General features: G+C 54.3%; 1 protein-coding gene across 1 annotated transcript; it reads left to right on the top strand.

The window, feature by feature from the left end:
* Positions 1 to 21,471: 21,471 nt before the first annotated feature.
* CTNNBIP1 (catenin beta interacting protein 1) lies at positions 21,472 to 52,020 on the top strand. Its single transcript, XM_040460686.1, has 6 exons — positions 21,472 to 22,823; positions 23,042 to 23,456; positions 23,590 to 23,674; positions 28,815 to 28,933; positions 29,521 to 29,611; positions 49,612 to 52,020. Exons 4-6 carry the CDS (start codon positions 28,838 to 28,840, stop codon positions 49,668 to 49,670), a joined length of 246 nt encoding a protein of 81 aa, XP_040316620.1. The 5' UTR covers positions 21,472 to 22,823; positions 23,042 to 23,456; positions 23,590 to 23,674; positions 28,815 to 28,837; the 3' UTR covers positions 49,671 to 52,020.
* The last annotated feature ends 13,976 nt before the right edge of the window (positions 52,021 to 65,996 follow it).

Below are 65,996 nucleotides of genomic sequence, written 5' to 3'. Positions count from 1 at the left end.
TTGTCTCCCGGGGAGGGGCCGCGGAGGGCGCCCCCGACCCCTCTCGGACCCCCCGGCTGGCCCCCGGCGCGGCGCCCTAGTCTGGGCCGGGCCTCCTCGTCCCGCCGGGTCGCCGCTGCCTCCCCGCCGCTCGCCGCCCGCGACCCCGCCGCAGACCACCCTCCAGCCGTCCTCACCTCCGCCCAGGGGTCGCCTCCACAGGTGTCCGAGCCACCCACTCTGTTGTTCACCCCACCGCGTCGGCGTGGTTGTCACCGGCTGTCAGCACTCGGGTCCCGCGCCCTCCTGACCCTCCCCTCACCTGCTCCCCACGCTCAGCATCCCGACCCCCTGTACAGAGCCCTTCCATATTTCCCCAAACTAAATGCTGCTGAGGTCTGGCCCCTGGACCGCCCTTCCTCTCTGTCTGTCTCTCTCGCGCGCGTGTGACTGGGCTGTTTCCTCGTTCCACCTCTCCCGGGGAGTGTTCCTGGACGGTGCACAGTGTAGGCACACGTTTCACCTGTCTGGCGGGTGTCTATACATACGTGAGCCTGCAAAATGAACCACTGGGAGCCCCAAACTGCACTTGTCACCTCCTTTTCATCACCCCCACCCAGCCACCTTCCTTATTCTTGGACCTGGTAACCAAGGCACGTAGATAGGTCTGGACACCCAACCTCGGTGAGGCCCCACACGCCTCCCTCTCTCTTGTGTGCTGACCTTGTCTGAGCAGGTACCTGCTGGGCAGTTAGCCCCTGGGAAGGCCGAGGAGGCTTGTGCTGGCAGCAAATCAAGAGTTTTATGAATAATGAGATCTGTGGCTTGCAGCACCTCCTATCTGAGAATCTAAGCATGCTTTGGCTGTTAATTATTTTGTCTCCTGTCACTCACCCAACTTAGGGAAGTGTGCCTGGCCGACTGCTGGGTAAATTGAGGCACAGGGTGTGTCAGGAAGGGACCTGGAAGCAAGTCAGAGTTTGTCCTGAGGTTTTGTTCCCAAGTGCCTTGCGTCTTAGCTCCCTGGGACAAGTACTGAGCTCTTTCTTGTTCCTGACTTTAGACCCTGAGTGATACTCATCTTTGGGGCCATTGAAGTGTTTTCTCTGACTTCAAGCAGCACTTTGAATCATTAAAAAAAAAAAAAAAGGTGCAAGCTGTTGAATGTCAGTGTGAGTTTCATGGTTTCCTGATGGAGTTAGTGGGCCTTGTAAATGCAAGTTGCCTCTGTAGGATGGAGATTCGTCTGTTTAGCAGTGAGTGCTCCCTATGTGACAGGCACCATGACAAACGGTGGGGCTACAGGGGTGCACGTAGACATAGCCCCCGCCCTCCCATAGCTGGCGTTCTAAAGAGGGAGGAGTAAGCAAATAAGCAGACAAAATCATTTCAGTGGTGCTGAGTGCTATGAAGAACCAGTTTGGATTTTATTCCAAGCGCAGTTAGAAGCTATTAGAGGATTTTCAGCAGAGAGCTGATAAGATCTAAGTTTTCCAAGATTGCTCTGGCTGCTGTGTAGAGATCTGATTGTGAGGTGCAAAGGCAGAAGCAGGGATACTGGTCAGGAGGTAGACTCCTGCAGCTTCTGGGCGAGGGATGATGGGGGCTTGGAGGACCAGGATGGTAGCAGTAAAAGTGAAGGGGTGAAATCAGTCTCCTCCCTCCCCCTCCCGCAGGAGAGCTGAGAGCTATAAAGCAAAACTTCAGGGAACGCCGATTCAGATTCCCATGCCTAGCAGATAAGTTTTGGATTATACTCAGGTCTGGCTCAGCAAACCTTACTCAGCACCTGTCATGAGCCAGGTACTGCGCTAAGACTCCAGGGATACAGACGTGAACTGGGTGGAGAGGGAGTGTTCTCCACATTACAGCGACATGCTCACAGAGGGATCACCCCCTTCTTGACGGAAGAGGATTTGTGGGTTTAAAAACCAGTTAGAGGGGCGCCTGGGGGGCTCAGTCGGTTGAGCGTCTGACATCGGCTCAGGTCATGATCTCGCGGTCCATGAGTTCGAGCCCCGCATCGGGCCCTGTGCCGACAGCTCAGAGCCTGGAGCCTGCTTTGGATTCTGTGTCTCCCTCTCTCTCTGCCCCTCCCCCGTTCATGCTCTGTCTCTCTCTGTCCCAAAAATAAATAAACGTTGAAAAAAAAATTTTTTTTTAAAATAAAACAACAGAGGTGGAGGGGGCTCTACCAGTGGGCTTCGTTCCCGTCTAGGGCTGCCCTATTTAAATGGGAGCATTATTATTACCTTGCCGGTGCTGTCAAATGTTGCTCAGGGAGACTGGGACTGTTCTCAGTCTCAGTTGTGAGAACAACTCAGTGGCCATGCACTTGAACTGTTAACCAGAATAAAACTTGATCTCTTTTCCCATCCAAATCTGTGCTGTCAGAACATGTCCGAGCTAGAGGACCTTGGGAATTGTGTAGGCCAGCGCCCCCCCCCCCCCGCCCCCTGCCCCCCCCCCCCCCCACCTTTCCTGGTTGGGTATCTATGGCCCCTAGAGGCTATATCCCATAGCAGTTTGTACATTTTTTAATGGTACCCGTCACTTCCTACCTGTTTCAGTTCCAAGGGTACCTGCGTGGACTCTAAGCTTTCTGAGGCCAGGATCTCCGGGGGATTCATTTTTGCATCCCTCACCACATCAAGATCAGTGTCCTGCACAAAAAGTAAACTCATGCAGTATCGGTTGACTTGCCTGGGTGTCCCAGCACCTAAAACCGGGACTCGGGAACCCTGTCCCTGTCTTGACATCAGACCACACTTCCTTGCAGATCCCTCCTCATCCAGGGTGCAGGAAAGGGGTATGGCCAGCAGTGTCCATGTCACTGAGCTCACAGAACAGGGCAGCCCTTCCCTGATGGATCCGCTCTCTCTCCAGCCCTGCCTACAGAGAACAGCTGTGGAGGGTGCTGACTGAGTAGTTATTTGCCACCCAGCAAATATGAAGTGTAGCTCTTAATTAGACCATGGACTTTGTACCAAGACTATCTGGGTTTGGATCTTGGTTTCTTTCATCATGAGCTGCGTGATCTTCAGCAAGTAATGTAACCTCTCTGTGCCTCAGTTTCCCCATCTGTAAAATAATAATACTTCAGGGAGTTGTTGGGAGCATTAAATCAGAGCATTAAATCAGGTAATACCTATTGTGGGTTTTTTTTTTAATTTTTAATTTAATTTTATTAAAAACTTTCTTTTAATGTTTATTTTTTAGAGAGAGAGAGACAGAGTGTAAGCGGCGAGGGGCAGAGAGAGAGGGAGACACCGAATCTGAAGCAGGCTCCACGCTCTGAGCTGTCAGCGCAGGGCCCAAGGTCGGGTTTGAACTCAAAAACTGTGAGATCATGACCTGAGCTGAAGTCAGACGCTTAACTGACTGAGCCACCCAAGTGCCCCCCTCCGCCCCCCCTCCCCACGCTGTGGGTTTTTTTAGAGTTTATTTATTTATTTTTTGAGAGAGAGAGCACGAGTGGGGGAGAGGCAGAGAGAGAGGATCCCAAGCAGGCTCCACACTGTTAGTGCAGGGCCAGATGTGGGACTCGAACCCACGAACCATGAGATTATGACCTGAGCTGAAGTCAAGAGTCAGACACTTAATAAACTGAGCCACCCAGACGCCCCAGGGTGTAATACCTGTAAGATGCTTAGAACAGCACTGAGCACTTGTATGCGCTTGAAGTAGTGGTTACTAGTTCACTGTTATTTATTTATTTATTTATTTATTTTTCAACTTTTATTTATTTTTGGGACAGAGAGAGACAGAGCATGAACGGGGGAGGGGCAGAGAGAGAGGGAGACACGGAATCGGAAACAGGCTCCAGGCTCTGAGCCATCAGCCCAGAGCCCGACGCGGGGCTCGAACTCACGGACCGCGAGATCGTGACCTGGCTGAAGTCGGATGCTTAACCGACTGCGCCACCCAGACGCCCCCACTGTTATTTATTTATCTGTTTCTTATCTGCCACCAGAATTTAAGCTCTTTTCGGGTAGAGATTTTGCCCTTTTTTTTTTTTTTTTTGGTTTACTGTTGTAGTCCAGTGCCTAAACTCTGTAGGCACGCAGTAAACATTTGTTAAACTGAATGACTTATCGAACAGCTATTATGTGCCAGGCACTGTCGTGGGTGCTGGGGATACAGCCAAGAACAAGACGGCCAAGATGCATGGTCCAACGGAGTTTGTATTCTGGCGGGAGAGACGGGCAGAGGTGGACCAGATAACGCAGGATGGTGAAAAGAGATACAGGGCGAATGAAACAGGGCACTAAGATGGAGATAACCGGGATAAGGGTCAGGGGCTCTAGCTAGCTCTCAGGAGGTGACTTTGAATGGGGACCCAGATGACGGGCAGAGAGGACAGCAGGAGCCACAAGCCCAGTGGGACTGGAATGTGGTGAGTGAGGAGTTGATAGGGGCCGGATCTGCGGCCACGGTGAGGAGTTTGGATTTTACTCCTCGATTCTGCACAGTGGGAATCCATCCGTGCTAGGAGAAAGAGCAGGATGCTAGGAGACCAGTGAATCGGCTCTCCTCGTCCTGGGAAGGCTTTTGGAGGCCAGCAGGCTCGTAGTGTTGAGTTTATTCCCATCAGGTTCCTCATGTCTCTGGCCTAGGTCCCCAGGGGACGTGGGAGCCATCGCCTAGATTAACAAAGGCCCAGATGTGTGTCTATGTGTCCTGCACATTCCGGTGAGCCTTCTTTTCCCCCTGAGATTGAGGTTCTCAGTTTCTTGAATTGAATGAATGAGCATCGCCAGCCCTTAGCATCTTGCCCTGTATAGCGGCATGGCCTGTGTCCTCTGCCCCTGTCTGCATGAGTTAGAGCTTCTTATGTTGGTAGTGTCACTAAAGTAACATTGGAGCTTTGCCACACACATATGTGTCACAGCGTCTTTGTTGGGGGTATACGGGGATTGACCGGGTAGCTTTCCTCCCCCGCCCCCCACCCCTCCACCCTTCTCTTCCAGTCCCCGCTGAGGATCACCAGGCCCTCTGTAGAGGGTCAGGCCACACTGTCACCTCTGACGCCTCCTGTTTGATCACTTGATCGGGAAGGCGGTGGTGCCTAGAAAGCCTTGGCCATCTTTGGTCTGGGCTGAGTGGAGTTGGGAAGCTTAGCAGAGCACTCAGAAATGGCATTTAAAACCCAGGGGTCCAGCTCGCCAGGAATCCGGAGCTGGCCTCTTTAGCCTGGGTGCTGTGGCAGCTTTTCAGACCCTCACTCGGGCATCCCCCCTTGTCAGGTGGTGTTCACAGTGCCACTTGCTCCGCTAACCTTGAGAGGTCAACACGAGTTAGTAGAGGGAATCCAAACTTGGTGTTGCAAGTCACTTTCAGGCTCCTGGGACATTTTATTGGCGGAATCCAAAATGCCTGTTAGTCATACGTCATCTGTAGCCTTGTAAAAACTAAACCCAGAGTGGGTACAACCCTTTTCCCAAGTCACTTTTTTTTTTTTTCAACGAGAGTGACACGTGCTCATTTAGGAAATGGATGGAAGTGCCGTCCTACGTCCACTGTCTCACTTAACCCTCGGCCTACTTTCTGAGATAACACGTTTAGTACCATTTGACATACTCAGGAGCTGAGGCCCGGAAGGGTTAAGTAACTTGCTGGAGATCAAGCTAATCAGGAACAGAGTCGGGATTCAAACCCAGGCAGTGTGTCTTCTGAGCACAAGCTCAGAGCCCCATGTGAGATACTGCTTCTCAGCAGAAACAACAGAGAAGGAAAAAAAAAAAAAATCTCTTCAGCCCAGCGTGGGTGACTGTTAGGGTGGCCAGAGTTAGCTCACTGGCTGCTGCAAAGAGTTTGAATCCTACGCCCTTTCCCTGTCTCATCTGACCTTGGGCAAGCTAATTAACCTCCCTTTGCCTTACTTTCCCCAACTGTAAATGGGGATAATGATACTTACACCTTCATAGCTCCCAGGGGCATTGTGATGTTTGAGCCAAAGTGCTTTTGAACTTCTTTTATGAAAGGGCACCGAGCACCAATTGCTGTTACACTTGGTTATTAAAGACCTATTAGTTCCTGATCCTCCAGGAAGCCTCGTTAAAAGGGGAAGACAACAGTCCACAGAGGGAGAGGTGTCCTTCCAATGGTGGGCACGGCCGGACCAAAGCATCAGTCCTGGTTTCTTAGGGACTGAGGGTCATGAATGTTTCTACGTTTTTCCTGGTTGTGTTGTATCGTATAAGCTTCTGTAAGCAGGTCTGTGCACGGTGCATCGCGGCACAATCGAGGGCTGCTGATGGCAAGGCAGAGAAGGGGGTTAAAGGGCTTGGTTTCTAATCCTGGCTATGATGTCTTTATGAGATGAGCCAAGAACACAGAGGTACCAAGAAGTGATGGCTGTCTTCCATTCGTCTTTCCTTCCTACCCTCTTTCCTTCTGATGATTCACTGATTCAATTAATAAATATTTATTGAGCTTTTATTATGATCTGGGTCCCATGGTAGGCACTGGGAATACTGTGGTGGGCAGGGTAAAAATAGTTCTTCCGCATCAAAGCTTATAGTGTAAAGCCAAGAGGCTTATTATCTAGTTGGAGTCCTGTGAATCAAGAAAGAACGTGTTGGGGGCGCCTGGGTAGCTCAGTCGGTTGAGCTTCTGACTTCAGCTCAGGTCATGATCCCACAGCTCATGGGTTTGAGCCTCGCGTCTGGCTCTGTGCTGACAGCTCAGAGCCTGGAGCCTGCTTTGGATTCTGTGTCTCCCTCTCTCTTCCCCTACCCTGCTCATGCTCTGTCTCTCTCTTTTTCAAATATAAATAAACACTTAAAAAGAAGAAGAAGAAGAACGTGTTGGTGAGTGTTTTGAACGCTCGGGGGAAGAGTCAGGATATAATTTCCAGGTGTACGTGTTAGCTCCCATAGGCACCTGCCCTAGTGGGCATTAAGACAGAGGACTGTGTTTGTCTTCCCAGAAGAGCAAGAGAAGAATTAACAGGAAAAAAAAAAAAAAAAAAAAGAATTAATAGAAGAGAGCCCTTCTGTGTCATACTTCCCAAAAGCTGCACTTGCTGTGGCAGTATGAACTCATTTCCACTTAAAGCCATAACCCTTTGTTACTTGAGTTCAAGTCAGGGAGGAAGGATCGTAGGTTCCTCCCAAAGGTTTTGAATTTATGCCACCAATCTGGTGCGTTTCTTAAGAAAGACCACCAGACCTTGTCTCTCCAGAATTCTCTCCCTGCCTGGAGTTGTCCTGCCAACTTTGGAAAGCAGGCTTCTGACGGCCGGTGGGCTACGGGGCCAGGGGTTTGGAGCTCTCCAGCAGGCCCGCAGGGCTCCTGAGGGAACTGATACCTGCGGTCACCTGTGTGGGGTCAGTATATGCAGAGTGGGGCCGGAGGCTTATTTCTTCCCTAAGTCTTGCCAGCTTCAGGCCTCAGGATCCCTTCAAAGAACGAGGTCAGGGAGGCCCCGCAGGTCATGGGAAAGCACACAGTGTTCTTCCTCTGTCCCTCCGGCAGGGCTGGGGTGGAAAGGGCAAAGGGCTGACAGAGGCATCTGCCCATATCCAGAGTGGGAGGAGGACCCAGGACAGCATACTCCCGGGTGATGTTACTTTCACCCAGACCCTGACCTGTCCCTGCCTTCCTGGAGCTAATCAGTTGCCCATTCAGTCCGGGGCTCCTAATCACTCGCTGTCGGATCAGGAGGAAATGGCTGGCAGGGAGGCCTGGTCGCTCAAACCACCCCCCGCCCCCCTCCCCTCCCCAACCTCTTTAAGCGTGCTTGGAGCCCAGTGACACTGGTTCAGCTGGGGAATGTGACCCACTTCCATGTCCCCTCCCACGTGGAGAGCTGGGTGGGAGGCTTTTGGAGACCAGCTCCAATTAAGGTTTTTTCAGGCCTGAGTATCTCCTGAGTGTCCCACCCACATGTTTCCTGCTGCTGGAACCCTGTGGTCCATGCCCCTGAGCTGAATAACAGCTCCAAGACAGATGAAGTCACCGCCTCGTCATCCCGCAGTCCTGGATCCTGCAGGCAGGGCTTCCTGTGGGGATCAGGATCCCCGTGGGTTCAGACACCTTTCGTGATGGGGGCCCCACCCTGGTTCTTCCTGCTAAATCATCAGGCAAACCAGAGACCCCATTTCCGAGGACGTGGGTTAGCCCTGACACCCCCACCTCAGCCCCTGCCCAGACCAGGGCCCCATGGCCCCCTGCCCTGGGCTGCCCCGGCTTCCCACAGACTCCTCCCCGCCATCATCCCTCACAGAATGTTCTTCTGCTGCGGGAATACGAACTGAAACATGTTTTGGACCTTCTAGGTCTCTTCTCTTTTCTTCAGGTAGAAAACATTTGAATGATTTTCGCTTTGTAATTTTGTTTCTCAGGTGGGGGTAGGGATGGGGAGTGGAAGAAGGCTGATTTATAGCCATGAAGATGTGAATACTACCAAGATGACTGGGGGATTTTAAGTCGGTAAAGTGGTAGTTCCGAGCCCCTGAATGATCCAATCTTTTTTTTTTTTTTTTTTTTTTAGTTTATTTATTTATTTTGAGAGAGAGAGAGAGAGAGCAGGGGAGGGGCAGAGAGAGGGGGACAGAGGATCCAAAGCAGGCTCTGCACCGACCGCAGAGAGCCCAATGTGAGGCTTGAACTCACACATCGTGAGATCATGACCTGAGCCCAAGTTGGACGCTTAATCGACTGAGCCCCCCCAGGCGCCCCTACAATCTTATTTACGAAGGTCGGAGCAAAAGGTGGAAGGGAAACTGCCAAGGTCAGCTCGGGGAGGCAGTGGTCTCAGACCCACGTGGGTGCCATCGCTGAGCGTGCGTTCAGCTTCCTGACTGAGGCAGAGGGTGTGTCACCCCCTCCCGCGCCCCCCGCCCCCCCCCCCCACCGTCCGTCCCCGCTGTGGGCACTGCCCGGTGGCCTCTTCAGGCACGTGGCATTCCTCTGGCCGCCCACTGGAGTTGCAGGAAGATGGGGAGCAGTGGTTTTTAGGAGGACACGGTGGGGCCTCTAAGCCCGGAGGCCGGCTGTGGGGTGTCTCTCCAGGGGCCTGGCTCTGCTCTCCTGCACGGGGCAGCCTTCTGGAGCTTACGGTAGAGCAGAGTCTAGCAGAAGTCCTTTATCCCTCGTGCCCCTCGCCTCACGTTCGCGGAGGTGGTGGCCCCCGCCTTCGGTCTCCGAGGGAGAGAAGAGGCTTGTGAGGCCTGACAGCTGGGACAGGGGAGCTCGGATGCTCAACACCAGGTACTTCCCGGGCCAGCCGGACCACCCAGAGGAAGAGCTGTCTTTTATTGTCCTCTTTCGACCCCATTTCACTTCCTTTAACAGAGTATCACTCACTTCTTTTGGACTGGGTAATCTAGACAGAGTACAGAATTCAGAAGCCTCTGCGGCGAAAGCCTAGTCCGCCTTCCCGCCTGGAGTCCCAGCCCCAGAAGAGACCAGTGTCAGCCAGTGTCCTGTGCATCTTAACCAGAGACACTCTACACGTGTACAAACGTACCATGCACACGTGTGATCACACACATGCCTGACAGGCCCTGGTTTTTCCCACTGTGATACACAGCATTCTGCACCTTACTCCACACTAAATCCTGCAACTGGGGCACCTGGCCGGCTCAGTCGGAAGAGTGTACAAGTCTTGATCTCTCGGTCGTGAGTTCGAGCCCCACACTGGGTGTAGAGATTACTTAAAGGAATAAATAAATAAAAACTTCAAAAAAAAAATACTGGAACTCATTCTATATCAACACCATCATCGTTACATCAAGCTACTACCTCTCAAGCACTACCTGTGTGCTGAATATTGCTCTATCTATCTGCCCAACCCTGAGATCAAGAGTCTCATGCTCTACCAACTGAGCCAGCCAGGCGCCCCAACAAGGAATATTCTTTTTTTTTTTTTTAAGTTGTTTTTAATCTTTGTTTATTTTTGAGAGAGAGAGAGCGCACTAGCAGTGGAGGGGCAGAGAGCGAGGGAGACACAGAATCTGAAGCAGGCTCCAGGCTCTGAGCTATCAGCACAGAGCCTGATGCGGTGCTCGAACCCATGAACCACAAGTTTATGACCTGAGCTGAAGTCAATGCTTAACTGACTGAGCCCCCCAGGCGCCCCAGGGAATATTCTTATACACATATTTTTATGGGTTTGTCTAAGGGTGTCCAGAGGACAAGTTCTAGCTGAGTTGCTAGAGTAGAGCAAAGGGTGCATCTGATCAGATTTTCAGTATTGACAGATGCCCTCCATGGAGACGGTAACATTTTATATGCCCATTAAAATTGTACAAGAATACCTATTTCCCCCATCCCATGGCAGAAGTTGTCAAACTTTTTTGATTGTTCCTAACCTGATAAGTTAGAGGTGGTATATCATTAAAAAAAATTTTTTTTTAACATTTATTTATTATTGAGAGACAGAGAAAGACAGAGCATGAGCAGGGGAGGGGCAGAGAGAGAGGAGACACAGAATCCGAAGCAGGCTCCAGGCTCTGAGCTGTCAGCACAGAGCCCAACGTGGGGCTCGAACTCACGAACCGTGAGATCATGACCTGAGCCGAAGTCGGATGCTTAACCAACTGAGCCACCCAGGCGCCCCAAGAGGTGGTATATCATTATAATTTTAATTTGCGTTTTCCTTATGAGGAAAGAAGGGACTTTTTCATTTCATAGCTTTAAGAGCCATTTATGAACAACGTGTTATATTGTTTGCCCATTTCTTTCTTGAGTTGGCAGTCTTTTATTACTGATCTACAGGTGTTCTTTATATATTAAAAAAGTTTGTCCTATGGCTGGACTAAATAATCAAAAGAATAATTACACATATTTCAACAATTTGTCATTATTCTCTTGATTATATCTTTCTATGCAGAGTTTTGATTTTTGTATGATCGAATTTTCAAATCTTTTATAATGTTTAGGTTTCATTTAATATTATTTTCTTCTCTCACCGTTTTCTTTTCCCGTGTTTTCACACAATATGCCTACTCTCTATTTTAGATATTTAAAGCTTTGCTCCATGACCAGTGGATCAAACCCAGAGGCACCAGAAACGGGGCAAGCCGGCATTGTGTGCCTCCAGCAGAGCACTGGCAACATCGGCTCTGATAGCTTCTTGCCAAACGGTTAGCCTTATTCTAATTCTAGGGAACAGTTGGGCAAATCCAGATTGTGGGATGTCCTAAAGACAACATTTCCTGGACTCTAAACAATGTTCATGGCATGACAGACAAGGAGAAGCTGGTGAACCATTCCAGGCGAAGGGAGTTGAAAGAGCAGGGCATCAGATGCACCTGTGATTCCTCCATTGGATCCTGGATGGAAAACCAGTGCCAGCCAGGGCACCTGGCCGGCTCAGTTGGTGGAGCGCACAGCTCTTGATCTTGAAGTTGTGAGTTTGATCCCCACACTGGGTGTAGAGATGACTTAAAAATAAAATCTTGAGGGCGTGGCTGGGTGGCTCAGTCGGTTGAGCGTCTGATTCTTGATTTCAGCTCACGTCATGATCTTGCGGTTCGTGAGTTCGAGCCCCTCATTGGGCTCTGCACTGGCAGCGAGGAGCCTGCTTGGGATTCTCTCTCTCCCTCCCTCTCTCTCTCTCTTTCTCTCTGTCTCTCTCTGTCCCTCCCTTGCTCATGTTCTCTCTCTTTCTCAAAATAAATAAATTTATTTAAAATAAATAAATAATAAAATCTTGGAAGGAAAGAAAGCGGGAAGGAAGGAAGAAAAACAGTGATGGCCAAAGTGAGGGTCAGGGGAGCTGAGGAAACTGGAACATGGGTGTGCATGAGAAAATACTACTGGGTCGATATTATGTTCCTTGGGGGTGCAAATAATGTTCCTTGGGGGGTTCCTGGGTCCTGGTTATATGTAGGAGGATGGCCTTAGGAGACAGCCATGAGACATTTAGCAAAGTGTCGTGATATCTGCAACTTACTTTCAAATGGCTCAGGAAGAAGACCATCCCTGTATCCCCACAACACGGAGAAGCATGAAACAAACGTGGCGAATGGTAACGAGTGGTGTCTCTCGGGGCAGGTTTGGGGATGTTCCCTGTACTATTTCTTTCAGCTTTTTTGAAACTTTTCACCAGAAAAAGGTGAGGAGAAAAAACCCCCAACTTTGTTCCATCTGGAATCTATTTTGGTTCGGTTCCCTTGGCTTTGCCTGGCTCTCCTGGGTTATCGTCCTGGATTTCTGGCTTCTTTGCCCTTCTTTTCCAGGATGCACAGTTGTCTGTTTCTCTTTCTCTTAGGATCCTCCCTTTGAGGTGAGTTATTCTTTTCTGGACTTGGAAATTTTTATGACCTAGGATCTTTCTGGCAGGCTTACGTGATTCTAGAAGCAGGTGGGCAGCAGCGTGCACGGGTGCCTGTATTCTTGTTTCGTTTCTACATTGCTCCAAGTAAATTTGCAAGGGAGTTTAGTTCTCTGAGACTGAAAGCCTTAATCCTCGGGGATACCATCAAATGAGTACATAGCATCATTAACCTTTCTCTCAGCGAAACTTGAGAGAAGCTTTTTCTTCTCAGCCGAGAGTTTTTCAAGAGGTCAGCTTCTGCTTGCGTTATGTGGCTGTGGGCTTGTAAAAGAGTCTTGTGTTTCATTTTACGAAACGTGACGGTCTTAGGTGAGTAAGCTGGCCGGTAAAACCAGGAGCCTTTTTGCCAGGGGAGCGGTAACGAGCCAGTTTTGCTGGGAGCTTCTGCTCCTCGTCCGTGGCTTGGTGACTAATGGTTTTGTGGCTTTGGGAACGAAGGGTGTCATTACAAACGGATGATGGGGATTTGGCTGCTAAACTGGATTATCTGGGTGTGCCTGGTCTGGGCGTTGATGCCTACACCCGTTGGGAATGGGGACAGTTTCTTTTTCAGAAACATGGACCCCAGCAGCCTCCGATCCATTTCGGTCCACTCTTCTGAGCTTCTCCATGGTGGCCTTGGCCCTGAGCAAACCCTCTAGGTGACTGTGGGTGGATTCCTGTTGCGTTAGGTGGTTTGTCTTCCCACCTCCTGGGAGCGCGTGTATTTTCCCTGGAAATGCCTTGCCTCTCCGTGGTTGCCCTCAGGCTGGAGTTTTGTGGCCCACTTGAAGTCCTTATCTTCATATTGCACCCCCCCACACACACTCCCCGGCGAGTTGATAGAATAAACGCATGTGGATTCTGGAGTTGTCTTTGTTTAAAATATTTTTGTTTTTTTGAGTATCAGCTTGTCCAACATTTAGAGAGGGAGGAAACTGAGTCTCAGCAGCCTCTTGTGGGGAGGCTTCCTCCTTCCTTGGATTATTTTATTGTTCAGAGGTAGCCAGGGGGGAAAGGAGAGGGAAGGTCACCGCCTGCGGAATAGAGCAGCAGTCATCCAAACAAACAGAGTGGCTCCCGGGATGTGTGGGTATCATGAACCCTTGCAATTTGTAGCAATGGTATGTGCATGGTTTTGAGGCAAACAAACATACTTATACTTTATGCAAATGAGCACACACCTATGTGGAAAACGTACAGGAAAGAGGAGGCAGTGATCCTCAACCTTATTTTCTGGAGAGTTTATAGGAAGAATTTCCACCCAGGAGGCCATGCCCGGAGCCTGCCAGCTAGATCCCGAGGATAGTCATCTCCAGAGCTGGGTGGTGAGGAGGGGGCCGGCTCTGGAAGCCAGGAGGCTGCCAGCCTGCCGCCTCTGGGGGCACAACTAGGGGGACTGAGCCCCCGCCCTGCAGGCCAACCCCATTGATTTAATGACCTAATTCTCCCAACAGGAAGTTGGAGGCCTTCCTGGCCCTGGGATTCTGAGGGGATGCAGTGAACTCATTCAGGAAGCTGATTTATTTGAACCAATTATAAGAGACTTTAATGGAGGGAAGGGATGGAGAGCGGAGGCAAAGGGAGCAGAGTGGGAGAGGGTGGCGCCCCGGGGAGGGAGAGGGCAGCCGGGGCCATGCTCGGGCCTGCCTCTTAGAACAAGGCTTGTCCCTACCCTAACGAGGGGGGCATAAACGTGTCCATACATTTCTGCGCGAGGGGACCCCGTGCAGCTCTTGATAAATAAACAGCACTGTCAGTTTTTCCCTTTCTATTTAAAAAAATTTGGGGGGGTGGGGCGCCTGGGTGGCTCAGTCGGTTGAGTGTCTGACTTCCGCTCAGGTCATGATCTCACGGTCTGTGAGTTCGAGCCCCGCGCCGGGCTCTGTGCTGGCAGCTCGGAGCCTGGAGCCTGCTTTGGATTCTGTGTCTCCCTCTCTGCCCCTCCCCCGCTCATGCTCTGTCTCTCTCTCTCTCTCTCTCTCTCTCTCTCTCTCTCTCTCTGTGTCAAAAATAAACTTAAAAAAATTTTTTTTTTTTAATTTTAAAGTTGAAAATTTCCCAACTTAATTAAATATTTAAAATGGTGACTCTGCAAAAATCGACATAGCTGTGGGCCGTGAGGTTGACGGGGCTTCCATGGGTTGAAATCCTGGCCTCCTTCTCTGGCGGTTGACACGAGGGCCGTGAAGCCTCCCTGCCAGGCCCCAGCTCTGTCCCTCAGAAGACTGACCGGCCATCAAAGTGAGCTTTCCCCGGGTGAAGGGGGGCAGCGTGGTCAGCAAGCGGGGGCGGGGGGCACCTGAGATGTTGATCAAGGTCACAGGAGAGAAGAAGGGTCCTGCCTTCCGTCGGCAGCTTGCAGGGGGCGGTTTCCAACACTGCCAGGTGCTCGGCCCGCAGTGAGGGTCATCCGGCCTGGGAGACCTGGTGCCCAGGAGCGGGGCGAGTGTGCCCGCACCCGTGTGAGAACTGAAGCTTCCAGCTCCTACGTTCACTTATAAATAGACATTACCCACCCCCTGGAACCTGCCGGAGGCCGAGGGTCACGAATCTGACTGAATCAGAGGAAGATCCGGAGCGAGGTTTTGTAGGCGCTCTGGTTCCTGACTTCAGGTCTCCGGCTCCGGCTTGGCCAGGTTTCAGGGCTCCAGCTGTTCTCTGGGAAGAAAAAAGAATCTTTTAAAATTAGGTCAAAAGATGCCTTTTCCCTTCTGTCCTCATTCCCCTATTGTGCGGAGAGAAAACCACCACCACCACCTGCATATCCCTGGGTCAGAACCGCAGCCTAGTGACTGAGGAGTGTCCCCCCTGCAGCTGCAGAAACTTCCTGGGGTTGTGGCCCCGCATTCCCTTCCTGTTTGCATTGTTCTCAGCTGAACCTCGAGAGGCTGTCAGAGCACGCCTGCCAGGTACTCTTTCTTAGCCATAAAAAGGGGGGTTTCACTCGGCGCAGGACTTGAAGAGACCGCAGTCTCTGAGTAACTTTTTTTTTTTTAATCAATCAGGCCGAAATATAGGAGACACTTTTAAGCCAGAATTTCTAAACAGATGCCTTATATCAGTGCAGTCACACCAACATTCTATGGCATATACACACAGGCCCCTTCCATCCCTCCACGTCTCAGATTCCCCGAGGTGAGGGCCTTGAGGCTGGGGGCTCCTTTGCGGTTCCCAAGTGAATCCGGGCGGCACCATTGAATCCGTCCAGACTCTTCAGCACACAGCCCTCAGCCTGCAGGCTCTTCGAGGGCCCACGGAAATACTGGAGACTGAAGAAAAAGCATCAGCCCCTTCTGTGAGTTGCAGAAGAATTATGTGTGGTGAGACGTGTGGGTTCATTTTAATGTCTCTGTAGAAGGCCGCTTCCAGTCTGGAGGTGGGGACAGTGGGGGGGCTGTGCTGGGGGCGGCGACAGGCGGCGCTGTGAGCTGAGAAACCTGGGCAGGTGTGCAAACACAGGCCTCAGGGCAGCCCAGAGCAGAGAACAGCACTCTTCCGGAAAGGGCATTCCGGGCCAAGGGACCGGCGGCTGCTGAGGCCCAGAGGTGTCGAAGGGGCCCGGTGAGGCTGATAACTCCTGGGTGGCCCTGAGTGGACGTGGGGGCTCGAGAGTGCCTTGTGGGGGGCTGCCACGGGCATCCTAGGGTGTTCGGCATCATCCCTGGCCCCTACCCACCAGGATCCTCCCAGTTATGACATGACGATCAGAACCATCTCCAGACATGGCCAGATGCCCCCAACCGAGGACCCCCGCTGGCCCCCCCTCCCCACCGGTCAACCACCTGCCTCGGCCCAAGGGCGGAGTGGAAGGGGCCCTTGCTTCTCACCTCCTGTCCAGCATGCAGGTCTCCGGGGAGCTCTCTTGGGACAGGTCTGGGCCTGTCCCAAAGTCCTTTTGGTTTATACGACATGCCCGCAGGTGCCACGCGTGAGTGCCCCGCAGGCCGAGCTCTGAGGGGGAGTCATCATGGAGGGAGGAAGCACCCCCACACCCCCGAGGCTCTCCTGGTGCTTCCGAGGCCCTCCTGGGCTGTCTTCCCAGCCTAACTGTGCTTTGATGCAGTTTGATGCCTTCACCATGGTCCTTGGGACAGCTGGGCGGGGTGTCTGCACTCTGTTTGTTGTTGGGTTGTTTTGAATCGAGTTATGTGGATTCGATTTTAATGCCGCAGGAACCTTCACCGAAGGGCCTTCATCAGAGCGGTCTGCACCTGGAACAGGATGCGGCAGCCGCGTTGGCTGAAGGGCGGGTGTTTGGAGGTGTTTGGAGGGTGAACTTCAAGAATTCAGAATCACTCCTGTGCCCACGGGCCTGCGGCCAGATAGGAGCAGGCTCATCTGTACTGGGGCCTCAGAGCCGTTCCCCACAGCAGCGGGTGGGGCCACACGCAGCTCTCAGGGGGCCTTCCCTGGGCACTGGGGAGGGGGGGGGCCCTCCGACTGCCTTGCCTTACCGTTTCCTCGTGGCTTTCCAGCGTTTTCCCAACCTTGTAATCTTGATTTCCAATCTGCAGAGAAGTTGAAATAGTAGTGAACTATGCCCTTTACCTAGTTTCACCAGTGTTAACTTTTTGCCCTATTTGCTCACACACTGTCTCTGTGCACACTCACTCACATGCACACACACACATCTTTCTCCTGAACCATTTCGGAGTAAGCGGCAAGCATTGAGACATCTCATCCTTAAACACCTCAGCCTGTATCGCTTAAGGACCAGGATATTTTCCAGCGTAGCCGAGATAAAATCACATTCAACACACACACCATTGATGCAATACCATTATCTAATCAATAGCCCCTAGTAAATTTTCCCTAATTGCTCAATAATGGCCTTGATGAATCCATTCCCCCCTCTCTCCAGGATCCCATCGAGGACTATTCACTGTGTTTAGTTGTTATGCTGCATTATCTTATTTTCCGATCAGCAGGAGTTGGGGGAGGGGTGGTGACTGGCTTTCTTCTTCTCTGCAAAGTGGATTTTCATTTTCATTTCAGTTAAAATGGCTGATGTTTCTCCCAACTCCTGAGCCAGAAGGGGCTGATAGGATGGAAGGAACTCATGCATTCAAATCCAGGCCCTGTCACTTACTAGCTTGGTGGCCTTGAGCAGGGTACTTACCATCCCTGAGTCACAGTTGTCTTATCTATGAAATGGGAATAATTCTTACCTCACAGGCTTGTTGCAAGGACTAACATTGAACAAGACAATGTGATGAATGTGACTGACATTGTGCCTGGCCCTTAGAGAATGTTCCAGCCACAGCAATAGGTACCATTATTGTTCTGCCACATAGCCCGGCTTCACAGAGCAGGAAGGAGCTTTGGGTCAGGTTTGAACTTGGGTTGGCGACCTCAGGACGAATTCCTCATCCCAAGATCATCCCCTGAGAAGGATGCCGCGTCCCACAGACTCCCTGACTCGCCGGAGCTGCCATTAGACCTGTTTTGCTCAGGCTGGTGGAACAGGGTTCAAGAACGCCGAGGCTGGCTCTGGATGGAGGAAGCTGAAATGTGGAATTTATTAATTAAGGCAGTTGCTAATGAGGCCCCAGAGTCCGGGAGGTTGCAGTTTAATTACTGAGAGCAGAGCTTGTGGAAATCCTCTCTGGTGCCCCAGTTTTGATGTCGCTGAGGGTCTGAGCCGCCGCCCGGTGTGGAGACCAGGCTCAGTGCTCCCTCCCTCTCCTTGGCCCTGAGTGCTTTTTACCCACTCACTTGTCTCCTGCATAGCAACGGAGCATAGTGGTTCAGAGCTTGGGCGATCTGGGTTCGAATCCCGTCCCAGTACCGAGTAGGACTGGCTGAGTGATCACTGGGTGATCCCTGCAGCCCCGTGTCCTCATTTGTAAAACCTCATAGGGATGTCTGTTGTGAAGACTGAAGGTCTTGTGTACAGGATGGGGTGAACACGGCACTTGGCCCATAGTTGGAATGTGCGTCAACTATTTCTTTAAAGGAACTCTCAACCAGGGGTGTGTTTTGCCTCCCAAGGAACACATGGCAGTGTCTGGACACATTTTTGGTTGTCACAGCCAAGGGGGAGGTGCGGCCGGCATCTGGTGGATAGGGCCCAGGGATGCTGCTAGGTATCCCACAATGCACCGGACAGCCCTCACAACAAAGAATTCCAGAATCTTGATAGCGCCAAGGTTGGGAGGCTCTGCTCTAAAGCATCCCTGGTGATTCAGGGCAGCATGTGGGACATGGAGGTGGGGTCTTGCACCACCACCCCCCTACCCCGTAGCTCTTTGCACCGTCATTCCTTTGAGCCCTCTGGAGGCCGATGGGTGAACTGGGAGGGAAGGGGGAGGAAAGGAAGCCGGGTATTTTAAACTTTTGAATTCTTGCTGTTTAGTCTTCTTCCCATCCCCCATTCTCTAACAAAGATATCACTCACTAGGATGCCCAGTGGCTCCGTTGGTTGAGGGTGTGACTCTGGATTTTGGCTCAGGTCATGATCTCACGGGTCAGGGGATTGAGCCCCTTCTCTCTCTCTCCCTCTCCGCTGCTCCCTCGCTCGCTCTTTTTCTCTGTCTCTCAAAGTAAATAAATAAGCTTAACAAAAATCACTTACGTCGTGTATTTCACCTTACGTGTTTATTGAGTATCTGCCGTGCACCGGGTATGGTGCCTTGTGCTCTATGTGTCCTCTCATTTTCACAGCCAGCCTGTGAGGCAGGTACCACTATCATCCCCATTCTACAGATAAAGAAACTGAGGCTTATTGATGGGAAGGCTCTAAACTGTCTGAAATTCAGCCCCTGGTCCTTTCCCAGAACTCCTCCACCTGTGTCTTCCCATCTTACTGGACAGGGGCCCCCAGGCCTGGGAGTCCCCACCCGGTGCCTGCCCCCACTGCGTGCCTCACCCGCCGGCCCTCCTGATGTCCTGCCCACTCCTGTTGCCTGGATCCCCGCCACGGCCTCGCCCTGCTTCCACCCTCACAGCCTCTTCTGTGTGTCTGAGTCGGACCCGAGTCAGATGGGGCCATGCCTCTAACTCACTGCCTTTACTTACAGGTCAAGGGCAGGTTTTCCAGAGGCCTCCTCTGTCCTACTGATGCGCTGCGCTGCGCCCCTTACGTGTGTTCCTTTCCCGTGGTCCTACTTGCTGTTCCTGCAGCACACCCTACCCCGGGGCCTCCGTCCAGCTCTGCTCTGGGCTCCCATGGCTCACTCCGTCGCCTTGTCCAGGCTCTGCTCAGGAAGGCCCACCTGGCCACCCCACGCTCCTGGTCCCCTCCCCCAGCTCCGTTTTGTTTTTTTTTAATCTATTTTAGCACCTGTCGGTCACCTTCTTCCGTGCGCACCGTATTATTTCCCATTGATTTGATTTTTATTTTGTGTTGCCTGCTCTCCTCTCTCACCGGACTACGTAGGGATTTTTGACTGTATTTTCACTGATCTATCCCAATGCATACTAGGTGCTCCATACACTTGTTGATTGAATGCCCCCCCCCCCCCCTCGGGCCACTCGGCAGGAAGCTCAGTCGGCAGGATGCTAATTCTTCACCTTCGGGCTTCGGGCACGATGCCCCTCCGTCCAGGGCACAGTGTCTCCCAGAGCAGTTGGTCACCATGTTGTGGCCGTTTCTCCAGAACGCTGCAGATGGTCACTTTGGTAGCAGCTTTATCTACAGGATGACCTGCTCTACTCCGCAGCACCCAGGGCCTTCTCCGCGGCCCGGCCCGTGGAGGCCTTGGCCGGCTTGCCTCCCACGCCCCTTCCTGCAGCCACAGGGGCGTCCGCGCTCTCGCACGGCTCCCATCCTGCAGTTCCGCCTGTGCCCACGCCGCCCATCCTCGCTGTCCCTTCTGTCACCCCCCCGGCCCAAGCCCCCACTCTCTCCTGGTCCAGCTCGGCCCCGGCCTCTCTTCCCGCGGCAGCCGCACCGTCTCATGAAGCTCAGACTCTTACCTGAGCCCCCCCTGCTTGACCGCCTCTCCTCACCCCTCGCGGGACACACCCACGTGGTCCAGTCCCAGCCACCTTGACACCTCTCACCCGACACCTTCTCTCTCCGGGTTTTTTAAAGACCAAATCTTTTCCTGCCTCGGGACCTTTACGTGTGCGTGGCCCCCCACCCACCTCCTCGCCGTTCAGGTGCCAGCTCAGGCGTCACTTCCTCGGCTGCCTCCCCTCCCGCCTCGGTCAGGCTCCCAGATGCACGTCCTCGAGGCACCTTGCCGTTTACCTGGGTGTGGCTTAAGATCCGCCTCCTCCTCACTCACTTGCCACAAGCAGATCACAGCTCTTGTGCTCACCTGTGTGTCTTCAGCGCCTAGCACAGGGCCTGGCATATAGTAGATGCTCAATAATTGCTCAGAGACCATCCCGGTGCCTTCAGTGCCCTTCTCCTTCCTCTCCACCAGCAAACTCCTGTTCATCCTTTGAGACCCAGCTCCAGTTTCCTCTCCCTGGTGCTCTTGGCAGCCGGTCCCCGCTCCTGTGTGTTGTCGCAGAGCTTTGCACCTCCCTTACTCTGCACTTACTACCCCGGGTCAGAGCCCCGGGTCTTTTCCTGGCACTCCTGAGCTGCGCGGGGGGCCGTGCTGGGCACGGTCTATCACCGGCAGTTGGCACTCTGGACGTGTTTGGGTCTTGGCCTGACGCGCCTCTTTGGCTCGTTGTTGCTTACTGTTTGTGTCATTTTCCGTCTGCTTTGTGTAGTGTGAGTTCCTCAGCCACTCGGTCACTTCTGGAAGGCAGGCTCAGTGTCACGGCCCCACTTTTTGCGTCTCCTATTCCAGGAGCCTGACACGGGGCTGTGCACACCTAGAAGGGTTTTAGTAAACCCTCCTTTTTATTTAATTTAATTACCTTATTTATTGAAAAATTTTTTTAATATTTAGTTTTGAGAAAGAAAGAGAGAGACAGAGTGCGAGCCGGGGAGAGAGGGAGGGAGACACAGAATCCGAAACAGGCTCCAGGCTCTGAGCTGTCAGCACAGACCCTGACGTGGGGCTCGAACCCACGAACCGCGAGATCATGACCTGAGCCGAAGTCGGAAGCTTAACCGACTGAGCCACCCAGGTGCCCCTTATTTTTTATTTTAGAGAGAGAAAGCAGGGGAGGGGGCAGAGGGAGAGGGAGAGAGAATCTTAGGCAGAGCATGGAGCCCACCCGACACGGGGCTCAATCCCACGACCCTGGGGTTGCGACCTGAACCAAAATCAAGAGTTGGACTCTCGACAGACTGGGCTACCCAGGCACCCCAGTGAATCCTTCTAGAGTCTATGTCATATCTACATTTATTTATTTACTGTTATTTTTAAATGTCATGTCTACTTAAGTTTGTAGGGGCCTTGGCAGTTTTGGGAGGCACCCTGACATCTTTTTTCTCATTCTGGAACATCTTTATAATTTGTGGGACCCAGTGCAGGGCCCCTTGTTCAAAAAGTGGTGAGCGTTTCAAGACTGTGATAGCAGAGGTTTAGACCAAGGGTGGGGCTTCTAGGCCTCAGCTCATGAAGCCGGCCCTGATCTCATTGTACCCGACGAGGGAAGATACGGTAGATAGAGCCCATGATTTCCTTTTTACAGATGGCAAAATGAAAGGCCCAAAGGGCAGTGACCAACCTCAGCTGTGCAGCTGATCGGAAACAGTTCTGCTCCTGGAGCACGCTGACTGTCTTATCCTGGCTCAGGGGCCCCCACAACTTTGAGCCTCAGTTTCCTCCTCTGTAAAATGGGGGCATCGACCTGATCCTAAAATGGCAGCTAGAACAGCTGGAGGTGAATCCCTGGACGGTCCCATCGGGAACATCACCTCAGCTTGTGGATGCCTTCCCCCTAAAGTCACAGATGCAAAGCTCTTCTCTGCTTCTGGGAAGGGCCCGAGTCCTACAGGCAGTAGGAGGCTAATTGGCTTTTGTGGTAGTTGAAGAAATTAAAGCCCTCAGGAGTGGAAGAAGGCTGTCTTCTCATCTCTTTTTGAAGGAATGTGGGCACTTGGGTGGAAGTTTCCCCAGGGAGCCTTGGTATTTCGATGCTTTGATATCTAGAGGAACGAAAGAGAATTAATCGCTATAGATGCCCGTTCCCGCAGGGGTAGTCTGAGGGTGGAGGGAGTGGCAGGAGTGGGTGACGGGTCCTCCATCCGAGGGCCATTGCTGGTTGAAGAGAGACCCAGACTAGAGGCCAGAGGTTTGAGCAGCATCTACCTGTAGGGGAGGCTTCGGAAATCTCACTTTCTCTGGAAAACACGTTTTCTTCAGCCCCTTGGGCTAGTGAGCATCTCTCTTTGCTGAAAGACAGTGGAAGAGGGGTCTCGCTGCTCCCCGAGGTCCTGCACCTCCCTTACAACAGGTTGCTCCAAGTGTTGGCCTCAGATCTCTGTCCTCACAGCGGGGCTGAAAGCTGGGGGTCCGCCTGTAACCAGGGACTCTGAGGTCAGTGCGCACACACAGGAGGTGACCGGGCCGGAGCGGCCGGGCACCACTCCCCAGTGCCCCCGCCTGCCTCTGGCCGTGCTCCTGCCAGGGGAACCTGCAAAGGGCCCGAACGGTGAGGTTGTGTGTCAGCGGGCAAAAGAGGAGAAGGAGAAGGCGGCGTTCTTTGATTCCTGCAAGAGGTGGGGCGCCTGGGTGGTGCAGTCGGTTAAGCGTCCGACTTCAGCCAGGTCACGATCTCACGGTCCGTGAGTTCGAGCCCCGCGTCAGGCTCTGGGCTGATGGCTCAGAGCTTGGAGCGTGTTTCCGATTCTGTGTCTCCCTCTCTCTCTGCCCCTCCCCCGTTCATGCTCTGTCTCTCTCTGTCCCAAAAATAAATAAACGTTGATTCCTGCAAGAGGTGTGTTTGGGGCCAGTAGACCTGTGGCCAGGCGCTAGGTTGTAAATGACCCGCAACTGTGTTTTATGTTGTGTGGGGGGTGAGTTTATGTTCACACATGCAGCTACAGGTGCTCGCCGAGCACAGGACAGATGTAAATGCGTGTCCGAGCACAGAGCAGGTGGAGCCTGGGCTGTTTGGTGGGTGGGACGCCTTCTCGTGCAGGTTCAGGACTTGCCCATCAGCTGCCCTGGAGTGACTCACCCCGGTGACAACGTCTCTGAGCACAGCTCTCAGTTGGACTTGGTGACTAACCCAAGGAAGGAGGGTGCGTGGTGACCTGCTTCAGCCGGAAATGACAGGCGGGCATTAGCTGCGCTCAGCACCTTATCCCAGAGCCGTTGGTGCGGGTTCCCTGGGCCGGCCAGACACACAGGTATTTCTGGACTGCGACAGAACCCGTTGCCATGCGCTTCCTGCCAGTGCCGGGTCCCCATCAGCGTGGGGCGTGGGCGCCCGCTTCGGGCCCTCCCGGCTCCTCCCGTGACCCGTGTTCTGTGTTTCCACAGGGCCGCACCTGCCTATTTCTCCCCGGCCTCAGCCCGCCCTGCGCAGTTGAGCAGCTGTTTGCCTGAAGTTAATTTCCAGAGGCAGGTAAGGACCCCAGGGGAGGGGCTTCTGGTAACGGGCCCTAGAGCAGTGCTGGCTGGGGAGCAGGTCTCGGGGCCGGGCTTGGGAGCTCATCTCGCTTCCTTCCCCGCAGTGCCTGATCCTGGCTCATTTCTGCAGCCCGTGTGGGTTCTTCCCGTCAGGGCTGTGCTACCGCTCTGTCGCTCTGTCGCTTAGGCTAAGATGTGTACAGTCTCTGAATTAATATCGTGTGTTAAGTTCTGGGAATCACGCGATGATACATTGTAATTTTATGCAACGTGAACATTGTATAAATGTAAATGTACATTTTTTAAATGCAAGCACTTAAAATATATCGCAACTTTTTTTAAAAGTTTATTCATTTTGAGAGAGACAGAGGGAGCACGAGTCGGGGAGGGGCGGAGAGAGGGAGACAGAGACTCTCAAGCAGGTGCCGCCCTGTCGGCGCAGAGCCGATGCGGGGCTCGAACTCACGATATGGTGAGATCGTGACCTGAGCTGAAACCAAGAGTCGGATGCTTAACTGACTGAGCCACCCAGGCCCCCCAAAATGTACCACAACCTAAAAAAAAAAAGATGGGTTGAACGAAAGGCAAGTGCTGGAACCCATGGAGCAGAGGTGGCTTGTGTGGGTCGGGGACGCTCTTGCTGGCTGGCCCAGCCTGAGGTTACCCACTATTGTCCAGGCAGGTGTAAGACCACCCCAGGTATAAATGTATATGCCAGTTTTATAAATGTGGGTGTTCAAACAGCACGAGCTGCAAGTTTATAAGTAAAAATGAGTGCAGGTGGCTGTGTTTGTATCGAGGGCCACACATGCCTGTCAAAGGGAGGCCCGCTCTCAAAGCTGTGTATCAGAACGGGTCTGACTGCTGCACAGAACCCTCAGCCCTCCTGCTCTGGGACTCCTCCTGCACCACGACCCATCTCAAGTGCCGGCAGCTGCTTCACAGCTGGAGACCGTGTGCAGCCAGAGGTCAGGTCCTTGCAGAGCAGGGCAGGAGCGTGCTGTCTTAACGTGTGCCCTCCATGTCTCCCACGGAACGCAGTGTTGCCTAAGCCACGGGCCACATTTGTCACTTCGTGCAGATCCCTCCCAGTGGCTGGGAGCCCCTGCCCCACTGTCCTCTCCCTGTCAGACTCCTTTCAACCGAGATGCAGGCTCCGCACCAACAGGAACGTGCAGGGTGTGGTGGGGAATGTGTCTGTGCGTCTGCATTGAACGTACGTACCTTGGTGTATGAACTGCATTTGTGCCCACCAGCTGTGATTTTCTGGAATCGTACCCACTTTTTACATAACCGTGGATACCTGCAGCATGATCTATGGCCACAGGCCTGCACCCTCACCATTCATTTGGGGAGTTGATGGTTTCCTGTGTCTTTCCATTTTCCATTTTCTGGCCCCTCTATGCTTCTCCCTAGTCAGCTTCCATAATGGTAGTGTCTTAGGGGAGGGAGCAGGTCTGTCTCTGACTTGGGCGGTTGACACTGAGACATTTTCTGAGGATTTAGAATGGAAGTATCAGCACTGTAGACGATGGGACGCCTACAGAGCTAGCTGGGTGGCCATTAGTGAGAAGCATCGTTACTTTTGCCTCTCACCGCTGAGGACTGAATAACTACTGTGTCTAAATTAGTTGCAGTTTAGACTCACGTGATTCAAACACATTTTAATGGAGACCAGTTCTTCATCCCTACAGGGGAGCGTAAGAATTTTCAAATGAAATTAATCTGATACTTGTCAGATCTGTGATGAAAATTTAAGAGCGTGTTTGCTTGGATAGGCACCAGACCCAAACACCCTTTAATATACTTGTAGCATATCAGTGACTGAAATGGATGTGTTTTGGGACTGATTATGATTTACTCTCTTCTTTTTTTTTTTTAAATTTTTAAAAAATGTTTATTTTTGAGAGAGAGAGAGAGAGAGAGAGAGAGAGAGAGAGAGAGAGAGACAGAGCATGAGTGGGGGAGGGGCAGAGTGAGAGGGAGCCACAGAATCCGAAGCAGGCTCCGGGCTCCGAGCTGTCAGCACAGAGCCCGACGCGGGGCTCGAACTCACAGACCGTGAGATCACGACCTGAGCCGAAGCCGGACGCTTAACCGACTGAGCCCCCCAGGCGCCCCTGATTTTCTGTCTTCAATTATTAATTTTCTTCACATTGCCACCTCTGATGCAGTTTCTGTTTAGGACGGAACCACGTAAACCAGTCGTGATGTTCTAGTCTGTTAGGACTGCAGGGTGCTCGTGGCTACATTCCGCCCTAGATCCAGCCCTGGGCGCATTCCGCTTGTGCAGCGGCCCGGCAGAATCAGCTCAATAGTAGAGCTCAAAGAATACCAGAAAACCAGAATTTGGGGAAATGACAATGGTCTTCCCCAAAGCAAGAAGAGGCTTTGCCAGGGAAGCGTGCTGAATTGGGAGTAGCCTGGCCCCAGAGACCCATTCAGGCCCCACCGACACCCCGGGCCCACGACTGGGTGGTGTACCCCCCCCCCCCGTAATCATAATATGAATGTGGGAGGTCCCCCAGACAGCGGGGCTACCATGGCAGAAGACCGCGGAATGGGATTGATCTGTACAAGATGCAAGGGGTAGGATTGTTGGACAGAGCAAAATTCTGTAAAAACAGACGGTGTAAATTGATTCACTCAAGCTCATGGTCACGCTCACACTGATCCGCTCCTGTGGGTTCTGAGGCTGCATCTCTGTTGGTGGAAGCTTGGCCTGTCAGGAAAGGACAGTGAGGAAGGGGTTCCCAGTCACTGGGCAGCCAGGACCCCTACGTCCTGGGATGCTCAGCAAAACCAGATACATATCCTTGCCTCGGCAGAGCTGGCCCCGGAGTGATGGATAGATCTTGCTCTGGGACCTGGGACTGGGGTGTGGTTTGTGACCTAGGATCACGGTAAGAGCTGGAACCAAATGGGCCTGTTGGGGAGTCGGGGAGGGGGTAGGCGCGGAAACTCACTGGAATTGTGGTTCTTTTGTACACGGTGACACCTAGTGGCTCGTCCCTGTACGTCAATGCTGTCTTTCACAAGGAGAGAGCAAACTGACCACTAGTCCTTGGACACAGGACGGAGGTGGGAGACTTTCACTCCCCGAAGCCCTGACTCCCCGTTTGAAAGCTCTGTGGAGTGTTTCAGAAGTCCTCTGGGGAGCACCGTGGCCCAAGGCACTCCACTTGCTCGAATGGAAGTCCTTTGTCAAGGCTCGGTTTGGTTGTGCAGACTGGATTGGGTACTTTGGTCTGTTTCAACACGGTGACATTTGGCCCTAAATCAGCGTGGGTATTAGAGAGAGAGGGAAACTTGCACACCACGGGCTGTCTCGATTTTTCCATTCAGCCAACTGGGTGGTGTCTATTAAGTGCATGCTAGGCACGGTGCTGAGCTGTGGAGGACGGGGTGAGCTAGGCGGGCCCTGGCCTTCAAGTCTGGCAGCGGAGAGACAATAAGCAAGTACTCCAGCAGGGCACTTCCAGAAAATGGGAACGAGCCCGGGCTATGTGACCGAGTGGGTGTAGGGGGTGTGGGACACAGAACCTGCTTCAGCTATGCTGTCAGGGAAGGTTCCCGGGGAAGGCGTCTTTAAGCAAGTTGAAGGGTGAAAATAAGCCAGTCCAGGCTCAGGGGACACCCAGTGCAAAGCCTGCTGGGGGAAAGAGCTTCTTGGCATGTTCTAGAAATAGCCTGGGGTCAGGAAGGCAGAGCGTGAGGGGAGGCATGAGGAGAAGCAGGCCTCATGAGCACTCTGGGGTAGTGCAGTGGGAGGAAGTGAAAAGGGGTCAGTGTGAGAAGCAGTGATGTCCCAGACCCGGGCTCCCATCAGAGACCCACTTGACTTGGCTTACCCCTCTTTCCTGGTTACCAGCGCTCACTGGGCTCTTTTCTGAGCCCAGAGGGGGCGGCAGGTGGGTAGACAGTACAATGGGTTGTCTGGGGCTTCAGTGGGGAGAGGAAGGCCCCAGAAGGAGACCTGCTACCTCAAGTATACAGCCACTCCTTTAGCCCCAGCCTGCCAGCTTTTGAGCCTGTTGTGTGGACTTTTAGGACCAGAGCCCCTGGTAGCTTATGGGGACTGGACACTTGACAGGGACCTCCAGGGAGGCTGCTGCCCAGGACTCTGGCACATTTCTGAGTCTGCCCTTTGCCCGGAGAGCAGGACTGCCTGGGAGAGCCTGCTGGTCCAGGGCTGGCTGGCCCCCGAGGATGGGCGGCGTGAGGAGTGTCCTTGGCTCGCGAGCCAGGCTCCCTGGGTCCCCCGAGAGCAGCTCCTTGGCAGCGGGGCTGCTGAGGCTCCACCCCCACCAGCTGCTGCGTTATTTCTGACTCATCCAGGAGTTACAAGCCTGTAACCCAAACCCCTCCACGCCCGGCTTCCTCTCTGCCGGCTCCTCCTAGAGTGAGGAGACCCTGGGACGGCTCTCCTGGGACCTCTCTGCAGGTTGGGTCCCTGCTGTACCCAGACACAGCTGCTGCCCTCAGGAGCTGCCCTCTGACAGGTGGGGTGGGCATGCGCGCGTGACGGCAGTGAGCTCAGGTGGGCGTCTGTGCCCCACAGCCCGGGCCTGCCTGTCCCCATCGAGGGACTCCTTGGAGCCCGGCCCAGGAGCTGGCCTCTTGAATTCGTCAGGGGCTTCTGCTGAGGGGGCTGCCCAGGCCTTGGGGCTCAGTACTGATCTCATGGTTTCTCCAGCCAGAGGCGCCAGCTGGCTGCTTCTGGTCGTGGCACTTTTGCTCCTTCTGGAAGTTGCATGCTTGGAAAACCTGGGACACTTAGGGCTTCATTCAGCACATCCCCTGTGGCTGATAGCAGGGCTCTTGCTGGGGGGGGGGGGGGGGCGCTGGAAGGTCGAGCTGGCCAGAAGTCTGGGTCAGCTTAGACTCCCTGGGCCTGACAGCTCCTCGCAGAGGGTGCTGGCCGCCAGCGCCTGCTCCGGGATCTAGCTGCTCAGTCTGGCTGCCTGGGGCCGGTGGGGGTGAGGGAGGAACAGGCAACTCGCCACCTGCTCTGGGCTCTCAGAAGCGAGACCCTGCAGCACTGTGGGCTGCCTGACCACTCCTGCCCAGCACCCAGTCTGTGTCTGGTGGGTCTCGTCCCGAAGCCCGCTTCAGTGCCTCTCCTCGCTCCGCAGGAGTCCCCAGGGCTGGCCAGGGAATGAACCGCGAGGGGGCTCCCGGGAAGAGTCCGGAGGACGTGTACATTCAGCAGAAGGTCCGAGTGCTGCTCATGCTGAGGAAGATGGGATCAAATGTGAGTGCCTTTGGGGTGCCAAGCAACGGGTCCTGCAGGGAGGGTGCTGCCGTGGGCAGAGCAGAGGGCCTGCAGCCATGTCCTGTGGCAGCTGTGGTCTGCGGAGGGGGATGCTGGGCTTGTGGTTTGGCTCTGTGGCTGATTCATGCCACTGAGAGCCCTTCCTGTCCAGCTCCAGGGGTACCGCTGGGACAGTCTTCCCATCCCCGTGCTGAGCCTGGGCCAGGTGGGTGTGAGCCCTCAAGGCCCTGACCTTCCCGCCCTCCCGTCTCCCTGGGAGGTGTCCAAGGGGCGCTGGGCAGGACGGGCACTGAGAGGGCAGCACTGTTCAGAAAGAAAGGGATGGGCTCCCCGGGCAGGGCCTGGGCTTCCTCCTGGCCCCGTGCTGCACTGGAACCCAGTCTCAGATCTGATCCGAGCGGCAAGGCCTGTGGGCCCATGGACCAAGTTTGGGGTGGGGTCAGAGGGTGCTCGCTCTGGAACTGAAGGGTCAAGAGTCAGGAACAGGGGCCCGGGGATTACAGGAGCAGGTACCTTCTGGGAGCCGGTGTGCACTGCCCCTCACAGTGGCTGTCTCACCCTTGCAGCTGACGGCCAGCGAGGAGGAGTTTCTGCGCACCTACGCGGGGGTGGTCAACAGCCAGCTCAGCCAGCTGCCCCAGCACTCCATCGACCAGGGTGAGTCCCGGCCAGGGCGCCCCGGATGCCCTTCCCAGAGGCGCCTCGTTGGGTTTTCTGGAGAAAACGTAGCTCCTGGGGCAGACAAGGGAGGGCGGCTGCCTCCCGTCCCCAGAGCCGAGGCCCAGGCCTGGGCCCATCTCTTTCCCGGGGTGGGAGCCGAGGACCCAATCAGGTAATGGTGGGAGCCCTTTCTAGGCCCAGGGGAGGCAAGAAATGGAGATGTCCGGGGCCTCTGGTTTTTGCATTTCCTCAGCCTTTGGCTTGACCCCTGCCCACCCAGCACCCTGTCCAGGGAGAGCGTGAAACCAGCCTCACCTGCTAGGACCCGCCCTAGGCACCGGTTATGCGGGGAGCTGGTGTGTTCCTGGCTGCACCCAGGCGGGAGGCCCCGATGGCTCTGAGTGCCCGAGGTGTCCATCTGCCTGAGGGAGCTCTTTCTTTTCTGGGTGCCCTCACCCGATCGTAATAATGGGAGTGGGAAACATTTAAGTATTTATTGTCCAGCAGGCACATGGTGAATGCTGGATACACATAGTTTCATTTTATCGTGGGCAGCTACTGGTTGTATTACTTGCACTTAACGGGCAAGGAAATGGGTTCGGAAGCCCATAAGTGGTCGCCCTGGTCTTACAGCCAGTCGCCAGAGGGCTCAGGATGCAAACTTGTCACTGCCCGTCCTGGAGCGGCAGGGGGCTGCTGAGTGCTTGTGGGCTCTGTCATCTGAAAGGCTTGCCCGACCCCGTAGCCCACGGCATCCTGACCAGCACTTCCATCTCGTCCTTTCCTTTTATTTTTTCGCTTAGTTGGAAATACTTGCCATAAAATTGTGTGGCCTGTGGGGTGTCAGATGTGACCTGGCTCCCGGCAGCAGGGCGACGAGGGGCGTGTGCTGACCCGTGGGGCCGAGGAGGAGAGCAGGTGTAGCACGCAAGACCGCCTGTCTCGAAGCAGTCCCTGCTCTCCTGGATATCATAGGCCTCAGCTCTGGCGCAGGGCCCAGTTCTCCAGCTCTGACGCCGGTGTCACCTGGCCTGTGCACCCAACTCAGCAGAAACGTACAGGGCGTCCCAGTAGCTCGGGCAGCAAATTGGGACAGCCACTCGCTGAGCACAGCCTGCCTGGGCCACATTCGTGCCACAGCCTGCTGTATACCGACGGTTAGGGGCGGCGTCTGCCCTTCGGGGGTTTGGCTTCTGGGAGGGATCCTTTCTTTTTTTTCTTTTCTTTTATCATATAAATATACAAATATATATATATTTATATATATATAATTTAAGTAATCTGTAATCTCTACACCCATCATGGGGCTCGAACTCATGACACCAGGGTCGAGAGTCACACGCTCTTCCGACTAGGACAGAAGGGAGACATCCTTTGTTATCCACAGCTGATCTGGGTTTCTAGCACGGTTCCCCCTTCGCCCCCAGGCTCTTGAACCATATCTCCCTGAAACCCTCAGGCTTCTGGGTTCCTAGGACGTCACATTTTCTCCCACCCCAGTTTTAGGTCACTGAATCAACCAGAATTTGGGCTGGTGATAAGAATGCCTCTAACCCATTAATGCTGTTAATGGAAAAAATCATAATAAGTTATAGAACTGTATGTCAATGTAGAAAACAACCCCCCGACACACATACACTCACACGTGTACATATGCAGGAAAAAAAGCTGAAAGAACATATACCAGGCTGTTAATAGAGAATTTTGATGTGGGTAGAACTGTCTATATAAAGGACTTTAACTTTCCAAGTCACACATTTTCGTAAGACTAATTTTTTAACATTGCACATACGTTTCTTCTGTAAAATGGGGAAGTTTTTTTTTTTTTTTTAATGTTTTTATTTTTATTTTTGAAGGAGAGAGAGACAGAGCATGAGCGGGGGAGGAGCAGAGAGAGGGGGAGACAGAGAATTCGAAGCAGGCTCCAGGCTGTAAGCTGTCAGCACAGAGCCCAACATGGGGCTTGAACTCATGAACTGTGAGATCATGACCTGAGCCGAAGTCGGACGTTTCACCGACTGAGCCACCCAGGTGCCCCAAAACGGGGAAGTTTCTAAAAAGCATTAAGAGAACCCTCCATCTTGCCTAGCTAAGCCAGCAGTTGAGAATAAAAATGAACTCTGTGGAGTTAAGCCCATGGTGACCTCACATGCCCTAAAGCATCTGGGCCATCAGGAGCGAACTGTGGCCTGTGAGGGTGACCCCAGAATCTGGGCCCTCCTCGGTGAGGGGTGTCCACGGGACAGCCAGGCAGGCCTCAGATACATCTCCCAGGGAACAGGCTGCTGAAGCTGCAACGGGACCCAGAGGAGGGTCTCTGGGGATGCTGGTGGCTGGGGTGGCTCCCTGCTGTTGGAGTTCCCTGCATACTGCCCCGGGTCCCCGCGGTTACCTCTGAGCTGAACCAAACAGGAAAACACACGCTGCAGAAAGTCCTGAGGATTCCCGTGGCCTGTGTAAGAGGAGGGTGGGCAGCAGTGCCGGAAGAGCATCATGTATTTTGTGCCCCTAAGGACCCCGCACACAAATGCACAACAAAACAGTTCTCGGCACAGTCTCTCCCACTGTGGGGGCACAACCCTGAGAGCAGGACCCTGCATGTCTGCCCACACCGTGGGGCCAAACAGTCTTGGCTAAAATTCTAGCCTGCCCACCTCATCTGTTGGCAGGGCCGACCTCAGCTGGTGCCGCAGGGATGCCGCTGTCAGGGGCCCAGGTGCTGTCCAAGTGGTAAAAGCCCTGGATCACTGCTTCCAGTGCCTGGGATCCCAGCATAAAAGACCCCTCAAAGGCCTGGGAGCAGTCAGGGTGGTGGGGGAGACAGTCGGACAGAAATCTGGTGTGAGCTCCTCCTGCCACGAGGTGGCGCTGTGTCTCAGCAAATGCCCAGAGCTCTCCTCCGCAGAGAGCAAAGTCTCCTTCAGCTCCCCTCTGGGGGCCTCGGACCAAAGGGACAGAGCTCTGCATTGGTCTACTGTCTTTAGACTCGCACACGCTTCCCCTCTGGGGCTGGAGGGGTCTGGTACTGGGGGCACTGCTTGCCTTCCCTGGCCCCAGAGACAAGAGTGGGCTGCGCATCCCTAGCCCCACGCCCGGGCCTCCCGCCTCCCTGGTCTTCCCCTGGTGAACATGTGTGCAGGATCTGCCGGGCCCTCGCTGGTGCCAGAGACCGTGCTGTGTGGGCCTGGCTGGCCTCTGCTGGTCTGAGACCACTCACGACAGCCTCCTCCTGGAAGCCCTCCTTCCCTTCCCCCGTCCTCTGTGATACACCTGTCTGTCTTTCTGTCTCTCCGTCCCCCCAGGCCCTACTTCTGCCCCCTCTGCTCACCGCCCCTGAGCGCTCCTTTTCTCACACCACCCTGGTGCCCTCGACATTCTGCCCTCCTCTCTGTCACACCTCCCCCTGGGGGTCTCACATGCTCTGGTCAACGCCCTCCAAACACACACCCTCAGCCCAGACCCTCTCCTGACCCCCCAGAACTTTACGTGCAACTCCCTACTGATCGTCTGGCCACAGACAACCCACGCTCAGATCCAGATTCACACTCGACCCACCGAATCTATTCTTCTACCTGTATTCTCGGTCGTGATGGATGTATCACCAAAACTCCATGGCCCTGGGGACTCCTCTTCGAAGACCCAAGTATCTAGCAAATTATCAAGTGCTTGTGATTCTCTTGCCTTAAGGCTCCTCAAATCTGCTCTGTCTTCTCCGTCTTGGTTTGAACCCTCGTTTTGTTCAGAGCACATATTCATTTTTGTCTTGATCGCTGCAAACAGTTCCTGGCATCTTGACTCCTCACCTTGTCCCTCCAGTGCACTTCCCACCCCTGGCTCAGCAGGTCTTGTCCCGACTTAAAATGCTGCCTTGTGGATGACGTCCAGCCCGCTAGCATGATGAGCGGGACTCCCTGACACTTGACCTCACGCACCGGAAACAGCCAGAGCCAGTGGCTTTCAACTTCTGTCTCAGGCTGGCCTTGGCGCCTCCGCATTTGCCTCCAGGCTTCCAGGAGCCCAGCGCTGACGCCCAGCCTTCCTCTGCCTGTTGCCAGCCGGGCCAGGCCCTCTTGTCATTCCCGTCCTGCACGTGCACCCTGGCTGAGCTACTCCCACGGTCTCCTGGTCGTCTCTTGAGCAATCCCGAGACCCTTGAGCTTGGGACTATGGCTTCCCACCTTGTATTTCTGGGGCTGCGTCCCCCCCCCAACCGAGGCCCAGTGCATGCTTGGACAAATGAATGGGCCAGGCTCTCTTTGGGTCGGAGAGCCCACCATCCCCCAGAAAGGCAAGAACGTGGAGCCAATCTGAGTGTTGTCTCCTGCTCCCCGAGGGTGACTGAGCAGACCCTACAGCCAGGCAGGACTGACTTTGAGCCAGAGATCAATACCCCTCGGGAAAGGTCACCTTGCTGAGGAAGCCCAGCTGTAGGTGTGGGGGTCGAGAGCTGTAGCTTCCGAAGAGCGGGCTGGACAGAATGCTGAGCTCATTCCCTTTTTATCACCGGTGCTACTGTCTCCATAACACGTACCGATCCCTTTTCCTGGTTATGGAATAATGCATAGTCATTGAGGAAAACTGGGGAAAGGCAGGAGCAGCAGAGAAACCTGAACAGTTGAATCCTACCGCAAGCTACAATCACTGTTACCTTCTGCTCAGTTCCCCGTCAACCTTTTAAAACTATGTTTGTCGGGTTGCCTGGGTGGCTCAGTCAGTTAAGCATTCGACTCGATTTCGGCTCAGGTCATGATCTCACGGTTCATAAGTTCAAGCCCTGCATCGGGCTCTGCGCTGACTACAGGGAGCCTGCTTGGGATTCTCTCTCTCCTTCTATCTCTGCCCTGCCCCCACTCCGTCTCTCTCTCTCTCTCTCTCTCTCAAATAAATAAACATTAAAAAAAATTAAAATGTACTTGTATTCACAATCACAAATTGGGGACTGAAGGGTATATATAAACATCTTAATATCCATTTTAACGTCCATGTTTTACTTATGGTAATTTTTTAAAGTTTATTTATCTTGAAAGAGAGTGAGAGTGCATTCGCGTGTTTGTGCAAGTGGGGGAGGGGCACAGAGAGAGGGAGAGAGAGAGAGAATCCCAAGCAGGCTCTGGGATGTCAGCGCAGAGCCTGACGTGGGGCTTAAACCCACAGACCGTGAGATCTTGACCTGGGCCACGAAGGCACCCCGACTTATGGTAATTTTAAAGTATTTTCCAACAATTTGCAAGAAAAGATTTTAGCGATTGCATAATAAGCAGCCACGTGGCGGCCCAGAATTCACTGCCCAGACCTTCCCCGTGGGACATCTGTTTCTCATTTTTGCTATTAATTACAATAGCAGCAAACATTTATTGAGCCCTTCCTGTATGCCAGCTTCTGCGTCAAGAAGCACACAAGGGGTTATCCCGGTGAATCCCCGCCACAGTCCTGCAAGGCAGGTGTTCGGTGCTTTCGCTTTTGAGAAGAGAAACCGGCCTGGAGAGGTTTAGTAAGCTGCTCAAGGCCTTAGGGAGCCACCGGTGTGGGCGTGGCAGGTGTCAAACGTCCATCCTTGCCTGTAAATCTTCATCTTCATCAGTGACTTTAAGATAAATTCTAGGAGTGGCTTTAAGGCCATGTGCATTCTTCAGCAGGACTGCATCTTATCTGAGGAATGGGTGTGATTTAGGCAATCAACATATTTCAGGAAGGTGCGGGGTGTGGGGGGAGCATTGGACTTTTCTGCTGCCTCTTTATCCTGGGCCCTTCGCCCGAAGGTGCCCATGAATGTGCTGGTTCTCTGAGAGCTCCTGGTCTCTTCCTGCCTCGGCGCTGCCTAGGGGATGGGGCACCCAGCGAGCGCCAATCCCAGGCCCCCACCGGCACTTTGCAAAGCCTGCTTGTGATAAGCTGACTGTCAGAACTCTCATCCTCACGTGGTGCCTTGGACAGGCTCTCATCCGGGAGTCCCGGGGCACTATCTGGAAATGGCCCACTTTGTTAAGGAAGCTTTTGTCCCTTCTCCTCCCAGGGGCCTGCCAGGACATCCCCTGGTCTGCCACTGCCCCTCTTGTTGGCCCTGGGAGCTACAGGGCTGGCACAGTCACTGCTCAGGCCCGTTCCAGCCTCCGTCTGATGGCACTGTTTCTCCGAGAGACTTTCCAGGGAAGGTTCCTAGCCTGCAGCCAGCTGGGCTGTCCCAGGGCTCTTCTGACTTTCCCCCTTGGAAGCCAAGGCTGCTGCTCAGGGCACACTGCCAGAGAGCCTGAAATAGGTCATTTGGTCTAAGGGTTGCACTGGGAACCTTGTTAAAATAGTTGTGGTCACAGGCAGACCATCAGGGAGCCAGTGGCCCCAGGGGAGGGCCCACCCCTCACGAGGGCCTCACGGTGGACCAAGCGAGTGCCCTCCCTCCGCTCATTCCCCCTGCTTGGCACTCTCCACGCCCCGGCAAGGTGCCGGCACGATCGGCCCCATTCTGCAGCCAGCCCTCTTCCTGGAGTCCTCTCCCACCGCCTCCGGCTTCTGCTCTTTCGCTTCCCCCATACAGACAGCCCTCTCTGACTCCTTCCGGGGTCCGTGTGAGCCCCTCTTCTCCCTCCGGAGCTCCCTGTGACCTTTCCTACTGTGTAGCTGCGGTCGCATTGGCAGGAGCCCTTTGGGACCGGGATCTGCGCTATGTTCCCAGTCACACGTTCAGCCCCTGGTCCAGCTTCTGGCACAGAGCTGGGGTCTGCTGGATCCTTACGTAGACCGAGCCTCTGGGAGGTGACTCCTGCAAGAGTGTGGACTGTCTGCGGGGGGTTCTGTGTTCTTTCCTTTCCCACGTGGGGCTCCAAGGCTTCTCCCAGAGGCTCTCGGTGATAACAAGGTGTGGACTGAAATGGTAGTCAGGTCCCGGGAGAATTCCAGCCTATGGGATGGGAAGCTAATTCTTTTTTTTTTTTTCTTTTTTTTTTTTTAACTTTAATCAACACTTACATGAGAATTGTCTGTAACCTGGTAATAATGAAATTGAACAAAGAAGATCCCATATGCATAGAATCAAACTGAAAAATCAATCAGAAGGATTTTGCATGTGACAATCCGTGTCGCAGAAAAAAGAAAAAAGCATCCCAAGAAAGGGTAAGGAATGTGCTGAAGTGCAGGACCAGCTGCTCCATTCAGCGTTCTAGTCCTGGCCTGTGAAGGGCTGCTTTGACCCTTCTTTAACCAGCCTAACGGGTTCTATCGTTTAGAACCAGGACAGGGGGGCTCCTGGGTGGCTCAGTTGGTTGAGCATCCGACTCGAGCTCCGGTCATGATCTCACGGTTCATGCAGAGCCCATTTTGGATCCTCTGTCTCCCTCTCTGTCCCTGCCCCTTCCCCACTTGTGCACGCGTACGCTGTCTCTCTCTCTCTGTGTCTCTCTCAAAAATAAATAAGTATGACTAATCCCAAGGGAAGGGAAACCCACCCAGAAAGCCACAGAGAAAAGGTGCTATTTGCCTGGGCCTTGATGGATGTGTGGGAATGTGTGTAGGGCGTGGAAATTGGAGGAAGCCTCTGGAGCCTGCCCAGCGTGAGTATTGGGTGACTTCGTGTCCCCCTAAGAGACTGGTGAGCCACTTACGGTGAGCCCTGGGGAGACGTCACAGGACAAAGGGTAAGGCAGGGAGATGGCTGGAAGGTCACAGTGACACCCACCTGTGAGATGCAGATGTTTTTCGGAGGCGGAACATTGAGGACCGAGAACCTGCAGGCAGGCTGAACAGGTGGGGATGGGGTTTGAGCCCCAGGGCCAAGTTCGGGACACACAGCTGCTGGGAGAGCTCTGAGTAGGAGGTGCCTGGGGGGTGGGGGTCCCGGAAGGGTGGGAGCCGGGTCTGAGCTCAGGCGCAAGGTGAGATCAGGTACAGGACTGAGAGTGGACCAGGGTGAGGCGTGGGATCAGAGGAGGTTGCGCAGGGAGGGCAGGCAGAGTGAGGGGAGGAGGGAGCCCGGTGAGCACAGCACTGAGGACAGCGGGAGGGGGATACCGGCCAGCTCTGAAAGGAGGGGGCTGTCAGCAGGGTCACTGTCAGGGTCCCTGGGGCTTATATTTGAGAAGTCAGTGCGACTTTCCTCTGAACAGTTTCTGTGGAGCCCTGGCTGGAAGCTAGACTGCCGCAGGCCTGGGCTCCGTGAGGAAACGGAAGTGGGGGCACAGCGGTCTCTTTCAGATGCTGGCGGAGCAGGGATGTCAGCTTGGGGTTGGGTGGGGCTCCAGGGACAGTCTGTAGCAATGAGTTCTTGGAGTGCCACCCGGCCGGGGACCACCACACCTGGAGCGCCGAGGGTGCTTATTAAAAATGCAGGCTCCTGGGCCCCACCCAAGCCCTCCTGAATCAGAATGGGTGCCAGGGGAGCCTGGGAGTCTGCATTTGAAATAAGCCCCCAAGGTGATTGTGATGCCCGCTAGGATTTGAGAATATACCAGGGCTTTGGACGAAGACCTGGTCAGTCCTGACCCCTCGCACCCGCTCATCCCAGATTTTGTCCCTTCTGCGCATAGCCAAGCTCTCCGGTCCGGGAGAGCTTACATTCTGGGAGATCAAAGAATTTGACCAACAAGTACCTCACCTGGAAAACAGCCCCAGAGGTAGGGCGTGTGTGTGTGTGTGTGTGTGTGTGTGTGTGTGTGTGTGTGTGTTGGGCTCAGCGGGGGGTGTGGAAGGGCGGGAGGGGCAGAGGTGGGTTTGAGGGAGCTAGAACTCCAAGTGGTGACCCCACAAGATGCTGTTTATGATGCTATCTGACGCAGACATTATCCTGGCCGGGCAGATGGGTGGATGGGTGCAGTTTATCACAATTCGCAGATGAGAAAACCAAGGTAGATGTGCAGATACGTTGCCCAGGTGGGCAGGGTCAGACCCAGGCCCAGGTCCCGGGGTGCTGGGGTCCACTGAGGGAGCCCAAGCCCCGAGAGGCCCTCCCTGGCTGGGCGGGAGGCCCAGCGCCTCTGCTAGGAGCCAGTCCCACGTCTGGTGCCGTGTGCTCACCTTCTGGCAGCCTGGATGCCTGGTGGTTGTCAGCCGGGAGCCCAGTAGGTGCCACCAAGCCCGGAGCCTGCTTTGGCTGCTGAGACCTTCGTGGATCTGTGGCCGCTGTCCCCATGGCAACCAGTATCATGCTGCCTCTAGGTAAAAGCCATCCCCTGGGAACTTGAGGCATCAGAGCTGAGATGTATAGAACCCCCGGGGTTCCTAGGCTGCCGCTGCTAAAAACAGCGCCTGCCACCCAGCGGGTTTGTCTGGGAGGAGAGGAGGCGGTGTGGGAGCCTCATCGTGTGGAAACGCTCCCTCTTGGAGGCGGCTCTGGGACCTGTTTCCCCAGGAGCTTTGCTGCCTGGCTCGAAGCTGGTAGCTGAGCCGCTGCAGTTTCGGGTAGCTCGGTAGCAGCTAGTTAGCTAGCTAGTTAGCAGGTAGTTAGTGCTGATGGCAGGCTCACGGGCTAAGGAGGAAGTACCGGGGCCCCAACCCCAGAGGCAGACAGGGGAGGTGGGAGTTGCCCCGACACTCCGGAGCGTGCGCTCGTGTTTCCTCTCTAGCCCGTCAGCCGTGTGGCCGGGGCTTGGCAGGTCGGACTCCCCAGACTGTCGTGAAGCCCTCAGCCCAAGTGAGTTTCCTGCGCTGTCTCTCGCTTCCGGGAGCCGCGGCAGTCGGGAGCCTCCGGGGTTTCAGGGCTGCGTTTCTGAGTTTTTCAGTCCCTAGTTGTTCAGTCTTATTAGGAAGGTGTTTGGGCCCCTCAGGAGGTCAGGAGCTCCCTGACCCCAGAACATCTGAACCCGAGTAGTCCTAGGAAGCTCTGCCCAGAGAGGGGTGCAGGGGAGCCCCGCCCCATGACAGGGGGAGGCTGGGCTTGCGAGAGCTCATGGCTCTGAGTTGGGTGATGCGGATGCCCCTGCCAGGGACTGATGCTGCTTCTGGGAGTCCCCCGTTTTATCCGGTGGCGTCTGTGCAGGGCTGTGCCTGCACTGTAGGGCCCAGGGCCGGCCGCCTTTGGGAGCTGGGCAAGGCTCTTCACGCCATGTGCCGGTTTCTAGGCCGGGTCTGCCCTAAGAGCGGTTTTTCCTCCCCGTCCACCTTTGAGTACTGGTTCTGAGGTGGACTTTGCAGGATCCAGAGCTAGGAGAGCTCTGGCCCCCTGCAGCCGGGTGCTCTGGCGGAATCCAGGCAGGGACTACACGGTCAGCGCATCGCAGCGGCCGAGGCCCGTCCCTTCCTTCCCCAGTGCCTGTCTCTCTGGGCAAGGTCCCTCCTGGAGAGGGCGGGTGGTTTCCAGAGCAGTCCTCGTCCGTCCCAAAGCTTGAGCCCCAGGGTCCGTGCCTTTCCAAGACTGAGCTCCCCCTTCCCTGGAAAAGAGTGAGGGGCACGAGCAGGAGAACCCCAGGCGTGTTTGTGGAACAGTCCACATCCACTCTGCACCTCAGGGCCGTGGCCGCCTGTTTCCTGTTCTTTGTCACCCATTATCACCCACCAGGCTGGAAACACACGGCTGATGGGAGTGTGTGCCGGCAATTCAGGAAGCAGGCGGAGGCGCTTAGGTATTGCTGAAAAGACCTTTCGAGAGACTCGATGTGAGAGCCTCAATTAGCAAGAATGATTCTCCAGCCACTGGGGGTTGTCTGTGTGCCCCTGGGGCTTTCTCCATACACCCTGCCCCCTGCCTCCTGTCCCCTGTCTTGATGGCAAGGTGCAGATGCCTTCTGTGAGCCGGCACGTGGCTGAGGCCGGTGCTGGTGCTGGTGTGGAGCCTGTTCTGGGCTTTTGACTCTGCTGGTGCGAATTCATCCTGAGTTTGCAAACAGACTAGTGAGCCCATTGTCTGTCTCCCGCCCCCAGCGAGGGGCCAGCTTCCCTTTTCTAAGCTCCTGCATAGTTGTCATTTTTCTCTGCCCAGTCACTTGACTAGACTCTGTTAAAGGGGCAAAGCTGGCATTGGACGTGGGTTGGGTGCCCTGCCCTGGTTCAGGGAGCTGTGTTCTCACCAGCGCCTTGGCCCTGCTTTCCTTAGCAGGCGAGCCATGGGACCGGGGAGACATCAGGGCCAAGCCGTCGACCAGGGTGGGGCATTGGGGGGGCGGGAGGCACGGGTCTGGGCTCGGGCCTCCTCCCGAGTTGGCGTTTTTGGTTCCATGTTGAATCCTGTCCCACTGTGCCAGAGTTCTTTCGGTGGTGTTTTTTAAATCCCGGGTCTTGGTTCCATTCTGACGGACGGGCCCAGTCTCTGCCGGGAAGCCTGGACAGTCACAGTGCTCTGGGTGACTAGAGCGAGTCAGTTATTCCTTTCCCCAGAGAGGCAATGGCAGTGTGTCCTGGTGGGGAAGCATGGACTTCAGGGTCTAGGTCTGGGTCATCCCTGTGCTTCTGATTCCCTGAGTTGCTATAGGGGTTCTCTCCTCATCTGTACAATAAGGATTCATCCTGTCCCACGAGCTCTCCCAGGTGCTGTGCATCTGTGAGTGAACAAGATAAAGTCCCTGATTACATGGAATGTGCCTCCCACAGGGGAATCAAAGATCACATGAATATATAACGCTGTGGTTGGTGCTGAGGGTCCTGAAGCAGGCTGTGCCACCCTGAGGGACTGACACAGGGCACTATTTTATTTTATTTTATTTTATTTTTTAATTTTTTTTTCAACGTTTTTTAATTTATTTTTGGGACAGAGAGAGACAGAGCATGAACGGGGGAGGGGCAGAGAGAGAGGGAGACACAGAATCGGAAACAGGCTCCAGGCTCTGAGCCATCAGCCCAGGGCCTGACGCGGGGCTCGAACTCACGGACCGCGAGATCGTGACCTGGCTGAAGTCGGACGCTTAACCGACTGCGCCACCCAGGCGCCCCTTATTTTTTATTTTTTAATGTTTATTTATTTTTGAGAGAGACAGAGACAGAATGCGAGTGGGTTAGGGGCAGAGAGAGAGGGAGACACAGAATTGGAAGCAGGCTCCAGGCTCTGGGCCGTCAGCACAGAGCCCGACGTGGGGCTAGAACTCACGAGCCGTGAGATCGCGACCCGAGCCGAAGTCGGACGCTCAGCCCACTGAGCCACCCAGGCACCCCTCACAGGGCACTGTTTTAGAAGCTGTGGTCAGGGAGGGTCTGGGGAGACGATTTTGCCCAGACACTGGCATGAAGTGCAAGAGCGGTGTGTGACATGAACACTGAGCAAGGGCACTGAGGCAAAGGAAACAGCAAGTGCAAAGGTCCTGAGGTACAAGTTACTCGTTCTTGAAGGACAGCCCAGAAGGCCCACAGGGCTGGAGTGGAGTGAGGAGATGTGTGTGTATAAAAGGAGGTGAAGAGACAGCCAGAGGCCAGACGTGTTGGCTCTTGCAGGCCGTGTGGAATTTGGAGTTTACTTTTGAGTACGATGAGAAATCTTGCAATAAGAAGCCTTTGGAGAGTTTTGAGCAAAGGGGTGGCAGGGTCTGACTTACGTTTTTAAGAACTTCCTCCTCGCTGCTGTGTGACAATGGGCAATTTGGGGACCAGAGTGCCGAGATCCAGGAAAACGGGCCCAGGAGGCTTGATGGGCAGTGGTAGCCTGGACTGGGTGGTGGTTGGGCAAACAGTGACACAGCCAGGATGTAGTTTAAAAGTAAAGCCCACATGAGGCACCTCGCTGGCTTAGTTGGAAGAGCGTGTGACTCTTTTTTCTTTTTTTAAATAAATGTTTATTCATTTTTAAGAGAGAGAGAGAGAGAGAGAGAGAGAGAGAGAGAGAGAGCAGGAGGAGGGGCAGAGAGAAGGGGAGAGAGAGAGAGAATCCCAAGCAGGCTCCTCACTGCCAGTACAGAGCCTGGTGCGGGGCTTGAACTCACAAACCATGAGATCGTGACCTGAGCTGAAGTCAGATGATGCTCAACCAACTAAGCCACCCAGGTGCCCCCAGCCTGTGACTCTTCATCTTGGGGTTGTGAGTTTGAGCCCCACGTCGGGTGTAGAGGTTCCTTTAAAAAAACCCCAAAACCGGGGCGCCTGGGGGGCTCAGTCAGTCGAGCGTCCGACTTCGGTTCAGGTCATGATCTTGCAGTTCGTGAGTTCGAGCCCCGCGTCGGGCCCTGCGCCGACAGCTCGGAGCCTGGAGCCTGCTTTGGATTCTGTGTCTCCCTCTGTCTGCCCCTTCCCCGTTCATTCTCTGTCTCTCTCTGTCTCTCAAAAATGAATAAACGTTAAAGAAATAAAATTAAATTATGGGGCGCCTGGGTGGTGCAGTCGTTTAAGCTGCCGACTTCAGCCAGGTCACGATCTCGCGGTCCGTGAGTTCGAGCCCTGCGTCGGGCTCTGGGCTGATGGCTCGGAGCCTGGAGCCTGTTTCCGATTCTGTGTCTCCCTCTCTCTCTGCCCCTCCCCCGTTCATGCTCTGTCTCTCTCTGTCCCAAAAATAAATAAATGTTGAAAAAAAAAATTTTTATAAAAAAAAAAAAAGAAATAAAATTAAATTAAAAAAAAAAAAAACCTAAAGGATAATAAAAGTAGAGCCAATCAGATTTGCTGGTGTGCTGGACACGGAGTGTGTGTGTGTGTGCGCGTGCGCGCGCTTGCATGGGATGGGAGTGGGGGGATCGGGAGGATCCCTTGCAGGATTCTTGAGCGACCAGAGGATGGCCGGGCCCTTGCTAAGGGGGGTGGCTGAGGGTGGAGTGGGCCGGAGAGCCCGTTTGATGTTCTGCCAGCTGTGAGGGTTCCAACGTCTCCACCTCCTTGCTAGCTCCTATGGTCACTTTTGGATTCTGGCCCTCCTAGTGGCTGTGAAGTGGTATCTCATTGTATCTTTGATTTGCGTTTCCATGGTGACTAATGATGTTGAATTGAGCATCTTTTGACGTGGTTGTTGACCATTCTTCTATCTTCTTTGGGAAAAATCTCTAAGTCTCTATTCGAAATCCTTGCCCATTTTAAAAATTGAGTGGACTTTTAATTATTATCGACTTGTGTTTATTTATATATTCCAGGTACCGGTCCCTTACCAGATATATGACTCGCAAATATGCTCTCCCATTCGTTTTTTTTTTTTTTTTTAATGTTTATTTATGTATTTTGAGAGAGCGAGACAGAGTGCACACATGCATGAGTGTGGGTGGGGGTGGAGGGAGGGGCAGAGAGAGAGAGAGAATTCCAAGCAGGCTCCCTGCTGTCAGCGCAGAGCCCAACGTGGGGCTCGATCCCACCCATGAGATCATGACCTGAATTGAAACCAAGAGCTGGACACTTAACTGACTGAGCCACCCAGATGCCCCTCCACTTTTTTTTTTTTTATTTTTTTTTTAATGTTTATTTTTGAGAGAGAGAGAGAGACAGAGTGTGAGCCAGGGAGGGGCAGAGAGAGAGGGAGACACAGAATCTGAAGCAGGCTCCAGGCTCTGAGCTGTCAGCACAGAGCCCGTCGTGGGGCTCAAACCCATGAACCGTGAGATCATGACCTGAGCCGAAGTCAGACGCTTAACCGACTGAGCCACCCAGGCACCCCCCTCCACTTTTTTTTTTAATGTAAGTCTTCTCATTGTCATTTTCTTTAAAGCTTCTCTCTCTCTCTTTTTTAAAGTTTTTCTTTTCTTTTCTTTTCTTTTCTTTTCTTTTCTTTTCTTTTCTTTTCTTTTCTTTTCTTTAAGTAATCTTTACACCAAACACGGGGCTTGAACTCATGACTTGAAAATCAAGGGTCACATGCTCTCCCAACTGAGCCAGCCAGGCGCCCCAGCAGTAGCATCCTTTGAAACATAAACATTTTTAAGTTCAATAAAACCCAATTTATCTATATTTTCTTTTCTTTGGGTGTGCTTTGGTTATCCTATCTAAGAAATCAGTTCCTAACCCAAGGCCATGAAGATTTACTCCGGTGTTTTCTTCTAAGAGTTTTATAGTCTTATAATTTTATAATTTTGGCAGTTATATTTAGGTCGTTGGTCCATTTTGGGTTAATTTCTGTACATGGTGCAGGGTAAGGGTCCAAGTTCATCCCTGGCATATGAACATCCAGTTGCCTTCTCTCCAACTGAGTTGTCTTGACACCCTTGTCGAAACCTAACTGACCCTAAGTGCGGGGATTTATTTTTGAACTTTCAGGTCGGTTCTATTGATCAGCCTGGCTACCCTTAACACCAGTACCACCCTGTCTTATCTATTGTGGCCTTGGAGTAAATGATACAATCCCAAAGCGTGAGTCCAACTTTGTTCTTCTTTCTCAAGACAATTTTGGCCGTTCTGGATCCTCTGCATTTTCCATGTGAATTTTAGGAGCAGCTTGTCAATTTCTGCAAAAAAGGCCAGCTGGGATTTTGATAGGAGTTGTGTTGACTGCCTTTCCAGGATGTTGTCAACAGTGATGTTTTGTACTTTTCTCAGTACAAGTTCTACAGTCCATTTGTCCAATTTATTCCTAAGTATTTTATTATTTTTGATGCTATTGTAAATGAAATTTTCTTTTTTAAAAAAAAATTTTAATGTTTATTTTTGAGAGAGAGAAAGAGACAGAACATGAGCAAGGGAGGGTAGAGAGGAGACACAGAATTTGAAACAGGCTCCAGGCTCTGAGCTGTCCACACAGAGCCCGACGTGGGGCTCGAACTTACCAACCATGAGATCATGACCTGAGCCGAAGTCAGATGCTTAACCAACTGAGTGACCCAGGTACCCCATAAATGAAATTTTCTTAATTTCATCTTCAGATTCTTCATTGCTAGTGAATAGAAATACAAACAATGAGGGGCGCCTGGGTGGCTCGGTCGGTTAAGCGTCCGACTTGACTCAGGTCATGATCTCGTAGTTTGTGAGTTCAAGTCCTGCGTTAGGGTCTGTGCTGACAGCTCAGAGCCTGGAGCCTGCTTTGAATTCTGTGTCCCCCTCGCTCTCTGCCTCTCCCCCACTCGCTCTCTGTCTCTCTCTCTCTCAAAAAAAATTAATAAACATTAAAATAAAAAAGAAGAAATACAAACAGTGTTTATATATTGATTTTGTATCCTGCAACTTCAAACTATTTATTAGTCCTAATAGTTTTCAGTGAATTCCTTAGGATTTTCTATATACAAGAACCATGTCATCTACAAATATGGTTTTACTTCTTCCTTTCCAATTTGGATATCTTTTGTTTCCTTGCCTAGTTGCCCTGGATAGAACCTTCAACTCAACACTGAATAGAAGTGATAGGATTTTGGGGCGCCTGGGTGGCTCAGTCGGTTAAGCGTCCGACTTCAGCTCTGGTCATGATCTCGCGGTTTGTGAGTTTGAGCCCCGCATCGGGCTCTGTGCTAACAGCCTGGAGCCTGCTTCGGATTCTATGTCTCCCTCTCTCTCTGCCCCTGCCCCGCTCACACTCTACATCTCTCTCTCTCTCTCCCTCTCTCTCAAAAGTAAATGAACATTTAAAAAAAATAAAAAAAAAAAAGCGACAGGAGCAAACACCCCCGTGAGGGGGGGGGGGGGGCCCAGCTTCCAGTTTTTCACCATTAAGGGTGATCACAGCTGTGGGATTTTAATAAATGCCCTTTATCAGATTGAGAAAGCTCCCTTCTATACCAGATGTGTTGAGGGAGGGTCTTCCCATGAAGGGGTGTTGAATTTTGTCAGATGTATTTTCTGTGTTATTCAGACCATTGTATGGTTTTCGTCCCTGTTTTTGTATTGGTAGGCTGTAATACATGAGTTGATTTTCAGGGGTTAGAACACCCTTGCATATCTTGGGATAAATCTCACTTGTTCAGAGTATATAATCCTTTTTATATATTGCTGTATGGTTTGCTAGTACTTTGTTGAATGTTTTTGCATAACACAGGTATAATGAATATCTATATTCATAAGAGATACTGGTGTGGTTCTCTTTTCCCATGATGCTTTCATCTGGTTTTGGCCATCTTTTTTTTTTTTTTTTTAATGTTTATTTATTTATTTTGAGAGAGAGAGAGTGTGATCCGGGGAGGGGGAGAGAGAGAGAGAGAGAGAGTGTCCCAAGCAGGCTCCACCCTGTCAGCACAGAGCCCAGTGCAGGGCTCGATCCCATGAACTGTGAGATTGTGACCCAAGCCGAAATCAAGAGTCAGACGCTTAACCGACTGAGCCGCCCAGACACCCCTGGTTTTGGCCATCTTTATCTTTCAGTGTGTCCGAGAGTGTGAGCAGGAGGCTCGCCAGCTTCTCCCCTCCTGTGCTCACCTGCATCCAGCAGAAAGGGGTGCACAAAAGCTCGGGCCCGAGTCCAGACAGTGTCAGCAGAGGTAACAATGGGGTGGACACAGCCTCATCTGTAAAATGGTATAGGAAACCTAGCGGACAGCCTGGAGGCGGCAGGATGGGCCTTCCTGTTCTGAGCCTTGTGATTGCCGGCAACAGTTGCACCCAAGGGAGCTGCCACATACTGAACCTTAAAGGAGGAAGGACAGCAGGGACCAACCTGAGGCCCTTCCTGGCTCTGAAGCTCTAAGAGCTCCATTCTGCCAGCTAAGCGAGCAGCGCGCCCTCCCTGGTAGGTGGCTGGCCCAGATTTCCCGGAGAAGAGGAGGGAGGGGAGCAGCATCCTTGCCCGGAGGCCTGTGTGCTTCCTGGCCAGGCCGTCGTAGTGCAGGCCAGCCACTGATAAGGAGAGGTCAGACGATGCTCTGGAAGGGCCTGCCCCGCTTGGCGAGGCCCGGAAGACAGCCGGTCCTTTGGGAACAGAACAGGGCACGGGCTGGGCGGCAGCTCTGCGGGCCCTCTCCACACCCAGCTCCCGCAGCAGAGTGGGAGGCTCTAAAAATGCAAGCTGCTGATGTCCCCACCCCAGCCAGGGACGGGCGACCAGCTGGCACTGTGGCACCAGCGGGACTCTGGCAGATCCTCTTCCACCTTCAGGTGTCATGCTAAATAGTCACCGGGGTCCCTGTGTGACCTTGAGGAGGTCACTTCCTCCCCCAACTCAGAGCCTAGCCCAGGTGTGCACACCAGGCAGCCTGCGGGGTCGGGAGCCCGTGGTCGTTCCCTCCGCAGACTCACCGTTCCCTCCCGGGGTGGCCAGGGCTACTTTTGTGCCTGCGGCTCAGTCCAGAGGCTTAAGGTCCCCGTGAGAAAGCCCACGAGGCAGGCAAGGAAAGAAGCAAGTGGCTGCCTCTCCTTGCCGCAGCCCAGGCAGCTCTCTCCTCCCCTCTCTCAGCCCCCACCTGCCCCTCCCCATCGCCCGGGGAAGAGCCGGCATCTGCTAGGTGACCAGCTCAGCTGCCATGCAGGGTATGATGTCATCTTGGATTCTGTGGTTGCTAGGAAAATGCTGCCTGCAGTGATATTTCGTGGTCCTAGGACTGAGGCGAGAACAGAATGTTCCCGAGAAGACAGGGGAAGGATTCGTAGGGCTTCCCAAGCAAAGGAGCCCCCATCCCAAGAAGTCAGAGGATTTGAGCTTCTTCCCAGGAGCTTGTTCCCCTTCTCAGGAATAGAAGTTGTGCGGGTCACGGCAGAAACGCGTCAAGGCAGGTTGGGGTGCGAGCGGCAGGGTTGGCTCCCCTGACAGCACCGTGGCGACCTGATGGCCAAAGGCACACGTCCGCGACGTTGCCTCCTTGTGTGAGGACCCTCCTCCTGCAGCACCGCAGCTGGGGGGCTCCCACCCCTCGGTTTCCAGGGGCAGCAAGAAGGAGGAGGCGGCGTGGAGGAAGACGGCCAGCGCCGTGCGGGGGGTGGGGGGCAAGGCGGACACCGTTTCACAGGCCGGAAGCTCAGCCACGAACCACCCGCACCCGCCCCCTCTTCCGGGGCCTTGCCTGTGTCTGTTCTTCTCATCCTCCCCTCCTGGGGAGATCCCCTCCGGCAGGACAGAAGAGAAGTCTGTCAGAAAGGCCACGGCAGCTGATTATTGTTCAGGGCCTGACCACGAATTGCCCTTTAGAAAAAGGGGAGGGGGGCCTGGCTGGTTCAGTCGGTAAACGTATTGACTCCTGATCTTGGGGTCGTAAGTTCGAGCCCCAAGTCAAGTGTAGAGATTTTTTCTTTTTTAATCTTAAGGGGCGCCTGGGTGGCTCAGTCGGTTAAGCGTCCAACTTTGGCTCAGGTCATGATCTCGAGGTTCGTGGGTTCGAACCCCACGTCAGGCTCTGCACAGAGCCTGCTTGGGATTCTCTCTCTCCCCCCTCTCTCTGCCTCCCCGCCCCCAAAAATAAATAAATAAGCTTTAATAAAACTAAAAACAGATACGAGGAAGGAAGGAAGGAAGGAAGGAAGGAAGGAAGGAAGGAAGGAAGGAAGGAAAGAAAAGGGGAGAAAGCCGTAGGCCCCAGGGAGGGCCAGGTCCAGCAGGGGTCGGGACCTGCTGGTCAGCTCACTTGCCTTCGGCCTCCTTCTGCCTGAGCAGCTCTGGGTAGCCACGGCAGGTCAGTGTTTTGAACTCTTTCCCTCCTCCCTCTTGCCTTTTCTGGCTGCATGTCAGAGCCTGTCTTATGGAAAACAAGACAAAGGAAGTGATTTCATGGGTGCCTGGACCAGAATCTCAAATCCATGTTTAAAAATAACAGTAATAAAGATTATGGCTATTCTCTATCTCCGTAGGAGCCAGGCCGGCTGCAGGCCAGAAATGGGCCTGGCTGTGCTCTTTTGAGCAGGTGCTAGGTGTGGGCAAAGAGGGATGGCTATTAGAAATCCTAATGAACCTCCAAAGGATCAAGACGCGAGTCTTCGGAAGAAAAAGGAAGGTTCCCGAAGGCCTCTGGCTTTGGTGACCTGGGAGGAAGCGATGTGAGCAGAGCCCTACTCTGGGACCTGCAGCCCTGGGTGCATGTCACACAGGCTTCTCAGTGGCATAGCCTTGAGCAAGCCTCTGAGGCTCGCCCCCGCAGCCCTGCCACCCTATGGTGGCGTGTCCCCTGGCCAGGCCGTAGGAAAGGCCCAGAGAGGAGGCGGTTGGCTGCTTTGGAAGCAGTTGGCACTGTGCTGGACTAACGCTGTCACGGGTGCCCGAGCCACCTTGCCCCGCCCCCATTGCAGCCTGACACCCGAGGCCCAACCAACAGCTCTTTCCTCCTGGTGTGCAGGTGCGGAGGACGTGGTGATGGCATTTTCCAGGTCGGAGACGGAGGACCGGAGGCAGTAGCTGTGAACCCCTTGGAACACCCTGGAAGCTGGCAAGGGCCAAGAGATCTGTGTGGACCTCGGCCAGCCGAGTGGCAGCAGATCACCTTCCCGATTCCCCCTGCCCCTACACCCTACCCTACCCCACTCCAGGGTCACTCAGCAGGGCTGGCACCGAAGGAGGCACCGGTGGTGCAGTTACAATTGGCTTAAAGGGACGGACTCATGATTGGCTGCAGGAAGAAACCCTTTTATTTTTAAATCTTGACCAACAGAAACCTTTTATTTTTATTTCTGACTTTTTTTTTTTTTTTTTTTTTTTTAATTTGCTCCTCGGTATATGGCTTCCCAGGAAGCTCTCCGAGATCTGGTGCTTTATTTAGGTCACTTTTTAGGAATGTGAAGGGGCCCGATTGGCTGCTTAAACTGGAAAAGGATTCTGATTGGCCAGCTAGTGGGAAACGGTGTTTGTTTTTTTTTTTCTTTGATTGGCTGCAGGTGTTCTGCTGATAGCAACAGCTTCTCTCTTTTCAATGCTGAAAACAGGGTTTGGGACATTGGTTGTTATATTTGACTTGAAAAGAAAAAAAAAAGAAACCAAGTGCGCTTTGCAATATTTATTACACAAAGAGCTTGCTGCTGCTTTCACGTGTTTTGTTTGTGTTTGCATTTGATTTGATTTTGATATGTGTGTTTGTATTTGGTTTCTCATTGGCTCATCCGCGACTCCCGTTTCCAGGGGCGCCCCCGGCTCGGCCGCACGGGCGGTGTCTCTCCAGTCCGGGGGTCCACCTGGCGAGTGCATTTGCTCTAATGCCCACACCGGGCTCCACTGGCAAGGGGACCTCCGAGGCCCCATGCAGGGTCTACAGCTGGAAAAGAGGGCCCCCGAGGAGGTTTGTGCTGTCCTGTAGGAGCAGACCAGAGCTCAGAGGTGACCATTAGCCAGGATTTATGTTCATCACTTCCATGCGTTGGCACCCGGCCAGGCCCCCTTCCGGGGGGAGCTGTGGGGCTCCCCTCCGCATGGGGCTGGGCCTCTCTGGCCTGTCCCTGCTGAGTAGAGCAGCGGGTGGCTCTGACCTTTCAGCCGATCCCTCCATATCTACTTCCTGAAGCCTCATCTGGGGCTCCTCCTGTAAAGGGCAGGAGCTGCTCCTGGCTGTGAGACCCCACAGTGGAGCAGAGGTCTCTGCCCGGGAGCCCAGAACCCCCACAAAGGCCCCAGCTTGGCTCACAAGGCCCGGGAGGCCTTTAGGTCTCCACACCCGGCCCTGACCTCCGCCAGCCAGGCTCCCAGGGTACCTGCCGCTGGGCAGTAGGCCCTGGCCCGGGCTTGGAGTCCTCATATCCAACCGAAGGGTCCCTCTCCGTGTCAGCCTGCAACAGACATTGTTTGCTTCTGAAGTGCCGACTGAGACAGCTGGCCGGGCCTTCGCTGAGCAGGTTCCACCAGGCTGGCCCTCGGCCCGGGTCCCCAGAGACACAGAGGCAGAGCAGCCGGATTTGAGGGGCGGTGAGAGCCCCAGGTCTTCCCACCTGCCCTCCTCCTTCCCTCGGGGGGAGCCTGGCCTTCTCCCTGTGTCTCTCACCAGAGTGGAGTCTGGGTGGGGAGGTGGAGGAAGATGGGGACCTCAGGGACCGGGAGCCTGGACCCTCCCCCGAGACAGTAAATGGCTGAGGCCCCCGTTTTGCCCCAGGTACCCAGAGCCAAGAGAAGATTCTCAGAGCCAGACTCCCCCTTCTCAGGGCTGGGGCTGTACGGATCACAGGAGCTGCCCTGGGGCTATGTGGACGGCTCGTGCTGTGCTGTGAGCCTTGCCCCAGAAGGACTCGCGTGTCACAACTTAGATGGCCCTGACCTCCTCCGCACGTGGGCCTGGTTAGCTGACCTGGTTAGGTTAACCTTCAAAGAGCGTCGATCCCCAGGGAGCGGGGACTATGGAGGCACCAACAGGGGCCCGAGAGCATCCTCCTCCAGGAGAGGCAGTTGGCGCATGTGTGAGCACACACACACACTTTCACTCTCAGTGTCCTGCCTCCAGCTGAGCCCCTGGGGAAAGGTCAGCTTTTGCGAGCCCCCTCCCCCCAGGTTATGACATCTGTCACCAGGTGCCAGTACCAGGTTGCCATTTTCCCCCTCTCTGTGTACCTGCAGCTCCCATAAAGGGTCCGTGTCCAGGCCAGTGGTGTGTCTGTGCCCCAGCCTGTCCTTGTCAAGGTCACAGGGCCTCCCTCTTGTAACAGCAATGGCCCCGGTCTGTCTTGCCATCTGAACACGAAAAGTGAAGGTGTTTCTGTGGCTCCATATTTCAACTGAAAATATATCTGTTGGAGAAAAAAAAATTAACAATAAAGATTTTTAATAGCTTGGTGTGTGAGCTGAGTTACCTCCCTCGGAGTTGGGTGCGTTCGCTGATTGCCCCATGTCGCATGGGCTCCGCTGCTGGGCCCTCTCTCCCCAAGGAGGCACCACAGGGAGGGTCGAAAACACCATGTTTGCTAGTTTGATTGTCTGTGACCTGGAGGGTGACTCGGGGCTTGGAAGAATTCCGAGATCTGCCCAGCTGACAGGTCCCTGGAAGGCTGAGCCCCCCTTTTGACCTGGAGATTCTGATACCGTCTTCGATTGGACTGAGGTCAGCCTTCAGAGGTGACCTTGCCCCTCTGTGCTCTCGAGCAGACACTGGGCACCTGCAAGAGTGCAGGGGCCCTTCCATCCTAGACACCCCAGCCCCCTGTGTGATGGCAGTGGTCTTGGGCTACTTGTAACAAAAGTCCGAACAGAATATCCGGCCCCTCCGTCATCCCAGAAGTGGGAGATTTATTGCTGTTCAGCTGTATATTCAAGTTTAGAAGCTGAAATCATTTCTGCTTTAGGAATTTTTGCTTTGGAAGCATTTTCTAGAATGTTTCATTTCCACCCTTCATCATCCCATTTTAGGTCTTCCTTTTTTTTTTTTTTTTTTTTTTTTTCCCCACTTACATGGACTCCCTGCTTCTATTTCCTTTTCAAAGAGTTTCACTGGGAGCTAAACGCTGTGGGGTTTATAGACTCTGAGGACGGACGGCCCAATCGACATCATTCACTCTTAGCATTGGGACAGATGTTGAAGGCCACCTAACAGGCCACACGGTGACCAGATGTGCGTCACCTCTGAAAGATCTCTAAAAAGGGCTTGTCTAGGCTTTGCTTGGATACCCTCCAGGGTATTTTACATGGAGTTGGACTGCCTTTCTCTGTAGGTTTTTATTTATTTGAATGTTTATTTATTTTTGAGAGAGAGACAGAGGATGGGGGGAGGGGCAGAGAGAGAGAGGGCGACACAGAATCTGAAGCAGGCTCCAGGCTCCGAGCTGTCAGCACAGAGCCCGACGCAGGGCTCAAACTCACGAACCGCAAGATCATGACCCGAGCCGAAGTCAGACGCTTAACCGACTGAGCCACCCAGGTGCCCCGAGGAAAAAATTTTTAAAAAGACAGCTGTGTTAGCCAGACATTACAGAGACACAATCTCCAAGGGCTCACGTTAGGTAAATTACTTGTGTTCTGATTTGCACTGTCGGGAGTTAACCTTGGCGTTAATCTGCTCTTCTACACTGAGCAGTTGAGCAGGGGGAGGCACTGACTGGCCCTGGTGCCACTGCCCAGCCCCCAGCAGAGACCCTGGGAGCGGACCCGGGAGGGAGGCGCCCTCCCAGAGTTGTCTAACTCGGTTGTGTCTCTTGTGGGAATTAGGCCAGCAAGAAAGAGGAGTTGGGACACCACAGCAGGCCCAGGAAACACACTGGGGGCCGCGTGGCGTCTTTCAGGGTCCCTCGGCCCACACAGCAGGCGGCCTTCTGGGTTCACCTTCCTGGGTACAGGTGCATGCAGCCAGAAATGACCACAACCACCGGGATCGGGTCTGCTGAGGCCTGAGGCAGCCGGAGGCCAGGCTGAGTCTGGGGGAGGCCGGGTGAGCTGAGAAGGGGGGGGGGGGGGCAGGGTACCCTGCCTTTTGTTGGTGTTTCCCAGCCCTGGGGGGGAGGGCGGTTGAGTTATGAAGTGCTTTTCCCTGTCCCTGCAGGTGACTGGCAGCTTCGAGAATCCAGGCTGTTCCAGCCTTTGAACAGGGCCCTTTGTAGCAGGGAAACTGATCCCTCTGGGGCACCTGGTTCAGTGGTGGGGGCAGGAGCCAGCTCCCGGAGCCGGGAGCCCTACCAGTACCCACCTGCCACACCCACACGGGCCAGTCATCACTCTCTCAACGTCCCTGTTGCCCTCCGCACCCACCCCTTGCCCGGAAACAGACTGACCTGAGGCCGCGTTTAGAAAACACGCTTCTCTCTCTCTCTCTACTGAAGGAACTCCCTTTCCTTGGGCAATAACTGGGTGTTGAGGAGATTTGGGAGGCTTGTGGGGACGACAACTGCTAGCCCTAATTTAAACAAAGGCCTCCTTAAAGGATAAAGGCAGTGAGATGCTTTTTGAATATCAGCAGGTGCCCGGCCTTCACTTCTCTCCTTGACGTTGGAGACCGGTTTCCCAGAGGGACCGGGCGGTCCTGCCCGGCAAGGAGGTCAGGAGAGCCGCTGACAGGGCCTAAGCCCCATCCTGCCCTGCCTGGGCTGCCTTGTTTGCACACCTGTGGGGGAGGCTGGCCCCACGTACACAGTCCCAGGAGGCGACTTCAGACCCAGAACTTGTGAGACTTTCCCCCTCCTGGCCTTTGGCCTCGGCCCTTGAGGGAGGGAGGTTTTCCACACCCATCTTTTATGCAGGTAACTCCCTCGTCCTGGTCTCAACAACGCAGGGAACGTGTGGCGGGTGCTGCCCGTGTGCGGGTGCACAGCCCTGTATTTCTGCCATCTTCAGTCGTGTGTGAGGCAAGGATGGTATTGTCCCCATTTTACAGATGAGGAAATAACATAATTTGCTTCAAGGTCAGCGCTTCTCCCTTCTCCGCAGCCCCTGGCCAGCGTCTGGCAGCCTAGCCTCGAAGACACCTGTCCCCACGTGAGGTCAGCGACAGAGCTCAGAGATGAGGGACTGCAGGCTCGCATGGGAGCCCTGCCTCCCTACTGTGACCTCTGTGCTCTGGCACCGGCCTCGGCCTTCACTTGCTCATCGGTAAAATGGGAATAATAATAAAAACAATTGCACCTTCGACAGATTCTACGCAAGAATGCTTTGAACCCAACCCCTGCCAGACAGAATCCTCTTTTGACCCGGGTTTGTACTGTTTACCGCCACAGTATAAACCTTTATGTCCCCGTAGCCGGGAGCTGGGAAGACAGTGAGGGCCCTGGAGGCCGGCTGGTGGGATTGAGAACAAGATCTGCCAAAAAATGGAAAAAAAAAAAACCACCAAAAAACAAGAGCATCTATCCCTCATGGGGATGAGGCTGTTGCTGAGAATTATGAGCTGATGAAAATGACTAGTTTAGCAGAGACCTGCCCACAGTGGGTGGTCACTGGCTCACACCCCCATCGCCTCTGCTTAGAAGTCATTCGGCACGAGGCCTGTGTGCAGCTCCTGGAGGGGAGCAGTGTGGCCCCAGGTCCAGTCAGTGCTTGTTAAATGCTTTTTTGATGAGGAGGAAAAGGCTAAGACGATCCCTTCATAGGGACAGAGCTGCCTCCTGCTCCCTGACCCACCCCAGGCCTCTTCCTCCGCTAAGCAGCTTTGCAGGGCAGGGGGAGGAGGCGGGGAGAAGGGCGTTAATTGGAACGTCCCCTCAGCCTTCCGGAAACTGCAGAGCCGAGGGGGACCCCCGGAGGGACCTTGTGGAGGCTGGACAGGCAAGAAGGGGCCTCGCCGAGTCTGGGGGCGGGCGTCCTGTCTTCCAGGGAGCCCTCCTGCTCACTAGCTCGTGCTTGAACTCCAAATAGAATCAGAGCCAGCCAGAGAAGGGGATAAAATTAAATCCTTGATCATGATCAAGTGGTTAAAAAAAACCCATCACAGCCAGAGGCTCCTTCCCACTGCAGACAGGCTCTGCTTCGGAGCAAACAGGAGGAGGAGGACGGGGAGCTGCAGAGCCCCGAGCCCCGAGCCCCCGGCACCCCTCCCTCCCTGCCCTCCTTTGGGCCCTCCCAGATCTCAGATCGGGTCACAGACCTCAGCCTCCCCGGGGGCCCCCAGGGTTCCCTCCCGGCACTGAAGCCCGAGCAGTGGGATGATGCCCCTGTAGGCCTCAGGCAGTAGCTGCTGTCGGGGAGGCCCTCCTGGGCTCTGGGCTCAGCTGCACAGACCTGGGTTCCAGTCCAGGCTCTGCCCCGTTACAAGCTGTTTGATGGGGACAAGTCACGTGATGTTGTCAAGCCTGCTTCCCAATGTGGAACACGGGAGTAGTAATGGCTCTATCTCAGGGTTGCTGCCTGGAGTATGTGAACTGCAGCAGCGGGGTCCCCCCGGTCAAGCGGTAGGTCCCCCCTGGTCAGGCGGTAGGTGCCCCCAACTTCGACCTCCCCTGAGGCAGGGGCTGGGGCAGCTCTAGGGGTTTCTTCTGAACAGGCCATGGGTCGATACAGCCAGGTGTCGGGGGGTGGGGGGAGACAGGCTGGGACACCCGGGGGGGCCATGGGGCTCCCAGGCCTGGCTCTGGCGCCCTCTGTGTCCCTTCCCAGACTCTCGGCCACCATCTGTGGACTGGCTCTGAGGCCGCCCCTGAGGGAGAGCGCGGTGGCCTGGTTGGGGGCACCTGGCAGGCCAGAGCCTGTGGCGGGCGGGCGGGCGGGTGTGAGGAGGGAGGACTGAGGTGTCCCTTGGCCTGGGAGCTAGGATGCTGAGAGAGGAAACAATGAGGCGATAAAAATAGCTCTTTGTTTACCCTCCACCGCACATCCTCTTGAGCCCTTGTGTGAAAGCAAAACACCGACCACCCTGGGGAGCCAGACTCAGCACAGCCCGGCCCGGGCGTGCTGGGGGCTCAGCTGTGAGTGGAGAAGGGGGGCCCGGCTGAGGGGATAGGCGGGACAGCCCCAGGTGGGGCCTGCCTCCCCCTCGGCCGCTCCTACACCCCTACCCACCGCCATAGTGCCCGAAGCAGCCTCGCTGGCCTCAGTGGGCGACTCCTGGCGCAGCTGGCTCCGTGCTCCCTCAGAAATAGCCTGACCCACCCACCCTGCTCAGCCCTGCTCCTGCTGGCCCGCCCCTTGGAAATCTGTCTGGGGGGGATGGTCCAGCCTCCCAAGAGAAGGTGGTCCGGGAACGTTTCTCTGGCTGAATCATCCCCACACTCCACGTGGAACTGCCTAGACTTCAGAAAAGCCAAACCCTGGGGGGGGCGGGTGGCGGTGGGCAGCCTGGACTCTGGTTCCTCAAGGTTTTTATCCAGAACCTTCCTTCATAGCTCTCACAGCTTGCTCCAGAGGGGGGTGAACCCTGAGCCACCTGGATGACCCCCCAGACTTCTCCAGACTCCCGGAGAGTTAACCCAGCCCAGCTGCACCACTGAGCCCCTGCCGGGCACCTAGCCAGTCAGGATCTGCTGACCCAGGACCTGCTGTGCGCGAGCCAAGGAGGCAGAGATGAGAGACGGAGCCTTGCCCTGTGGTCTCCGAGGCTGCTGGGGCAGACCGACCTGGAAATAGGCTGCAACCGAGCAGCGTCCGGCAGCAAAGGAAGCCCCCCGCCTCCGCCTCTCCCCGGTCACTGAGGAGGCAGAACGGGGCTGGCACGCCCAGGCTTGTCCTCAGGGAGCTGAGGCGGTCAGGAGGGTCCCTAGAGCTCCTGCACCTGCCTGGGGGCCGTCCTTCTCTCTGCCGTGCCGTGCAACTCATGCTGGGGTGAGGCCAAGGTGATAGCAGAGGCCCGTGGCTGCCCTGGCCGGTCCCTGGTTCCTCCCCAGTAACCAGACCAAGAGAGGGCAGCCGAGAAGCCCAGGAAGCTGCTTCAGAAGGAGGAAACATATGGAGAGATGTGTCAGGGCAAGCCCCGGGGTTCGGGCTGGAAACCCAGGAGGCCCCCATTACCTACCCGGCCTAGTGGGTTCCTGCTGGCGCTGGATGGCCCTGTTCCTGCCACCCGCTCCCCAGGCTGTGTGACCCACTCAGGGCCCTCTCCCCAGAGGGAGAGGAAAGAGGAAAGGGGGTGTCCCAGTACCCTGTCCCGCCCTCCGAGAGCCAGGACAAGCTCAGGTTTAGGGGATTAAGCTCTTAAAGGGCATTAGGCAGGAGAGGAGGCCGGGAGGGTGAGGGGAGGACAGGGCACCATGGAGAGAGCACCGGACGACCACCACCAGTCCACTAACCCTGGCTGATTCTATTCCGTGTGTCTGAGCCTCAGTTTCCCATCTGTAAAACAGGGTTGTGGGAGCCAGCGCTGATCCTCAGACCCTCTTGGCCTCTACCCTCCAGGCGGGTGGGAGCGTTGTGTCCTCCTCTCCTCCTTTTCAGTAATGGTGGCCCTGGCTTGCTTTAGCCCGTGAAGTATGGGTAGAAGTGACGGGTCCCTGCAGGCCGAAGCCCTTTGTTTATCTTCAAAGAAAAGAGAGAGCGTGCGAGTGGGGGGCATGAGGAGAGAGAGGAACTTAAGCAGGCTCCACGCCCAGAGCAGAACCTCAGGCGGGACTTGATCTCGCGAACCGTGAGATCGCCACCTGGGCCGAAATCAAGAGTCAGAGGCTTAACTGACTGAGCCTCCCAGGCGCGCCTGCAGGTGGAGGCTTTGAGGGCCTCCCGGGAACGTTCTGGAGGTGGCTGCCCCGTCAGCCTGTGTCCTGGCAAGGCCCCAGCCAGTCCACACTCGAGGAAGGAAGTGCGCGGTTTGCTGCCCTGGGGCTCTTGAGTCTGTTTGTTTCTCCACCGTCGGCCGGCCTCCCCGGACCACTGCGTTGCCTCAGTGATCTTGAGCCTTCGAAGCTGTGTGGCTTCTGACTCCTGCCCTAGCTGAGAACACTCTGTCCCACTCCCAGCTCGAGGGCTCCGCTGAAAGGTCGTGTCTAGGAGCTGCTCGTTTCTCTGGGGCCTGAGAAAACACCGGTGACCGCCCGGGTCCCCACCCCGGACTCTACAGGGCAGTGGCTGCCCTTTGCACTCAGGATAAAAATCTCCCCTCCCTGTTGCGGGCACTCCGGGCAGGGACCTGGCCCCGGGTGATCTCTGATCTCATCTCCCCACGCTGTCCCCCGCTCTTGAAGCCCAGCCTTCAGTCCCCCAGCCATGCCAAGCCCGCCCTGTTGTTTCCTCCTGTCGCGTTTTTCCCACACGACTGAATCCTCACCTTTCAGTTGTCGGCTTAAATGTCACCCCCCGTCTCAGTCTCCTCCGGCTGCTGTAACAAAATCCCACACGCTGGGTGGCTTGCAAACAACAGAAATTCATTTCTCGCAGCCCAAGGTTAGGGGGCCAGCGTGGTCAGGTTCTGGTGAGGGCCTCTTTCCCGCTTCTGCCTTCTGTGTCCTCCCATGATGGGGAGGCCGAGGGAGCTCTGTGGGCTGTCTTTTAGAGGGCACTAACCCCATTCATGACAGCTCTGTCCTCATGACCTAATCTCCTCCCCACGACCCCACCTCCTAACATCACCACATCGGGTGTTAGGATGTCAACATACAATTCTGGGGGAAGCACAAACGTTCAGATCGTAACACCCCCTCAGAGGGTCTTTTTTTTTTTTTTTAATTTTTTTAATGTTTATTTATTTTTGAGAGAGGGAGACAGAGCATGAGCTGGGGAGGGGTAGAGAGAGGGAGACACAGAATCCGAAGCAGGCTCCAGGCTCCGAGCCGTCAGCCCAGAGCCCGATGTGGGTCTCGAACTCACAAACCGCAAGATCATGACCTGAGCCAAAGTCGGCCGCTTAACCGACTGAGCCACCCAGGTGCCCTGTTCTTTTTTTTTTTTTTTTTAATGTTTATTTATTTGTTTATTTTGAGAGAGAGAGAGAGAGAGAGAGCACCAGCAGGGAGGGAGACATAGAGAGAGGAGAGAGAAAATCCCAAGCAGGCTCCCCACTGTCAGTGCAGAGCCTGACGCGGGGCTTGATCCCATGAACCAGGAGGTCGAGACCTGAGCCGAAATCAAGAGTCAGATGCTTAGCTGGCTGACCCGCCCAGGTGCCCCACTCCGTCAGAGGTTCTCAACTGACCACCTTGTTTTGCTTTCTAGTCTCTGACGTGCTCTCTTTTCTTTATCTGAAATATCTGCTCCGCTAGAAGGGAAGCTCATGGGAGCGGGGCCCTTGTCCAACAACTTCTGCTGTGTCCGCAGTGACATGTACCTGATATATCGTGGGCTCTCAATGAACGTTTGATTTTTAAATGAATGAATAATCTTGACCTTGAGATGGCTCCTCTGCCGAGCCTTCTGTGACCCACAGGGACAGTGACGCCATTTTCTGAGCGAAAGTTGTCCCGACAACTGTCCGAAAGGACCTGTGGAGAGGAGGGCATCCTCTCTGTTTCTCTGGCTGAGGCCTCAGGGCACCTTTTGGCAGGGCTGGGCCCCGGCACCCACAATTCTGGGCTACTCATGGGGCAGGGCGGCCGACCGTGGTCAGGACTTTTTGGTTTGCAAGCAACCAAAACCCAGCTCCAACCGGCTCACTTTGGTGGGGGAGGTAGTTCATAGGATTAAGGCAATTGCTGTGGGAACCAGGGCCTCAGGGATGGGAACTGGGGACTCGATGCTTCCAGAACCTTCTCTCCCTCTAAATCCATGTCTGCTGGTTTCTGCTTTACTGCATTTTGGCCCCGTCATCTCCTTTCGGACTGAGCTCCCCTGATAGCAGAACCCAGCTCCTGGCAGCTTCAGTGAGAGGAAAGATGCTTTCTCTCAGTGCCCCCAACCCAGGGCAGTCTTTGGTTGGCCCTCCTTGGGTAGTGTGCCAACCCACTGGGCCAACCCACAGCTGCTGTGGCTGGAGTGGGGTATCAAGATCACCACCAGAACCACATGCAGGGGGCAGTGGTGGTACCTAAAGGGGAGAATGCCATGTGGGCAGGGACCAACTGTCCACGACTAGCCTCTGGTGCCGGCTGAACCTCTGAGTGAGGAAATCCCACAGTGACTCCAGCCCTGGTGCTCAGCCAGCCTGCCCTGGGTGGGGAGGAGGAGCAGGGGTAGGAAGGGGACCCTCCCACTGAGCTGGAGACCAGAGTTTTCTTCTCCCCCGTTTCGACCTGGTTTTGCCATCCCAGAGCACTCCCGCGATGTCACGAAGCCCCATCTGGAACAGCAGGTGTCCCACAAAAGTCAAAGAAAGCTCGAAAACGTTGCATGCTGTACCCACTCTTTTGGACGGTCTGAAGGTTCTGAAAAGTCCTGCGATGATCCATTTCATTTCATTTCGCTTCTCCCTCATCTATTTGACCACAGAACTCTTAAGGGTTTTTTTTTTGTTGTGGTTATTTATTTATTTTTTGAACGTTTATTTATTTTGGGGGGGGGAGAGAGAGAAAATGAGAGTGGGGGAGGGCCAGAGAGCGGGGGGGAACAAAGGGTCCAAAGCGAGTTCTGCGCCGACAGCAGTGAGCCTGATGAGGGGCTTCAAACCCATGAACCGTGAGATCATGGCCTGAGCTGAAGTCGGACGCTCAACCGACCGAGCCGCCCAGGCACCCCAGAACTCTTAAGTTTCTTAAATGTTCCATAGAACATTCCATAAGAACTGCTGCTGTGGAGGAAGAGCGCGAGGTATAAGATCAGAGCTCAGGTTCCGAGTCCTGTTACTTGTCACTTATGGGTTGCATGTGACTTCTCCAAGCCTCAGTTTCCCCATCTGTAAAATAAGAAGTAATATCAACCCCCACGGGATTGTTGTACGTGGGGAAGGAGAACGGGTCTTTGCTAAGTACCTTCTAAGCTGTAAAGCTCTGTGCAGAAACCTGATCATTATAACTGCCCTGACCAGGAAAATACATACACTGTTTACCTTCCAGGGTAAAGGGACGCCAAAGGCAAAGGAAGTGACTCACCCGGGATTGGCCAAGCCAGGTGGCTAATTAGAGATGGGCACAGAGAGGAGAAGGAGCCCCAGTGGCAGTTCCATGAAGAATGAAGGCCCAGGGGCCAGGAGAACAGAGGTGACATTGATAGACAAGCCCTGGGAAGAGGTGTCTTGTGGGAGGGAGGCGCTGACTATCCCTGCTGATGCCCTTGAGACTTCCGAGCAGAGAGCAATGCTGGTGTTCTCCCTCACCGGCCTTCCTTGTCCCCGTGCCCCTGGGGTGGGGGAGGCTCTGCCTGGGACAGAGCTGGGTCTGTGAGTTCGCTCGGGCTACCTTTTGAAACACTGGAGGCGGCTGAAACAACAGAAACAGACTGTCTCACAGCTCCGGAGGCCAGAAACCCAAAATCAAGGCGCGAGGAGGGTCGGCTCCTTCTGAGGGCGGTGCGGGAGGACGTGCTCCAGGCCTCTCCCCTGGGCTTCTCCCTGGTCTCTTCTGTGTGGCTACATGGTCCCTTTTCACGAGGACCCCTGTCCTATTGGATTAGGTCCGCCCCGGTGACCTCATTTTAACTCAGATCACTTCTGTAGAGACCCTGTCTGCGGACAAGGGCGCATTCGGAGGTTCTAGGGGTTAAGACTTCAGCGTCTGGTTTTCGGAGGGACGCGATCCAACCCATAACGGTGGGCATTTCCCCCGGCGGGCCCCTCCCTCCATCTTACCGGCCCAGTTCCTTGGCCGAAAGCATGTGGATTGTGGCCTGCCGGAAGAGAGGGCCCATAATTGTGTTAATTGCCACAATACTAGACCTGCAATTAATATGCCACGGGAACAAAGAGCAAATACACTAATAGCACATAATTGGACTTAAACTACACCCTCGGCAGTGCAGTGCAACTGAGCTCTACTGTTTATGCTCCTTTTCAAATTAGCAAAGATGAGCAAATTAACATGTTTCTCCTTCGCCCTGCTCAGAGGGGAGTTATAGGGGGAGCCTTGGGGATGGGGATGGATGGCGGGGAGCCCTGGTCGGATCCTTTCCAGAGTCAAGCACCCAGGCCTAATCTTTGGAGCCATAGGCAAGTGAGGGCGTCGAAGGAGAGAGGAATCCAGACCTTTCCACCTTGGCAGATGCCCACCCCGGGGTGGCAGGAATTCTTGTGATTGGGGCGTGGGGGGTGACTCACATAGCACTGCCATTATCTGGGGCCCTGGGGCAGGTTGGAGTCAATTTGGAGGCTTAAGGCTAAATGGGGCAACCTCTCCTCCTCCATGCCTGGGGTGGTGGTCAAGGCCAGCGACAGGGGCAAACCCCCCTCAGAAGGGCGGATAAGTGTGCTCTTTGGCCTCTCTTCCTTCTGCCCTCTCAGCACGCAGGCCTGAGTGCCTTGTGCCTCTGTGACTCCAGGGACAGGCTGTCTCCCCCCGACGCAGGTGCTTGCCTCCTTCGGCAGGAAGGCGCCCTGCTCAGGCCTGGAGGCGGCTGGCGTGAGCTTTAGTCCCAACTCGCAGCCTTGCCTGCCCAGCTAACGTCAGGCAGAGCCACCCCGCCCCTCGTCGCGTGTTCCGTGTTCGGGGCTCCTTGGCCTTGGCCTCCCCATCTGCCTCTCCCCTCTTCTTCCAGCTTCCAGCTGGCTGCAGCGGACGGACGCAGAGAGGGAGTCAGCCTGCAGGTCAAGTCCCCTTCCCTTGTCGCCTGTCACTGCACCTAGTGGGGCCTGTGAAGACAGGGGCGGAGGTGAGGTGGGAGTAGGATTCACAGACTCCTCGGCTGGTTCCTTCCCCGCCCCTCCAGCCGCTAGGTTTCCCCTGCCTCCCTGGCCCGGGAAAGAGAGCGAGAGGTCCTACCTGCTCAGCACTTTCCTGCAATTTGCCCCCCTCCCTGTGGCTCCTGCCAAGCCAGTCAACGCAAGGCTCATTGAGAATTCTCCAAGACCTATCTGCTGTTCCCGAGAAGACCATCTTCCTCCAACAGACATGCTCCTCATTTGCATCCTCTAAATCAATGTCCTCAGGTGATCAAAGCCGAGCGCTGCAACTCAGTGAGTTGGCTGGGGAAGAGGGAAGAGGCAGGACTCCCCCCACTTTTCTGCTGCCCCTTGAGGCCCAAGGGGCCCTGGAAACAGGAGGCCTGAGCCGTGCAGAAAGGGGCTGGGGCAGAAGTCCCTCTGTAGGTAAAGCATTGCCTTCCCCTGCTTTTCCTATAGGCTGAAAGGACAGTGGGACAGTGTCAGGCCTGTGTCAGCAAGGCCTGCTTTGATGTTCCAGGCCCTGAAGACGGCTGGGGCCCTGGGTCGGGACCAGAGGGAAGGGAGGTTCTGGGAGGAAGCGACCTCGCTCAGCCTTCCTGGTCAGACAAACAAGGCCTCAGGCCTCAGGGGTCTTAAAGCAGCAGGACTGGGGGGGGTGGGGGGGTGCAAAGAGGAGAGGGTTAATCTCCCCCCCCCCCCCAAACCCCTCCCTGTCCACCTGTGACCGATAGTGTCCTCACTGGAATGATACCCACATGTACGAGCACTCACAGTGTGCCAGACCAGTGCTGAGTGCCTTCCGTGCGTTACCACATTGAAAACACACAGCATCCCTATAAGGCAAGTGTCATTATGATCCCCATTTTATAGATGACAAAACAGGGGAGAGGCCACAGAGCTAGGAAGTGGCAGACTCTGGGTCACGTGAGGGAAGGTCCCAGAAAGAGCGGGTAACCTGAAGAGGTTTGCGTGCAGGTGAGAAGGCCATGTCTGCACGTGTGTGTGGGGGTGGGAGCCAGCCTGGGGTGATCAGGACAAGTCTGTCCCGACATAGAGGGGGCTTCTTGGCTGCCCTTTGGGACGGAGCAGGGGGTCCTTGGTCAGGTCATCTGCTTCCTTCATGCTCCGCCAAACTTCTTGGCTCAGTCCTGACCACCCGCCACATCACGCGCCAGACGGGGATCAGCCGAGCAGTTCTCCATCTTATGTCCTCTGACTTTCCAGGGCCTTGCAGAAACTTTCGCCATCAGGCGGCTTCTGGGAGATAATAGTGTCGTGGGTAAGAGTTTCTGCTTTGGAGCCAGAAAGATCTAGGTTCAAATCCTGACTCAACCACTTAGCCGTGTGGCCTGGGGCAAATTACTTCACCTCTTTCAGCCCCTGTGTTGTCCTCTATAAAAGAAGGATAAAACTGTGTTCGTTGCTCATGATCACTGCTAGCACGAAATCAGAAAATGCACACAGAATGCTTCCTGCAGGGGCGCCTGGGTGGCTCAGTCGGTTAGGCGTTCAACTTCAGCTCAGGTCACCATCTCGCGGTCCGTGAGTTCGAGCCCCGCGTCGGGCTCTGTGCTGACAGCTCAGAGCCTGGAGCCTGCTTCGGATGCTGTGTCTCCTTCTCTCTCTGCCCCCTTCCCTGCTCGCACTCTGCATCTCTCTCTCTCTCTCTCTCTCTCAAAAATAAACATAAAAAAAAAAAAAAGAATGCTTCGTGCAGGCTGGCACACAGCAAACACTATTCTGATCTCTGGATGGTTAATCCCTGCCACACAGATGAGAAAGGAGAAAAAGAGAAGTAATTCTGAGCAAGTAAATGAGCTGGAGGCTTGAAAGAGTCAGAACTTCTGAAGTCTGGCTCTCGATTTTTGTTGGTGCTTGCTGGCCCAGGGAGCCTCGGGAGAAGGAAGAAGCACAAAAAGACGGGGGAGCCTCACCTGAGGCCAGGTCTACTAATTCTACCCTGACTAACCCCTGTGAACTCCTGCTTCCCATCAGTTAACTAAGGAAGAATGAAAACCTCTATCAGGAAGATTGCTGTGAGGCCCCAAAGTTTATCGACGCCATTTGAGAAAAGGAGTATGCTAAGCAAGGGCAAACTGTAAAGGGCTGTGTGAAAGCAGTTATATCCATTGTCATCTCCTCAGATGGTTCAAAGCGGATTCCCGTATATCATCGCCGTGAGAGCAGGTACCGCTAATTGAGCTCTACTATGAGCTAAACCCTTTCTTTTTTTTTTTTTTTTTAATTTTTTTTTTCAACATTTATTTATTTTTGGGACAGAGAGAGACAGAGCATGAACGGGGGAGGGGCAGAGAGAGAGGGAGACACAGAATCGGAAACAGGCTCCAGGCTCTGAGCCATCAGCCCAGAGCCCGACGCGGGGCTCGAACTCCCGGACCGCGAGATCGTGACCTGGCTGAAGTCGGACGCTTAACCGACTGCGCCACCCAGGCGCCCCTGAGCTAAACCCTTTCTATGCAGCCTTTCGTTCAATCTTCCCAACAATCCAAAGGGGGCATCATTATTATTATTATGCCCACTTTGCAGATAAGGAAGCGGAAGCTCACAGTTTCTGGTCTTTTCTGCTAATAACTGGAACCCAGGTCTTTCTGCATCCAGACCATGTAAGACATTCCTCCTATTAAAACGCTTTTTTAAATGTTTATTTATTTTGGAGAGAGAGAGAGAGACAGAGACAGAGCGTGAGCTGGGGAGGGGCAGAG

Source organism: Herpailurus yagouaroundi, unplaced genomic scaffold (genome assembly GCF_014898765.1).
Source record: "Herpailurus yagouaroundi ecotype Mexico unplaced genomic scaffold, PumYag 77, whole genome shotgun sequence".
Lineage (NCBI taxonomy): Eukaryota > Metazoa > Chordata > Mammalia > Carnivora > Felidae > Herpailurus > Herpailurus yagouaroundi.
Note: the sequence above shows the minus strand (reverse complement) of the source record. Positions and strands in the feature narration are given on the sequence as shown.

What these genes read in the sequence shown, in the direction of transcription:
- CTNNBIP1 (XM_040460686.1), top strand. Translation starts at nt 28,838, where the DNA reads ATGAACCGCGAGGGGGCTCCCGGGAAGAGTCCGGAGGACGTGTACATT. An exon ending in TGAGGAAGATGGGATCAAAT is followed by an intron (nt 28,934 to 29,520) that starts GTGAGTGCCTTT and finishes TCACCCTTGCAG; the next exon opens with CTGACGGCCAGCGAGGAGGA. An exon ending in CCAGCACTCCATCGACCAGG is followed by an intron (nt 29,612 to 49,611) that starts GTGAGTCCCGGC and finishes CCTGGTGTGCAG; the next exon opens with GTGCGGAGGACGTGGTGATG.